General features: G+C 43.1%; 1 protein-coding gene across 1 annotated transcript; it reads left to right on the top strand.

Annotated features, from left to right (window-relative positions):
• Positions 1 to 26,640: 26,640 nt before the first annotated feature.
• LOC121280323 (protein shisa-5-like) lies at positions 26,641 to 61,743 on the top strand. Its single transcript, XM_041192199.1, has 5 exons — positions 26,641 to 26,882; positions 37,639 to 37,705; positions 48,008 to 48,123; positions 57,025 to 57,210; positions 58,271 to 61,743. Exons 1-5 carry the CDS (start codon positions 26,825 to 26,827, stop codon positions 58,363 to 58,365), a joined length of 522 nt encoding a protein of 173 aa, XP_041048133.1. The 5' UTR covers positions 26,641 to 26,824; the 3' UTR covers positions 58,366 to 61,743.
• The last annotated feature ends 10,346 nt before the right edge of the window (positions 61,744 to 72,089 follow it).

Genomic DNA, 72,089 nt, shown 5'->3' with positions numbered 1-72,089 from the left:
CGGAAGAGTTGCAGATGTCAGTGGATAGACTGGACAGTAGGTTCATTGGGGCAGGAACAGATGGAAATGATGGGTCAACTAGAGCAGTCCTGGTTTGTGGATCTTGGGAGGTGGTAGAAATGGACGGTTCAGAGTTGGCAGGCAGCAGTCTATGAGATTAGAGGCTATGGGTGGAACATTTCCAGAGGAGATGAGGTCAGTGACCGTCTGGGAAATGATAGCTTGATGTCTGGTGATGAGGTCATGGTCCCTGGGGGAAGATCAAATGTATAATCTGAACAGGAGTTACAGCTAAAATTATTAGTTTAATCAGAGTGAATATAATGATTGTGGGAGGAAACAGCTTTGTGCTTTCAATCTCCACTCATTATGAACAGGGATATGTTGACATTAGTCTATTATATCATTGCAGTGGCACTTAGACTAGTGCACGTATGACACAATATGGAGACAGCAGGATCCAGCTATGCTATTTGCTACTATCTGAATGAAGCTTCAGCAACAAAGCAAAACGTGTGCTCAAGCACATGCAGATAATGCATATATCTAACGTTAGAATAGTGCATGCAGTAGCGTTACTATCCTCACAACATTAAAAGCATTCTGCCACCACTGCAAAAGGGGTCAAGAAGGTTTAGTGGTCTATAGGTTGCAAGTATTACAGCCAGGCTGTTCCAAGACGATGAATAGTGAAAATCTCAAACTAGGTCAATTGGAAATTTCAAAACTGAGATTGATTTGTATAAACGTCATCCACAGGCGGGAGAAGAGGGCTCAGTGAGGTCGCAAGTGTGGTCCCTCAAGTATTGATTTTTCAAAGTTTTTGAAACTTGCCTGTGTAATCTGCAATACTCTCCACTGGAGGCACATCCTCTGAGGGGGAAGGGAGGGCTAGAAGGGGGAGAAGGCAAGGAATGCACATTCAGCCTCCAGGGGAGCCACCTTTGGGAGGACACGCGCAGGCACAGGGGGGCGCAGGGCCAAGAGGAAGTCCAAAGTGGAAGGGGCCGCAGAAGACGCCACTTTCCTGCTGCCAGGGATTACAGGCGGTGAAGCAGCTACCTCAATATGTCTGAGGTACAGTACCAAAGGAGGCTCCATCTCTCAAGGGAGACAGTCAACTATATCTGTCAGATGATTGGGCCTGAGATCTCCGCAAACTGTGTGGGTGGACACCCCATGCCAGTGGCTCTAAAGGTCACAGCTGTCCTCAACTTCTATGCCTCCGGCTCCTTCCAGGGGCCGGTGGGTGATCTTTGTGGTGTCTCCCAATCAGCTGTCCACATTCATGTCAGGCAGGTTACAGACGCTCTGTTCAGATGTGCATTGACCTTCATCCACTGCCGCTGGGACCAGGCAAGTCAGACACAGCGAGCCAGAGGATTCGCGGCCAATGCTGGCTTCCCCTGCAATCAGGGTGCAATAGACTGCACACGTGGCCATCAAGGAGCCAGGAGGTGAGCCCGGTGCCTTCGTCAACAGGAAGGGCTTCCACTCCATGAACGTGCAGATAGTGTGTGATCACAGGATGCTGATTCTACAAGTCTGTGCAAAGTACCCAGGCAGCTCCCACGATGCTTACATCCTCAGACACTCCCAGGTGTCGGGGCTCTTCAGTGCTCCAGCTCGGCTGGATGGATGGCTGCTGGGTGACAAGGGCTATCCCCTCAGAAGGTGGCTTATGACGCCTCTCCGCCATCCAAGAACAGAAGCTGAGCAGCGGTACAATAGGAGCCACGCCTCCACAAGGGCTGTGGTGGAGAGAGCCATCGGTCTTCTCAAGACACGCTTCTGATGCCTGGACCGTTCAGGGGCACACTCCAGTACCCCCGAGATCGTGTGTTGCTGATAGTGGTTGCATGCTGCGCTCTCCACAATCTTGTGCTGGAAAGTGGGGACACAGTGGATGATGAAGACGCAGATGCAGTGGCTGCGGCTGCACACAATAATCCAGCAGTGAGCCCGAGTATAAGCACACACAGGGAAATGCTGAGGGGGTAGATGCTGACCCAGTCATACTCCAGGGAGGCAGGGACACCTAGGATGCTTTAATCCAATGAATCTTCAGCTAGCACACCACATATGGACTTCCAGGACAAGCCTGGGCTGCAGGCTCCAAACTCAATCCCTGAGTGCAAAACCTGCCTGGCTAGGAACATTAACTAAGGTCCTTGTTAATAAGGCTGAATGACCCACAAATCACTCATTACATTATTGGAAACCATCCACCTGCAGAACAAAAGAGGCACCCTCAACCACGGTGACATGTCTGAATTTGATATTACAACCAAAGGAACTTAAGAAAACAAAATGACAAAGGTGTTCAAAATCACACCAACTCATAAAGACCTCATTGTGGTCCAACACAAAAGCACCAGTGATAAGCCTGTGGTGTGCCTAAGGTGCCTTATGTTTACATTTTCTGGTGCTACGTCTTGGTGCTGACCCCTTGCTGGGAGTGGCATCTGAGACAGCCTGTTGACTCTGCTGTCCTCGATGACCTTGGCGATTGTCCTCTGGCCCATGGAGCCTGCGCTGGCCCTGCCTGGGGGGGAGCTGCCAGTTCCATGGCTGGCATCTCCCAGTCGTCGAAGCCTCACTGGATGCAACGTTCACTGGCAGAGGGGCGGAGGAGCTGCCGCACCCATCTGGACCGCCCTGAGTGGAGCCCGCAGAGATGACAGGTAGCTGCTGTGTCGATGTGAGGTCGCTTTGGACCTCCCTACTCACTATGGATGGATGGGCACCGAGCTGGGAACCTTGGTGCTCAGACCACCTCCCACACTGGCACTGACCAGCTGAGGTCAATGCCGATGTGAGGGCTTGCTGGTCTGTGCATCTCCAGGAAGCCCTGATTGGACTTTCCACGAGAGTCGCCACTCTCTCCATGGAGGACGCATGTGCTTGGACACGAGGCTCATTGCTTCGGCGATAGTCCGCGTGGACTCCTCCACCAGGGCACCAAGCCAAGCATCGCCTCATGTATCTCCAACAGCTGCTCCTGCGCATCTAGCTGCATTTGCTGTGTTTGCTGCATCACAGATGACTCCAGAAGCACATCATCAGGCACCGACTGAGCATGTGGCTGGTCCCCTGCAGTCCACCGACTGCTGGCGCCATGGGCACTCTCTGTCTCTGCCAGCTCCTCCAGCGACTGTAAAGTGCCCTCTCTGCTGTGCCACAGGACACTAGCCGATGTTCTAATTCCCACCGAGGTGCTAGTATCTGTGCTGGTGCCTGCCTGGCAGAGATGGTGTGATGCTAGTGAGACTTCAGGGCCCTCAGGTGTCAGAAGGGGCATCTGCTGCTCCTCCTGCCAGCCCTGCTCTGCTGATGCTGAAGGGAAGAACAAGGACATTGGATCAGTTAACGTGGAGACAATGTCCATGGCGCCTCTCCAAATCTGGGGCCTCCTGCTCGAAGCGGCTGAGAATCGCCAACTGTGCCGGCCCTCCGCCAGTCCTCACCCGCTCGGCGGCATTATGTGCATTCTTCTCTTGAAAAGAAGGAAGAGCATTGATTAGAGCTACTTGTACCTGGACTCTCTTCGTTGACGGCCCATCCCAACCAGAGTGGGACATGCAGGGCTCCAGTGCCTCCTCACCCCACTGCTGCTCAACACTCACACAAAGATGCTAGGCCTGTCCCACACCCCCCACCACCCCCCCCACAAACCCCTTTGGCCAAATGCTGCCTACATCACATTAGGCACCACATGGTCTAACCTTCCATAGCAAGGAGGTGCAAGCAGGTGGAGCGCAGAGGACAGCAGATCGATCGGTGCCACGCCACCTTGAAACTCCCCTCCCAGCATGTCATCACCCTGCTTTTGACATGTCCTGGAGTTCCAGCACTGTGCCTAGGTGCAGCTCCTCCAGGTTGCCCCCAAAACAGTAATGTGGGTCTCAGTGTACCACTTGCTACAGGGGCAGAACCCATCTCTTCACCACCCTCTCAGGGTAATCTCAGCATGGGCAATACCTGCTGGCCCACCCAGCGAAGGACACATGTTGTCAATGATTCAATGCAGTCGCTACACTCAGACTTGGGAGGGAGGGGAGTGGTGCCGGGGGGAAAGCCTACCTGACCAATGCCAACCTGGTACTCACCCTTCCTGAGCGCAACAGGTAGTAAATATGTCGTTGAAACGCTTGCGGTACTGGATCCAGGTGCGCTGCACCACGCCGCGGGAACTCACCACCTCCTCCCAGGCACGTTTGGTCATGTGGGGGCATCTCCTCCTCCCATCCCTGGGAACGAGGGCCTCCTGCCATGCTGCTACCTCCTCAAGGAGGGCAGCAAGGCAATCATCGGAGAAACAAGGGGCACAGTGCCCCCCTGCCCTACCCTCCTGCCTGGCCTGCTCACCAGCAGTTCTCTGGGGAGCCCTTCCACTAGCCATGATTCGCCAGCCTTTGAAAGGCTGCAGCAACGTTTTAAAACAGGCCGCCGTGCCGCCATTGGACCCGGCAGTCATTGCAGTCCCGCTGCCGCCCGCCCACTCTCGCTGTCATCGGGAGCCGCGATTCACACTGGGCAGGCCATGTGTAAAATGGCCCGCTCCCGCTACCACTCTCACTCCGCCCGCCCGACAGGCAGAAAATTCTGCCCAAGGTACAGATCAGCTATGATCTAATGAAATGGTGGAAGAATCTTAAGGGTCTGAATGCCTGACTTCTGCTTCCAGTGTTCTTCAAGTACAAGCTGATACCTGATATTTGTGGCTGACGTCCAAAACCTCAGTGAAATGTTCAACTCCAGCGGAAGCAGCTCTCAGGCAGAGAAGACAGAGAGAAGATAGAGGGCACACTCTGACCCCTCTAGCTTTTCTCCCACTAATGCACCGCCACCCCCTGCCTATGCACACACACACACCCACATACACGCGCACACGACCAGAGACCCAGACTAATGCTCTGGGAACATGGGTTCAAATCCCACCATGGCAGCTGGGGCCCTTAACTGCCCTCTGAAACCGCATGGCAAGCCATTCAGTTCAATGGCAATTCGGGATGGGGAACAAATGCTGGCCTTGCCAGCGATGCCCACATCCCCTGAAAGAATAAATAAAAAAACAAACTTCCATGTAACAAAAAGCTGGGTAGATGTCAAAGCCAACCCCATTGTTGCCATGGTGAGCTTACAATAAAGTCTGTCAAATAGTGACAGTGAAATTGCCAACAGTATCTGCTGGCAATGAACCAGCAATAGCTGCATGAGGCCTTCAGTGTAATGTAGGTATCTGCAACAGCCAGGCATTGTTACTCTGCATTGAACCATAATCTTGAAAAGACAATTTAAAGATAATAAAACAATTTGAAATAAAAAGCAATGGAACAATTTCTTGACATAGCTTCACCAATGAAATGATGCATAAAATAGCAAATATAAATGAGGCATAAAGTAGCAGATAGAGTCAACAATAAAATACACTTCAGTCACACATTTAAGTCTTTCTAAACTTCAGGAAACTAAGCTGTTAAACCTGTTGATGCTGTCTATTTTCTGGGTTGCAGATTGTGTTTAAGTTAAAGCATTGTTAACCACTGGAGGGCTCCCTCATCACCCTTGTTATAAATTCCTTGGGCTTTCACTGTTGTTGCCAGCAGCTAAATTTCCTGTCAGGTCATGAATAGGATTCTAATATTTAGACACCTGTGATGATAAGTTTGGTTATTGTTAGAATCGTATCTCTCAAGACTGAAGTTTTCTTTTACAAAATGGAAGGGCATGGCATGATCTGGACATGTGGATGAAAAGAAGGCCATAAGTTCACCTTGGAACTGTGAACAAGCAGGCCGCTTCCAAGAAAACACCTGACCTATATGGTACTTGAGAAGGAGTTGCTCGTTTGTTTTGAACTGCAAAGAACTTTAATTAATGAAAAGTTGGAAGACAAGAAGGTAATCACATGGCAGAGACAAACCTTAAGTTTGAACCTGTGGTGTTGTTTTCAGTTTTGTTGGGGAACAAGCTGAGGAAAGAAGGCTGCCCTAGCTGGCTCTCTCTCTCTACCTTGCCTAAAATTGTGTGTGGCTTTCAATCTGTAGCCAGATAACCCTCATCCGAGTGTAACTAGTTTGCATTTGGTGAGAACTTCTAGACATCCCCCAGGACCATCTTCACATGAGGGAACTCCAGGTCGACAGCGTCAAGACCCTGCTAACTTTATCCTTCAATTTGTAACACCCATCCTCCAAAGCCCAGAGAGACTCTACCCATTTGTCCTTTGTTTGTCTGTATGTGTGTCTGTATGCGCTGAGGGGGTTCTTTAGGAAGAGATGGATAGTTATACTTCCCGATTACAATTGCATGTTAACCAGTGCTTTCAACTTGTTAAAAGAAATTTTGTTTAAAATAAATTAATCATTCTGAGTTTTTTGAAAGAAGCATGGTCAGAATCTCTTTTCTTCTGAGCACTATAAGAATAGATACACAGTTGGCCATTTCAGTGAGAAAGTTAAACATTTAAATTAATGGTACAGCCTGTGGAGTAATGGTGCTTGATACTTTGAGGGTAATTCTAAATCCCCCACAATGATTGGGTGAAGGTTGTGTCAGAGACGGCAGTTGCTTTTGATAAAATGGAAAACCTGACTCCAGCCTTCCTTGAATGTGTCTAACTCCAATTTAACCATTGCGGGTTTAGAGGTCATCCGAGTAACCCACACTGCAGAAATGGCGTTTAATGAGACTGCGTGTTTCAGATTTTTGTCTGCAAATTGGATTTAATAGTTGTGATTTGACTTTCCCAGCACCCAAGAAACCCAGCAGCTGAAGGGAGCCGGGATTCAGTAGGTTAGTGCTTTTCCAGCACTGCTTGGGGGCCAGGAGGACCAGGAGTGCTTCTCCCTGCTCCTCAAACAAACTGACAGCGAACTCTCATCCCTGTGATCGCTTGCCCCTTCCGTGGTCCAAGTCCCATGACAATCGCTTCTGGCCCTGAGATCAGAGCCTACCCTGTGTTTCCAGTCCCTGCAATAATAACTCCCCACGTACCGCACCCCCCCCCCCACCCCCCAAACCTTGCTCTGAGCCCATCCCACACTCCAAGCCCATCCTGCGATCTGACCACCTCTGATCTTTTTGATTGATGGGGACCAGCCCAGGATCCTTAGTGGCTGCCTTCCTCCTTAGGCTTTTTAATCTGGCAGCTGGCCACCGTCTCAATCTAACCAGCTGCTGGGCTGGAAATGCAGTAGAAATCTTATAGCGAGGTCCTGCCAAATTTAACATTCCTTACATTCCTGGGTTTCCTGGCCACTGTCAGCCATTCCACCTTCTAGTAAGTACTGGGGCTTTTGTATCTGTGGTGTTCCAGAAATAAGTAAAGTTCCTCCAATGCTGGGAATTGGGAGATTTAGAATCATAGAAACACACAGTAAAAAAGGAGGCCATTCGACATGCAGTGACTGTGCCAGTTCTTTGAAAGACCTGTTGAATTTGTCCCATCCCCCATTCTCTCCCCAGAACCCTGCAAAATTGCTCTTTTCAACTATGTCATAGAAACACAGAAATCCAGGGCACAGAAGGAGACCATTTTTCCCATCATGTCAGTGCTAGCTGGATAAGAAACTCTCAGGCTAATCCCACTTTCTGGTTCTTGGTCCATAGCCCTGTAGGTTACAGCACTTCAAGGGCACATCCAAGATTTCTTTAAATGCAATGAGGGTTTTTGCCTCCACCACCCTTTCAGGCAGTGAGTTCTGGATCCCCACCACCCTCTGGGTGAAAACTGGGTCAACTCCCTTCAAATCCTTCTCCCAATTATTTTAAATTTATGTTCCCTGGTTATTGACCTCCCTGTTCAGGGAAGTAAGACCCCCTAAGCACTCTATCTAGGCCATTCATAATTTTGTACACCTCAATTAAATCTCCCTTCAGTCTTCTCTGTTCCAAAGGAAATAACCCCAGCCTATCCAGTTTTTCATCACAGCTAAAATTCTCCAGGTCTGGCAACATCCTGCAAAATCTCTTCTATGCAAACATACAAACATACAAAATAGGAGCAGAAGTAGACCATTCGGCCTATCAAGCCTGGTCCGTCATTCAATCAGATCATGGCTGATCTGTTTGCATTACATAAGAACATAAGAAATAGGAGCAGGAGTAGGCCATTTGGCCCCTCAAGCCTGCTCTGCCATTCAATAAGATTTTGGCTGATCAGCCCCAGGCCTCAACCCCTCTTTCGTGCCAGCTCATAATAACACCCCGATATTTCAAGACTCTATCTACCTCCTCTTTAAATACTTTCAGTGATCTAACCTCCACATTCCAGACAATCACTACCCTCTGAGAGAAGAAATTCCTTCGCATCTCAGTTTTAAATGAGTGTCCCCTTATTCTGTAACTGTGTCCTCTAGTTCGAGATTCCCCAACTAGTGGAAACATCTTAGCAACATCTACCCTGTCGAGCCCCCTCAGAATCTTGTATATTTCAATAAGATCACCCCTCATTCTTCTAAATTCTAATGAAGAAAGGCATAACCTGTTTTGCCGTTCGTGATAAGTCAACCCCTTCATCCCAGGAATCAGCCTAGTGAATCTCTTTTGAACTGCCTCCAACGCCAGTATACCCTTTCTTAAATATGGGGACCAAAACTGTACACAGTGCTCCAGGTACAGTTGTAACAAGACTTCCCTGTTTTTAAACTCCAATTCCCTAGCAACACAGGCCAAAATTCCATTTGCCTCCTTAATTACTGGCTGCACCTGCATGCTAACTTATTGTGTTTCATGCAGAAAAACACCGAGTCCCCTCTGTGCTGCACTTTTTTGGAGTCTCTCTCCATTTAAATAATAGCCTGCCTTTTGATTCTTCCTACAAAAGTGCACAATCTCACACTTTCCTACATTAAACTCCACCTGCCAAGTTTTGGCCCATTCACTCAACCTATCTATATCCCCCTTGCAGATTCCTTATGTCCTCATCACAACATGCCCTCCCACCTATTTTTGTATCATCAGCAAATTTGGATACATAACACTCTGCCCCCTCCTCCAAGTTATTAATATAGATAGTAAATAATTGAGGCCCTAGGACTGATCCTTGTGGCACTCCACTAGTTATGTCTTTCCAACCTGAAAAATACCCATTAATCCCAATTCTCTGTCTTGTGTGTGTTAACCGATCCTCAACCATGCTAATACATTACCCCCAATACTGTGAGCTCCTATCTTGTGCAATAACCTTTAATGTGGTACCTTACCGAGTGCCTTCTGGAAATCTAAATACATTACATCTACACCTTTATCAACCTTGCTTCTTATATCCTCAAAGAGCTCTAGCAAATTTGTCAAACATGATTTTCCTTTCATAAAACCATGTTGACTCTGTTTGATTGCGTTAAACTTCTCTAAATGTCCTGCTATTTCTTACTTAACAATGGACTCTTACATTTTCCCAACGATAGATGTTAGGCTGACTGGCCTATAGTTTCCTGCTTTGTGTCTCCCTTCCTTTTTGAACAGGGGCATCACATTAGCGGTTTTCCAATCCACTGGGACCATCCTGGAATCCAATAAGTTCTGGAATATTTTGACTAATGCCTCCACTATCTCTGCAGTCACTTCCTTTAAAACCCTTAGATGCAGGCCATCAATTCTTGAAGATTTGTCTGCCTTTAGTCCCATTAGTTTGTCAAATACTTTGCCCCTTGTGATAGAGACTGTCACAAGATCTTTCCTCCCATTAGCTCCTTGCTTATCTGATATCTTTGGGATGTTTATAGACACTATAAACGTGAAGACCGATACAAAATTGTGGTTTAATTTGTCTGCCATTTCCCTGTTCCCCGTTATCAATTCTCCAGTTGCATCTTGCAAGGGTTCCATGCTCACTTTAGCTACTCACCTTTTATATACCCATAGAAGCTCTTGCTTTTTGTTTTTATATTTCTTGTCAATTTAATTTCATAATCAATTTTCTCCCTCTTTAGTAGCTTTTTAGTCATCCGCTGCTGGTCCCTAAAAAAATCACAAAGTTTTCGCCACTTTGTATGCCTTAGTTTTTGATTGGATACTCTCCTTGACCACCTTTGTTAACCATGGGTGGTTCATCCTTCTCACTGAATCCTTCTTTTTGACTGGGATAAATTTTTGCTGAGCTTTATGAAATATCTGCTTAAATGTCTGCCACTGCTCATCCACTGACCTTCCCCTTAGTCTATTTTCCCAGACTGCTTTAGACTACTCTTTCTTCATACCTCTGTAATTGCCCTTATTTAAGTTGAGACCTGAGTTGCTCACCCTCAAGCTGAATTTAAAATTCTACCATGTTGTGATTGCTATCCCCTAAAGAATCCTTAACTACGAGATATCTTATTGATCCTACCTCATTACACATAACTATATCTAAAATAGCCCTGTTCTCAGGTAGGTTCTACAATGTATTGCTCTAAGAAACAATTCCTGATGTACTCTACAAATTTGTCTTCCATGTTACCCCTGCCAATCTGATTTGTCCAGCCAATATGCAGATTAAAATACCCAGGACAATTGTAGCACCCTTCTTACATGCTTCCATTATTTCCCAGTTTATACCTTGTCCTACAGTGAGGCAGCACTTTGGGGGCCTAGAGACAACTTCTACCATGACTCCTTTCCCTTGCTTTACTTTATTTCCACCCAAACTGATTCCACATCACTATCTATTGTACCTATATCAATACTCACAACCACACTGATATCTTCCTTTATTAACAAAACTCCCTCACCTCCTTTTCCTTCTTGCCTATTTTTCCAGAATTTTGAATACACTTGAATATTGAGTTCTCAGTCTTGGTCACCCTGCAACAACATCTCTGTAATAGCAATCAAGTCATATTCATTTATTTCTATTTGTGCTGATGACTCATCTATCTTGTTACAAATGCTACAAGCTTTCAAATAAAGAGCCTTAAGCTTTGACTTTTACCATTATTGCTTATTCTGCTTCTGATTTCTACTGAACTCTTCTGCTTATATTTACTGCCCCTTCCGGTCATGCTTTGATAATTGTTTGCCTCTTCGCTACCCTGCGCATCTGCTGTCTCGTTTTTGTTTTGATTCTTTAAACTTCTCTTCAATTGAACCCATCCCCCGACTATCCATGCTAATATGTTATCCCCTACACCATTACTAATTTCACATTCCCATCTACCCCCGATAACCTTTGATTCCCTTGCTTAACAAGAATCTATCTACCTCCGTCTTAAAAATATTCAATGACCCCCACCTCCACTGTCTTCGGAGGCAGAGTTCCAAAGTCGCACAACCCTCTGAGAGAAATAAATTCTCCTCATTTCTGTCCTAAAAGGGCACACCCTAATTTTAAAACAGTGCCCATTAGTTCGGGACACCCCCACAAGAGGAAACATCATTTCCACGTCCATCTTGTTAATACCATTCAGGATCGTATGTACCTCAATCAAGTCGCCCCCTCGCTCTTCTAAACTCCAGTGGAAACAAGCCCGCCTGTCCAACCTATCCTCATAAGACAACCTGCTCATTCCAGGTATCAATCTAGCAAACCACCTCCGAACCTCCTCCAATGCAGTTACATCCTTCCTTAAATAAGGAGACCAAACACAGTATTCGAGATGTGGTCTCATCAATGTTCTCTATAACTGTAGCATAACATCCTTACTTATATGTTCAATTCTTCTCATAATAAAGGATAGCATTCCATTAGCCTTCTTAATTACTTGTTATACCTGCATATTAACTTTTTGTGACTCATGCACAAGAACACCTAGATCCCTCTGTACCTTGAAATTCTGAAGTCGTTCTCCATTTAAGTAATACTCTGCATTTTTATTCTTCCTGCCAAAATGAACAACTTCACATTTTCCCACGTTATACTCCATATGCCAGATTTTTGCCCACTCATTCAACCTATCTATATCTGTCTGCAACTTCCTTATGTCCTCTTCACAACATACTTTCCTACCTATCTTTGTGTCATCTGCAAATTTAACTACCATGTCTTCACTCCCTTCATCTAAGTCATTGATATAAATTGTAAAAAGTTGAGCGCCCCAGTACAGACCCCTGTGGGACTCCACTCATTACATCCTGCCAATCAGAAAATAACCCATTTTCTGTTTTCTCCCAGCCAGCCAATCTTTTATCCGTTTAAATATGTTACCTCCTACACCATGAGCTTTTATTTTCCGCAATAACCTTTGATGTGGCACCTTATCGAATGCCGTCTGGATATCCAAGTACAGACCATAAGACTGTAAGATGTAGGAGCAGAAAGAGGCCATTCAGCCCATCAACTCTGCCCCACCATTCAATGAGATCAAGGTTGATCTGATAATCCTCAACTTCACTTTCCTGCCTTTTCCCATAACCCTTCATTCCCTCACTGATTAAATGTCTGTCCATTTCAGCCTTGAATATACTTAACAACCCAGTTTCTATTGCGATAAATAATTCCACAGATTCACCACCTCTGAGAGAAGAAATTCTTCCTCATCTCTGTCTTAATTGGGCAACCCCTTACTCTGAGATTATGCCCTCTGGTCCTAGACTCTCCTACAAGGGGAAACCACCTCTCAGCATCTACCCTGTCAAGCCCCCTAAGATTCTTATATGTTCCAATAAGGTCGTCTCTCATTCTACTAAATTCCAATGAGTACAGGCCCAACCTACTCAACCTCTCCTCATAAGAAAACCCCTCCATACCCAGAGTCAACCTAGTGAACCTTCTCTGGACTGCCTCCAATGCCAGTATATCTTTCAAAAATAAAAATAGCTGGAAAAACTCAGCAGGTCTGACAGCATCTGCGGAGAGGAAGACAGTTAACGTTTCAGGTCCATATGACTCTTCATCAGAACCAAGGAAAAATAGAAATGAGGTGAAATATAATATAAGTTGGTCTAATCATTTATATTTTTAAAATGTATTTTTCTTTGCCCACCTATTTCCATTATTTTTAAATGTATTCCCATCCATTGTTTCATCTCCACCTTTTAGCCTATTTTGATCCCTTCCCCCCACCCCATCCTCTCTAGGGCTATCTGTCACTTGCTCATCCTGCTTTCTACCCTTAATGTCACCATTAGAACATTTCTTAGCTAATATCACCACCATCAACACCCTTTTGTCCTTTTGTCTATGACATCTTTGGCAATCTCTTCTTTGCCTCCACCTATCACTGGCCCTCTATTCAGCTCCAACTTTCCCACCCTCCTCAAGCAGCTTATATTTCACTTCATTTCTAATTTTCCTCAGTCCTGATGAAGAGTCATACGGACTCGAAACATCAACTGTATTCCTCTCCGCAGATGCTGTTAGACCTGCTGAGTTTTTCCAGCTATTTTTTATTTTTGTTTCAGATTTCCAGCATCCGCAGTATTTTGCTTTTATCCCAGTATATCTTTCCTTAGATAAGGGGACCAAAATTGTTCACAGTAGTCTAGGTGTGATCTAACTCATGCCTTGTATAGTTTTAGCAAGACTTCCCTATCTTTATACTCCATTCCCTTTGAAATAAAGGCCAACATTCCATTTGCCTTCCCTGTTACCTGCTGAAATACAGGCTCTCCTTTATCCATGGTGCAAGTTACTCCTTCAAAGAGCTCCATTAAACTGTTTAAAGATAATTTCCCTTTCACAAAACCATGCTGATTCTTCCCGATTCACTTGAGTTTTTCTAAGTGCTCAGCTATATCCTCCTTAATGATCAATTCTAGCACCTTCCCCATGACAGACGTCAAGTTAACTGGCCTATAGTTTCTTGTTTTCTGACTCCCTTCCATCTTGAGTAGAGGGGTTATATTTGCTACTTTCCAGTCTGATGGAACCTTTCCGGAACCTAGCGATTTTTGGAAAATTAATTAACATCAATGCGCCTATGAACTAATTAGCCACCTTTTTAAAGACCCAAGGATGAAGTCCATCAGGACCCGGAGACTTGTCAGCCTGCAGCTCCAAATCTTTGGTCAGTAAGGCTTCGCTAGTAATTGTTATTTCATCAAGTTCCACTCTCCCTTCTACCTCTTAATTTATGGCTATGTTTTTTGTATCCTCTGACATAAAGACAGAAGCAAAATATTTGTTCATTTCATCTGCCATTTCCTTAGTATCTACTATTAACTCCCCACTCTCACTCTCTAGAGGACAGACACTCACTTTACTCTTTTCCTTTTTAAATACCCAAAAAAGATATTGCTATCCATTTTTACATTTCTAATTAGCTTCCTCTCACACTCTAATTTCTTTCTCCTAATTAACATTTTAATCATGCTCTGCTGTTCTTTATATTCTGACCAATCATCTGACCTGCCACTCATCCTTAAGTTTTCTTTGACTTTTTTATTTAACTAGGGATGGTGACTCCTCCCCTTAGAATATTTCTTTATAGAAGAAATATTCTTATTCTGAATATTCTGAAATGTCTTCTTAAACGTCTCCCACTGCTCCTCTATTGATCTATCCTCTAGCCTAGTATTTCAGTTCACTTCAGCTCGCTCAGCTCTCTAGCCCACAGAGTTGCCCTCATTTAAGTTTAAAATACTAGTCTTAGACCCACACTTTTCTCTTTCAAACTGGATGTAAAATTCAATCATACTGTGGTTGTTGCACCTGGATGTACCTTCACTCTGAGGTCATTAAATGATCCTGTCACATTACACAATACCAAGTCTAATATCACCTGCTCTCTCATTGGTTCCAGAACGTGCTGCTCTAAGAAACTGTCTCGAAAACTTCTATGAACTCTTCATCCAGGCTACTACTGCCAATTTGGTTTTTCCAGTTTATATGTAGATTAAAGTCACCCATTATTGCTGTCCCTTTATCACAAGAACTCAATATTTCTTCTTGTATACTTTGTCCTACATTGTAGTTACTGTTAGGAGGCCTGTAGACCACTCCCACTAGTGACTTCTTTCCCTAATATTCCTCATCTCCAACCAAACCAACTCTACATCCTGATCTCCTGAACCAAGGTCAAATCTAATTATTGCACAAATGCCATCTTTGATTAACAGTGCTACCCCTCCACCTTTACGCAGCTTCCTTCGTTTTGAATGTCATATACCCCTCAATATCCAAGACCCAATCTTTCTCATTCTGCAAGCATGTCTCTGTAATGACTATTATATCATACATATTCACTTCATTGTGCGCTATAATTCATTTACTTTATTATGAATGCTACACGCAATTAGATACAGAGCCTTTAGTTTTGCCTTTTTGTTATCTTTGTAGCATGTAGTCTTGACAGTTGATGTATTCTTAGGTTTCTGTCTTTTCCTTCCTGTTATTCTCTGACCCTTATTTCCTATATTACTATTTTTCTCTCTTGCTTTGACTTTACCCCATGATTTGCAACATCTGCCCAAGCTTGATTCCCCACCCTGTCCCCGCCCTTGTTTAGTTTAAAGCCCTCTTTAGCTACCTAATAAAGTGTCTCACAAGAACACTGGTCCCCGCAAGGTTCAGGTTTCTGCTGTCCTAACAGTACAGCCTTTCCCTTTCCCCAGTAATGATACCAGTGCCCCATGAACCGAAACCCACTTCTCCCACTCCAGTCTTTGAGCCTTGCATTCGTCTCTCAAATCTTATTTACCATATGCCAATTTGCATGTCGCTCAGGAAATAATCCAGAGATTATTATCTTTGAGGTCCTGCTTCTTAGTTTGATGCCTAACTCCTCATACTGGCTATGCAGGACCTCTTTCGTCATTCTACCTATGTCATTGATACCTTCATGGGCCACAATAACTGGATCATCCCCCTCCTACTCCAAGTTCCTCTCCAGCCCTGAGCAGATGTCCTGAACCCTGGTACCAGGCAGGCAACATGGCTGCCTGGATGTTCAATCTCTGCTTCAGAGGACAGTGTTAATCTCCCTCACTCCACTGTCCCCTACTATCACTACATTCCTATGTGCTCCCTCCACTTGAATAGCTTCCTGTACCATGGTGCCATGGCCAAACTGCTCATCCACATTGCAGACATCACTTTTGTCCACACAAGTTTTGAGCACCTCAAACTTGATTGACAATTGGAACATCTGAAGCTCTTCCACTCCTAGTCCCTTTACCTGCTTCAGTCATGGTCATATCCTCCTGTCGCTCACTGCTGATCAAAACAGACGACCCTATTCTAAGAGGTACGACCAACTTCCAGAACAAAGTATCCAGGTATTCCTCCTCCTCCCTTATGTTGTGCAGTATCTGCTGTTCGTCTTCCAGATCAATAATCCTGACCCAAAATTCCTCTAGCATATGTGCTTGTCCTGGTTCACCTTGGCATCTAAGAGCTCCCACATCCCACAGCTGCAACATAACACCTGTCCTGCCATAATTGTGTATGTTATTTAGTTGCTTTCTTAATTAATTTAGAATAATTCCTATGTATGCTGTAAGTTACTGTCCTTACTAATTGCTAGTAACACCCACAAATAAAACTTAAGGTTTTATGATTCTTCATTGCACTGGTATGTGTTTTGGTATTTGTCTTAATTATTTTATTTAACAATTAATTTAACTATCTTATCTTATATTTATTTTAATTTTATTTTAGCTTTAGTTCTTTTTATTTATAGAACTACCTTAACCCTCGTGTCCTAAGCTGGCGATTAACACCTTTACACCAAGCACTTATGGGCCAATTAACTTACTAGCTTCCAGTGCTGTCACAGTTGGCTTTTTAAACTCAGTTTCTTCAGCAACTGAGATGCCGCTCCCAACACCTGACTGCCCCTGCTCAGCTTCCAGGTATGAAAGGCCACGTTCAAATACCCGGGCTCTATCTATGCCGTTCCTGACTCCCGACTGCCTCTGCTCAGCTCCCAGGAAGGAAAAGCTGTACTCCAATGCCTGGGCTCTATTTATGCCGCTCCAAGCTCCTGACTACCTCTGTTCAGCTCCCAGGTAGGAAAGCAGTGATGGACTAGATGTGATTCTACAATTGGACAACATTTGCTGAATAATCCTCAGTGTGCGAAGAATTATGTTGATAACCAATTTAAGATTGTTAGTCGGGCTCGAAGTGTGGTGCAGTTGTGTGTACTGGAAGCTACATAGAATAATGCACAGGACTATGTTCTTTGCAGACAGAAAGAACATGTACATACATTGTGCCTGTTTCAGCTAAACAAAATAGGTGACATTCATTCGCTGTCTCATTCCTCAGGGTGGCGCATTGACCAGTCAGGGTCAATCTGCCTGGTTTAAATTTCAAACAATGCTTGGCAGTTAACTGTCAGCCACCATTAGTGGTGCATTCTCCATGGCAATGCCACTTGCCAACCAATCAACACTCTCTTCACATACAGTATAAATTGTTGTCTTCCCCTCATATTGTTATTCTTGCAAGTGTCCTGATGAGTGCAAGATGAAAAGCTTAGACATGTCTCTTTTTCCAGCAACATTCAAGTTCTGTACAACCAAAGGATCAACTATTCTTTTCAAGGTTATAACGTTCTTTTGCATTCATTAGATTGGATGTGCCTATTAATGCAGGAAATCTTGTTACTGTCAAACAGGAAGAATTTGGTTAAAATGTGGAAACTGCCATCATTTGCATGCAACCACAATAGACCATTAGTATAATTTTGCAGTGTCATTCCATCAGAGGAAGCAAGAACAATTTGCAAAGTTTCAGGATAGCAGTTGAGAAAAACTTACTGGGAAAGAAAGTTAGTTACTGGGAAAGGTCAGAAGGGCGATATGGTTACAAAAAGGGCTAAAAGATCTGGAGGAAAATCAGTCATTCAACAGTCAGGTAAACTAACATGCCAGTTTATCAGCATTTCACAAGAGGAATTAATATTTTTTTAACCGAGATTAAGGATTATCAGCCAAGACAATCATTTGGGGGGAAAAGCTTAAAAGGCATTCGTTTGAAAAAGGTTAATAGCTCACTTCAAATAACCATTAATGTAATATGTTACTGGTAAAGTGCTTGAAGATTTTGAAATTACAAGTGAATCAACATCTAACAGAGGAAAGGAACAAGTTAATTCTTGTGTGTGACTCAGCTCCAAGGTAACAAAAGCAGAAAATGCTGGGAATACTTAGTAGCAGGCAGCATCTGTGGAGAGAGAGGGAGAAACAGTTAACATTTCAGACTGATGACATCATCAGATCAGCTCTAAGATTTTGGGTTGAGAACATTGAGTGAAGGGGGAGGGAGTGGGGGCCGGTTCCAGATAAGGGTAGCTGCACTAATCAATCATTATGTGAATGCATGTGCACTGGGATTGTACTTGGTGGGTGATATAAATGGTTTCAGTTCACAAATTGCTGTTCTGTGCCTGGTATCCCAGTAACTACTTTTAGTTTTAAAATCGATCACATTGTAGATTATCTTAAAAGGTAAAATTACAGCAAGTTCCAATATTTGAAAATGTGCCAGTTGGAATGTAAAAAATCAGGGGAGATGATGTGTCTCCCCGACTCCTCTCCAGAAATTAATTCTTGTACCTTCATTAATCATATTCCCTGTTCTAAATAAGAAGCTCTCAATCCATCAATGTTTTAAACTGTGTTTTAAGCATTTTTGGTTTTTCCCTCTGCAAAAACCTGACAGGATTTTGTGGGGAATCCCATCAACTTACGCCTTGACAATCTTGCATCCCATTTTATTTTTCCAGACCACATCTTAGCTCAGAAATAGTACCTGTGCCACTAGACATGATGTTTAACAGCTCAGGTTGTTCCAGTAAAGATAACCTGCAGCAAATTGTACAGTCCGAGGAAGTTCATTAAAAGGGGTAGGTAGCCACACCTTTTACAGCACTGCTGGGCACCTATGAACCAGAAACAATGGGGTATTCATCTGGGGTGAGAGAATGGCATGTCAGTCTGGTCGTGGTGTTCCACGTGATCCCATTTGCCTTCTATCTGCTCTACCATTATTGTGATGCTTCTCCTAATGGCAGTCAAACTTTCTGAGACCAGTTGCCATTGGGAAATGGCATTGTAGTTTCTACTTCTAGCCCTATGAACCGCAAGTATTCCTGCAACAATTCATGATGGAGGGAGAGCAGGTGGATAAAGTGCCAGTTCACCCCCATTGGAATTTCGCAAGATAGCAAGTAGCAAAGAAGAGGAATCAGATTCCTTCCCAAATTCCTCCTGTCATCCCTTGCCCACACTGAATGTCCAAAATTGTCCAGAAATTCAAGGCTCAGGTCTTCATGCATCATAAGCATTAAAACCAGGGCTTTTTGCCACCTTTGATTTGGGGCTTGAATCACCTTCTTTGAAGCTGTTGTTAGTTTTGCATGCATGAAACAGGAAAGGCAGGAGAGGAGGGATTTTACAGTCAGCATTATGCACCACAGTGCACATTTATATATGCTGAATAATTATTACTCTAAAGGTTGTACCACAATATAAATTATTACATAAAAAGTGGAAGAGGCATCATAGGATTGCTCGTGAAGAAGAGGGACAACTGTAGGGTGAGTTTCTACTTGATCTGAAAATAGGCGAGATTGAAGAGTAAAGTGAACACCCGTGAATCTTAAAGTCTGTACCATTTATCATTGATTCAGAATCCAGAGAAAAAATGCATCATTGATGTCCATTGCTTCCATCATACTCCATGGCTGAAAAAGGAAAGTACAAAGCACTGCATCCAATAGTTATCATAATGTTAGGATGTCTGCTATAATTTCAGACAACATGATGCACATTGCCTTCCTCACACATCTGTAGCAATTCTGTGGCTGCTGGTGATGTCACCCTACTTCCCAGTGTTAATGCCCACACATAAAAATGTAAGATAGCGGAAGGCAGAAGAAAAATATGGCCCATCATAAAACAAAATCTCAGATTCTCTCTTTCAGTTTTTGAGAGTAATGCTGTGGAATTGCTATTGAAATCTTCAGGTGTTTGTGATCGGTCCCTCTCTTCATTGTTCATTCACTGAAGACCATTTTTAATCATAAACCCAAATAAAGGAAATCAGAAGATGGAGAAAGCGATTCAAATATGCCAAACATTGGATGATTCCCACCTTAATTTTATGGGCCATTTTAACCATAACCGCATTTACCTGTACTGACATCATACTGTGACTGTTGCAAAACCCCCCATATTTTTATATTGGCAAGTACCAAATTGTACAGAACAACATCTGCGAGCATGCAATTAGACCAGAAGCTGCTAAGAACACATGTTATTATAATTACAATTAACACCACATGCCGTTATTAAATACTCAGAAATACAGGAATTTGGGGAGTTATTGAGATATGTCATGAATTCCAATAACCTGCAAATTACTGGAGGATTTGTGCCACTCTGCCGTTAGTCTCACCAAATCATTGGGCCCAGTAACTCTTTGGTTTCAAAATGGAGCAAAAGCTGTTTACACAGTTTCCCCAATCCCAAATTCCCTCATACTTTTTAGCCCTTACCATATTTCCCCCATTGAGTCCTGAGTGACTCAATACACAATATTGTAATGGAGTGGGGTAGGGGTCAGTGACTGGATATGGTAACTATGGTTTTATGCAATGTGTAGCATATCTTTAAGAAGGATGTTATAAAGGAAGATCACATGATCTTGTGTAACCAACAGAGGAGTAGTGCAGGCACCCTCTGTAGTCAGTAGTATGTTGTTAGTAGTCAGAAGTATGGAGATAGGGTTTGATGTGAAAGCACACAAGTGTAGCTGCTGAGTACCTTTGTAAATAAACAGAATGTGTTCCACCTAAGAAGTGTCTGCTGATCTACTCTATCTATACTACCAACTCGGCCATCCCACAAAAAGTGCGCAATTGGGATTCACAAGTCCCAACAAACTGGCGACAAGGATCAAGCAAGGAAAAAAACAAGGACCAAGCAAGGAAAAAGCAAGGATAAAGGAAGAAAAAAGCCAGGATAAATCAAGGGTAAAGCAAAGTTACAGCAAACTGGCGTCAAGAGAAAAATCGGTTAAGGAAAGAAATCAAGGGAAACAAAATCAGACTGCACCCCTCACGACAGTTGTAGGTAGAATTACGTCCAAATCGTTGAAACAATCCCCTCACAGAATGCCACAATTCAGAAGAATTGATCTTTTCGACCCAGCCACAGATGATTGGTCTCATTATATTGAATCACTGTGTTCTATTTCCAAGTGAATGACATTATGGGGGAGGGAAGAGGCGGATGATCCCCTTACCTACATGCGGGAATAAAGCCTGCAGCTTGATTCGAAGTTTGATGGCACATGGTGCCCCAGATTCAAAAAATTTTGATGAATTGGTGCACCTCATGAAGGCTCATTACTGACCAAAGCACTTGGTAGTGAAGCAATGGTTCAAGTTCAATTCAAGAAATAGAGCTCCGGGGGAGACAGTTGCTTGTTATGTGGAAAGTTTGAAACTGTTAACAGAACATTACGAGTTTGGTACGTCTTTAAACAATATGCTCAAATATCATTTTGTGTGCGGTGTGAATAAGGACACAATTCAGAAAAGATTGCTGTCCAAAACAAATTTGGATTTTAAGAAGGCGCTAGAGATAGCACTGGCCATGGAAAGTGCCATAAGGGATTCAAAAGCGACAAAGGGAGCGAAAAATGGCACCATCCTCCATGTTGGGCGAGAAGCCCCAGCCAAAAAGGGTGCAAAAATGCATGATTCTGCGGAGAACTGGGAAACAGCCACCACTAGCAGAAAAATAAAAAGAAACGACATCTGCAAAAATAAGGAATAATTGCAGCAGAGGTGGAAACAAGCAACCTTATAACAATTGGCAGTTTAAAAAACAAATGTATTTATTGTCATCCAAATGGACACATAATGAGACAGTGCAGGGAAAGAATCAGGCAGACTTTCTAACAAAAGAGCAAAACCCATGAGAGCTAAAATGTAGAAGAACCTGAAGCAACAAATTCAGATACTTATTCATTATTTAATTTGAAGGTTGGAAAGACAGAACCAATATATGTAACAGTGAAGGTAAATGGCAGACCTGTTAGAATGGAAGTGGACACTGGAGCTTCCACTACAGTAATTGGTGAGCACACCTTCAAATATCTCAATTATGGTGAACATAAATTAAATTTAGAAGAAACTTGATGCCAAATTAAAAACATACACCTGGGGAAGATATCCAAGTCAAAAGCATAAGCAGGGTAACTGTCCATCACGGAAGCCAATCAGTTAGACTACAGTGTTGTTACTGAAAGGCAATGGACCAAGCCTCCTAGGACGAAATTGGCTAAGGGAAATCAAACTTGATTGGCCACTGAGATTCCAAAAGGAAGCTGGAAACATTACCGTTTTGGAAAAGGAGTGTGTAAGGACTCAACAACCTGAAGAGAAGCAGGATGTTTCAAGGCAAAACATGGTAGAACATCTAAAGGAACTCGAAAAGACCCTGCTCAATGACAGAGTTCGAGTCGAGGTGAGCAACCTTTGAAACGGAGAAAGAAAACTTGCTGAGAGACCTACACACATTACAAGATTCCCTCAGGTCTAAGTTTGTACCACTGGAAAAGTATGAAAAGAAACAGAAAGAATGCAACACTTCTCTGAGTAAACTGGAGGATGAGTTGTCTGGGAAGATACAATGATGTTCAATTTTCCAGGAGGCAGCAAACAAATACAAAAAAGAGTTGGAAGAGCTGAAGAATCAGCTAAATGAAACCAGAAAGGCTTTAGAGGCAAAAGTCGCTGAATTTTCTAAGAAGCAGACAGGTGATGAAATTCTGGGAGACTCAACCAGTGAGTTCACTCAAACCGAGCTTACGTCTGACAGTAGTCTAGACAATATTGAAGTCGTAAAGAAGGTTGAGATCGAAGTCAGTGCCAAGAAGAAGAAGGCAAGTTCCAAGCAAGGGAGGTAATCTAAATGGGTCACTGGGTAGATTCACAGGGCCTCCACCCTGTTGAGGAAAAAGTAAGAGCCATACCAGAGGTACCTGCACAAAAGAACACCTCTGAGCTCAAATCATTCTTAGGAATGATCAATTATTATGGGCAGTTCTTACCCAATTTGTCTACAGAACTGGCACCCCTGCATTATCTACTCAAGAAGAACCAACTTTGGTCTTGGGAGGCACCCCAGGAAGAAGCTTTCATTAAGGTGAAACAATTGTTTTCCTCATCCAATCTATTAGTAAATTATGACCAGAGGAAAGAATTGGTGTTGACATGTGATGCATCCCCCTACGTAGTGCGAGCAGTGTTCTCCCATCAGATGGATGATGGCACAGAATGACCTATAGGATATGTGTCAAGAACGCACACCACAGCAGAAAAAAGGATACTCACAACTAGAAAAAGAAGGCCTGTCAGTCATCTTTGGTGTCAAGAAATTTCACCAGCAAGTACACGGCCGCCATTTTACTATCGTTTCTGACCACAAGCCATTGCTAGGATTGATCAGTGAGGACAAGTCTATATCACTCAAAGCCTCAACAAGAATACAACAATGGGCCCTGATTCTGGCAGCATGAGAATACTTTTGTACTTAGGCCGGGAAGTCAAATTGCAAACGTTGATGCACTGAGTCGTTTGCTTTTACAAGAAAATGATTAGGATGTCCCAGTTCAACAAGAACTTGTGTTATTGTTAAACTTCTTAGATTAATTGCCAGTATGTGCTTGACAGATCAGAGACCAGGCAAGTGGGGACCCAGTCCTATCTCAAGTACGAGAGCAAGTGCTTCATGGTTGGTCAATAGAGCCTGTATCTGACAAAATGAAACCGTGCTTCAACAGAGGACATGAAATAACCAGCCAGGATGGTATCTTATGGTGGGGAGCATGACTGATAGTTCCTCAATGGAGAAGAAAGCTATTGTTAACTGAATTACATAGTGCACATCCAGGAATATCACGAATGAAGACCATTGCACGCAGCCATCTTTGGTGACCTGGGATGGATGGAGAAATAGACAGCTTAGTGAAGAATTGTGTGCAGTGTGAGTAATTGCAAAAGTTACCTTAAACAGCTTTGTTACACCTATGGGAATGGCCTGGTAGACCCGGGATGCAGTTACACATTGACAACATTGGATCTTTCCTGGGAACAATGTTTCTGCTCATTGTCAATGCCCATTCAAAAAGGTTATATGTATATGAGGTGAAGTCACCAAAATTAGCTGCTACAATTGAGAAACTACATCAGAGTTTTGCCATTCAAGGACTGCCAGGAGTAGTCGTTTCCGAAAATGGCATGGCCTTTACGAGTGCTGAGATTCAATGGTTTATCAGCCTCAATGGTATCACTCATGTGAAAACTGTGCTGTACCACCCTTCCTCAAATGGACTGGATGAAAGGGCGGTTCAAACGTTCAAGACAGGCATGAAAAAGCTAACTGGTGATTCCTTGGCAACCAAGCTAGCACGCTTTCTTTTTCATTACAGGACTATCCCCCACACAATAACAGATGTCACACCTGCAGTATTATTGATGAAACTCAGGATGCGATTGAGCTTAATAATGCCAAAGTTAGAGGGGAAAGGAGTCAGGGAAGCCAGAAAACTAGACACAACTGGCATAGTCGTGAGAGGAAATTTATTATGGGAGAGCCAGTATTCGTAAAGAACTTTGGGGAAGGATCAAAGTGGTTACTGGGTGAAATAAATGAAGTGACTGGACCTCTATCTTACCATGTGAAGGTGGAAGGCCAAGTCATATGGAGAGACGTGGATCATCTAAGGAAGAGAGAAACAAATCACCAAGAAATGATTCCATTAGTATTCACGACTGGGTCAACGTTTCCTGTCAAGAGAACTCAACCTAGTGCAAATGTGCCTGATGTGTCTGTTGTACCTGCAAGAGTTGAGGAAACAGATTTGCAGGTGCCTGGCGAAGAACTTGATGCTCATACAGCTCCAGAAAAGGAAGTTCCTGACAAAGTATCTGAAGTTGTAGAGCTGAGATGTTCTACACGCATTAAGGAAACCCCAGAATGACAAAATTTGTAAATTATTTACGTGTAAATAATTTGCTGATTTGAGAAAATTGTACTTGCAAATGTAAAATGTGTTTCTGGTAACGGGAAAAGGATATGGTAATTATGTTTTATGTAATGTGTGGTATACCTTTAAGAACGATGTTATAAAAGAAGATTACACAATCTTGTGTAATCAATAGAGGAGTAGCGCGGGCTACTTCTGTAGTCAGTAGTCTGTAGTTAGTAGTCAGAAACATGGAGATAAGGTTTGATGTGAATGGACATAAGTGTAGCTGCTGAGTACCTTTATAAATAAACAGAATGTGTTCCACCTAAGAAGTGTCTGCTGATCTACTCTATCTATACTACCAATTTGGCCATCCCACAACAAGCGTACAATTGGGATTCACAAGTCCCAACACTGGAGTTCCCAGTTTCTTACTTATATACTTGCAAAACACTTGGAGTAAGTTAAAATTAAATGGCACAGCTGCTGTACAGATTAAGAAAATAAGAATTATAAGAATGTAGGAACATAAGAAATTGGAGCAAGTGTAGACCATATGGCCCCTTGAGCCTGCTCTGCCATTCAATATGATCATGGCTGATCTTGGCTTCAACGCCACTTTCCTGCCCACTCCCCATAGCCCTTGATTCCCTGAGAAACTAAAAATCTGTCTATTTCAGCCTTAAATATATTCAATGATGGAGCATTCACATCCTTCCTGGCTAGAGAATTCCAAAGATTCACAACCCTTATGAGTGAAGAAATGTCTCCTTATTTTAGTCCTAAATTATCGGCCCTGTATCCTGAAACTGTGTGCCCTTGTTCTGGACTCCTCACCCAGGGGAAACAACCTTTCAGTATCTACTCCTGTCAAGCCCTTAATAATATTGAATAATTCAACGGGATCACCAATACAGCATAACACTTTTGGCTTCAAAAGTGCTCAACAATAGCAATGTTCATTTGGTAATACAAAATTTGAGTATTGCTGAAAAAAGACACGTTGTCAAAGCTTTTCATCTTGCATTCATCAGGACAATTTGCAAGTATACCAAATTACAAAGGGAACAACAATTTACACTGCATGAGAAGAGAGTGCTGATTGGTTGGCAAGTGGACTCTGACTGGTAGAGGCATTGCCATGGAGAATGCACCAGTTAACTGATAACTGACAGTTACCTGCAAGCTTTGTTTAAATTCAAACCAAGAAGGTTGGTTCTGATTGATCAGTTATCAGTTGGAGTGAAAGGGATAACTCACTGCCCAAGCCATGAGGGACCCTTCTGTATGCTGTAGATTGTATGTTGAATGTAATGATAATCGCTCTGCACTGCTGATCCAATAGCTCTAGCTTTGAACAATGCAGGTAAGGTGACCCTAGCAACTTCAGAAAAAAATAACAAGTGCACGATGACACTTGACACTCAGAGGACTCCCTGGGACTCTTGTAAGGGGCCTAAGAGTACAATTCATCACTAGGTTCTGGTTTTGAGCCCTGCTACTTGCTTTGATAATGACTTGGTAAACTGCTGTTATCACAATCACAAATTTTGTAAGAGTTCCCCAGAATTATCCATTTAATAGTGCTTCAGTTAAAGCTTAACCAATTATTCCCGCTCTAGTCCTAATGCCAGTTCAGACCCTGGGGCAAAAGAATCTCTACTCCCATTCCAGCAGAGGGAACAAAAGCTGTTTTATGATTGCTATTATCATCATTAAACATTGGAGGGCACTGCACTGGGTTTTCAACATAATTTTGTAGTAAGACTTCAAATTGTAACACTGCCAAGCTACTCAGAGCAGTGCACACTGCTCACAGTTACTTCCTCTTTCTGCTCTTTTGTATAGAGTGCAGAGACACAAATAATTTGTGATCTGAAGCACATGTTTTACACAGAAAAAGGAGAGTGATTTGATCGGTCCTTTAGGAATTAGATACAATAAATCTTGGAAGAGAAAACACCTGGAATCGTGATGGAGAAGTTTGGCATTGCATGTTTGCTGGTAGTTTGCACAACAATTCTGCCCGCTGGTAAGTTTGGAAATAAGTTTGATATATTTTTACATGTTAACCCTTAAGGGATTAGTTGGAGCATTTATGGATAGGAAAATGAATACAAATGGTGGAATCTTAAATAAAACCAGAAAGTAAACAGCAAACTGATCAGCATATGTGATGAGAAAAAATGTGTTAATATTTTTGGGGTAAATCTGTTGTAAAAGTCATAGCATTTCTTGTGCAAAGCGTACTGGATCTATGTTAAAAGTTCATACAAACCAGTCAGCAATTGCTCTGGAACGAGTTCAATAAAGTTTACAAGAAAATAAAACCAATTTTACTGTAATTTTCTAAATAAATGTTGCAACTGAGAATCAAATTGGATGGTACCAGGTCATAACTTGACACTACTTCAGTTACTGAATTCATCTGTAAATTCTGCATTGGTTTGTTGTCAAGAAGGTATAAATATTTTGCAAATAATGTTGCTTTTCATTTTCTGGAGTATTAGATTCCAAATATTGTGCAAGGTAGTTGGCTTTATTGGTTCACTGCTGGTCAAAATCTCTTCTGCTTTGCAAATGCCTGCTCTTTTGATATGCTTGCAGTTTGTACAGAAATCATTTAGCTTTGACCACATAAATTCCACATTAAAGGGGAAGGGTTGAAAGCTTTAGCCTCATCACACTCAAACACAAAACGACCTTTTCAAGGACCAGTCTGCATATGTTACATCAAACTGATTTGCATTATCCACAGTTGGTTAGAAGTAAAGCTACAGGAATGTTCCCACTTTTCTTGGACAGCCCAGAATATGGATAGAATTGGCCATTTTACTTGCTCTTACTTCAGTTAAGTGTTAGTTATATAAATTAGAATATGTCTTAATTTTTTTTATTTGTTCATGGAATGTCAGTGTCATTGGCCATCATTTATTGCCTATCCCTAACTGCCTTTGTTCAGAGTGCACTTAAGAATCAACCACATCGCTCTGGGTCTGCTGTCACATGTAGGCCAAAACAGGTAAGGACAGCAGATTTCCTTCCCTAAAGAACATTAGTGAACCAGATGGGTTTTTCATCTTTTAATTCCAGATTTTTATTGAATTCAAATTTCACCATCTGACATGGCAGGATTCAAACCCCAATCCCCAGAGCATTACCTTGAGGTCTCTGGATTACTAGTCCAGCAACAATACCACTACGCTATTGCCCCAATCAGATCAAGCATTCAGTAATGTTCCATTCTCTTTAAACTCAAATTTCAATTTGGTAGCCTGACACTTTTAAACATTAGTAAATTTAGTAAAATTTATATATTGCATCAATCTACACTCCTGGGGTTAGAAATTTGGCTATGTAGCCCCCATTTCTCAAGCACTATATAGCCTGCTCAGTCCCCAGAGCGGCAAGCATTAAGCACACCAGCCCATCTGACTGGAAGTGCGCCATATTGCATAAAAACTGGTTTTCCAAACCAGTGTGAGTCCCCTTGTATATGCAAACAAGGGCACCTCCTGAGGTCCCTAGCTGCTGAAAGATTGGTTTTGCAGAAGGGAATCAGTACCATATTACGCTCACGGAATGTCACACTATAGTATTCCTGCAATGAAAAAAAAGGTGGAGCTGGAAGGAACATGAGTAGTACTTCTCCTGGTCCAACTTAAACCACCATATTTTTCACTGCTTCCAGCCTTCTCTGGTCCCAGGATTCTCTACCCCTTGGCCCTCTGGCTGTGATCCCAGATCTCCTTCACCGTCCTGTCCTAAGATCCCTTGATCCTCCATTCCTAAGATCACTGACCCAGACTCTCAATCTCTGTTAGCCATGAGATGCACTCACCCTCTACCTCCAAGCTCCCAGATCCTGACACCCAATTTCCCTCCCTCCCAAGACGGTGATATAACATCCAAAAGGAAAATTGAGGCCCAAACTCCTTTTGTTTTTCTCTACTGGCTAAAAAGAACTGCTTATCATACAGCCACAGACTTTGTAAATGCCAATAAAGACTTTGTTTCCTTTGTAATATGCCCAAATAAAAGCTTGCACTTCAACTTTCCTGATGTTATCAGAAGCAATTTGTATTCTAATGCTGGTTACTTCTATGCAGAGTCACATGCACACATACTCTTCGTTTCAAAAATGATAGTAAAAACCGTGTAAGTACTTTCCACAAGTTGCCTTTGGTATTTGAATCAGCTTTGTGGCTGGTAAACATTTCCAAAATGAATGACTAGCAAATTCACTGGGGAAATCATGAAATCTCAAAACTAAACTTATATTCAAAAGAGCTTCAGAATTTAACATCTGATTGCTGACTTATTTAATCCAATACCCTGAACTTGTAATTGTGTGAAACTCAGTGGGATTTTCAATGGTAACCTTTAGAGCAAAAGAGTGGGCTACCTACGGGCAAGGTAGAAGTGACCCAACAATGTGTCTTAATTCAGCATCTTATGCCAATAATGCATCTTTCACATCAGTTTTTTATTTCCTCTTTTCATGGAATGTGGACATCACTGGCATTTATTCCTAATCACCCTTGAACTGTGTGGTTTTGCTAGGCCTCATTTCAAATGGCAGTTAAGAGTCAATCATATTACTGTGGGTCTGGAGTCACATGCAGGCCAGACAAGGATTGCAGCCATTAGTTTTTACCACTATCAATGAGAGTTCCATAGTCACCATTACTGAGACTAGCTTTCAACCTCAGATTTATTCATTGAATTTAAATTCCACCAGCTGCTATGGTGGGATTTGAACCCACCATTAATCTAGGCCTCTAGGATTGCTAATCTAGTGATATTACCCCTACACCAGCATCTCCGCCAATACATCAGTTATACTCATGACTCCTGCATCAATTTTAAATGGCACCTTGGCCAACCCTGTGCTGTTCGGAATCGGGATCACAGCTGGTCAGGTGGCCTACGAACATCTTTTGCAATCCGGTACATTCTTATGTTCCTACAGCCAACAGGAAGAGAAAGGTTTGTCATGTCTTGGGCTCATTTCAAATCCAATTCGCAGAAGTGAAAGAAGAATATGTTCAAACCTGCCCACCAAAATCCCCATAACTATTTATTCCAAAAAGAACCATTGAATCACAATGCAGAGTATTGTGTTTCCAATCCCCCTGGAAAGTAATACAGGTTGTAGGTGCTGTGTGATTAATGAATCAAATATTCTGCTATATATAAAAAGAGAAGGCTCAAGAGACACCTGGCAGTGTCATGAGCAGAATCACTTGTTACATTTTTTTTTGTTTTGTTAATGTTATTTCATTCTCCCCTCTCCTTTCATGCAAATCTTCCCCATAACATGACAGCATTGCCCACCCAGGCAACCCACAAGCTCCCTAGCTCCACCAATGCAGTTCATGAGCTGCTCAGGTGACTGCTACAATGGCGTATTTTTCACCTCTGTGCTGGGAAACATCTCCATTTGGCAAATCCTGTTGAAAGGAAACTTATGCAGAGAGTCAGATCCTTTCCCTCCATTGCACAGACCATCGGAGCATGTAAACAGTGTGTTTCCCAACTTAACCTCTCAAAGATTATTCATTTTTTTCAAATAATGCTTCACAGATGGGCTGAAGGATTCAGACCATAAGAATGACATCTGTGAAATCTGGTACTCCCTATGTTCACTATTTACAGTAATATCATAAAATGTTTCTAAAAGTTTCCATTGACTTCAGCCTCCATATATGCTCCGAACTTACTGCATCTCTCTCGCCACCACTGTCTGGTGCTAAATCAGGTTAACCACAGTTTATGCACCTGTTTCCTATCTTTATTGCAACATTTGTTTACTTTCATTTCTCATAAATTGCCTTTCTGCAATTCTATCCCAGTCGATCCAACACTGAAACCCTCATGAAGGGCCACCTCCAAACTCTGTTACTCCAGTGTCCTCCTTGCTTTCTTCCCAATCTATGCCCTTTGTGGCCTAGAAATTACACTGGTCTAATTGTATTCAGGAAAACCATGTTGACTTGCAGTCTTGAAAGGACCATTACAGGCTGCAGCCAGCAAGTTACATGTTTACTATATGCTTACCTGAACTTGGAGTCAGGAGGACAAGAATGCTCCATGTAACCCCACAATTGAACCACATGGGCTGCTGTTGCCCATTGCAGCCCCTACCCTTGATCATGACCTTGATACCCCCAGATCTCCAAAACAACCCCTGATCTCAACCATCAGCCTCTCTGATCACCACCATGTCCAGTCTCCCTGATAATTTTGACCCGTCAAGCCCAATTTCCTGATCTCCCTCTTTTCTGGCCCCCACTTAAGAATGTACCTGAGGGCCGTCTCTGGAATTGCAGTAGCCTGATCTTTAAGTCCTCTTCTCAAGCGAGCTGCCAGGAGTTGCTGATTGGGTGTCCTCAGCTCACCAGCTTGATGATAATGAGGCCCATGGTCCAACATTACATGTGCCTTGGACCTATTCATTCAGGCACAGGGATGAGTTCCTGTGCTTCCTACCAGTCCGTATTGGGCACGCTTAATCTCAAATTTCCAGACCTATATGTTTTTATTCAGCTGAAACCCTGCTACCTATATGTTATCCCAATCCAAGTATAACTCATCCAGCTCCGCTGTCCTCACTTGAGATATATTGGCTCCAGATCCTCCAATGCTTCAAATTTAAAATTCTCATCCTTGTGTTTAATTGTATTCATGCTTTGGTCCTTACTATCTGTTAGGAACGTATGAAATAGGAGCAGAAGTAAGCTATTCGCTCCCTCCACCATTCAATAAGACCATGGCTGGAATTTTCTGTTCCCCCCCCCCCCATTGGCATCGGACAGCATGGCAGGCGTGAGCGGACGATATGGCAGAAAGGCCAAAAATCGGTTTCGCGATGTCGTGAAACCAGTTTGTGATCATCCACTCCACCCATCGATAGCGGGCCGTGTTTCTTGCCACCGGACGTCAGGAACATCATTTTAATACATCTACATATATTTATAATACCTGCCCGCCAGAATCATCCCCCCATGCTGGATCATCTGGGGTTACGCCGATGTGTTTCACAACTGTACATAAGTGACGTGCACCTGGCAAACTGTACTTTGCTCGGGCCTTTGAGGATTGTTTTCCTACCTTGCTTCAGGCGGCACTCACAGTCATCAGTGCCAGGATTCGCAGGCAGCTCCACATCACTTTTACGGGGGCTCATGGGCAAATCTCTACCTACCAGACCAGCTATAAGGCGGGGGTGGCTTTTCAACAGCTACACTGCTAGGGCTTGCTTGGGGAAGGGGGAGAAGTGGCCTCAGACAAGGGAAAAGGCTGCAGGGTGAGTGTTGTACTGGGAAAGGAGGGTATCCCAGGGTGTGTATGGGTGCAAGTGGCCTCAAGATGGTGCTGGCTGAGGAAGCAGTCTCCAGGGGAGATGGAGGCCAGATGGAGAAGTGAATGAGATGCCAATGAATGTGTGATCGCCTTGTGAATGTATGAGTTTAGAGTGATGAGATGACTGCCTTACCTTGGCAGCATAGATGAGATCGTTCATCCTCTTTATGCACTAGATGGCCAACCTCTTCTCTGCAGCATTGGCACTGATCACCACTGCTACCACCCCCTAGGCCGAAGTGATGAGATGGCTGGACCTCCTGCGGCCAGAGCAGGAGCGGAGGACATCATGGCAGGCTTCCAAAGAACACTTCAGTGAAGGGTCACTAATCTTTTCTTGGCTTTCAGGGCCATGTCTTCACTGGGGCAGTCCTGGGCTGCAAGCATTGAGAACTGTGTGTGTGGCTGCAGTTTAGATATGGCACCCGGAGTGAGGAAACGGTGTAGTAATGGAGTGGTGGGCGATTCAGAGGCCACCCACCAGCAATGCAGCATGTCTCTTGTGGCTGCATAATTAATGAGGTGGGAAGCGAATGATACGACGTGAAAAGCCACCATTGTGGCCGACAGGTAAAATGTCCTTTTTCCCGTCCACTACCTCATTAATCGCAAATCTGGGACAAATCTGCCCCGTGGCTGCTCTACTTGTGTTTCAAATTTCACATTCCCATCTACCCACGATAACCTTTGATTCCCTTGCCTAACAAGAATCTGTCTACAACAAAAACAGAATTACCTGGAAAAACTCAGCAGGTCTGGCAGCATCGGCGGAGAAGAAAAGAGTTGACGTTTCGAGTCCTCATGACCCTTCCACAGAACTTGAGTTCGAGTCCAAGAAAGAGTTGAAATATAAGCTGGTTTAAGGTGTGTGTGTGTGGGGGGCGGAGACTTAGAGAGAGAGAGAGAGGTGGGGTGGGGGGGGAGGGGGGGTGTGGTTGTAGGGACAAACAAGCAGTGATAGAAGCAGATCATCAAAAGATGTCAACGACAATAGTACAATAGAACACGTAGGTGTTAAAGTTTAAGTTGGTGATATTATCTAAACAAATGTGCTAATTAAGAATGGATGGTAGGGCACTCAAGGTATAGCTCTAGTGGGGTTTTTTTATATAATGGAAATAGGTGGGAAAAGGAAAATCTTTATAATTTATTTAAAGGATTTCCTATTTCCATTATATAAAAAAAAACCCCACTAGAGCTATACCTTGAGTGCCCTACCATCCATTCTTAATTAGCACATTCGTTTAGATAATATCACCAACTTTAACTTTAACACCTATGTGTTCTATTGTACTATTGTCGTTGACATCTTTTGATGATCTGCTTCTATCACTGCTTGTTTGTCCCTACAACCACACCCCACCCCCCACCTCTCTCTCTCTCTAAGTCTCCGCCCCCCACACACACACCTTAAACCAGCTTATATTTCAACTCTTTCTTGGACTCGAACTCAAGTTCTGTCGAAGGGTCATGAGGACTCAAAACGTCAACTCTTTTCTTCTCCACCGATGCTGCCAGACCTGCAGAGTTTTTCCAGGTAATTCTGTTTTTGTTTTGGATTTCCAGCATCCGCAGTTTTTTTGTTTTTATAAGAATCTGTCTACCTTTGCCTTAAAAATATTCAATGACCCCCAACTCTGCTGCCTCCTGAGGCAGAGTTCCAAAGTCTCACAACCCTCTAAGAGAAAACATTTCTCCTTACCTCTGTCCTAAAAGGGCACCTCTTAATTTTAAAACAGTGCCCCCAAGTTCTGGATTCACCCACAACAGGGAACATCCTTTCCACGCCCACCTTATCAAGGCCGTTCAGGATCTTATACACATCGATCAAGTCACCCTTCACTCTTCTAAACTCCAGTGGAAACAAGCCCAGCCTGTCGTCATGAGACAACCTGCTCATCCCTGATATGAATCTAGTAAACCTCCTCTGAACCGCCTCCAACACATTTACATCCTTCCTTAAATAAGGAGACCAAAACTGCACACAGTATTCGAGATGTGGTCTTAACAATGCTCTGTATAACTGTAGCATAACATCCTTACTTTTATGTTCAATTCCTCTGTCGTAAATGATAGTATTCCATTAGCCTTCTTGATTGTGTGCTCTACCTGCATACTAACCTTTTGTGACTCATGCACCAGAACATCTAGATCCCCCTGCACCTTGTTTAAGTCATTCTCGTTTAAGTAATACTCTGCTTTTTTATTCTTCCTACCAAATTGAACAACTTCAAATTTTTCCATTTCTTACTCCATCTGCCAGGTTTTTGCCCACTCACTTAACCTATCTATATCCATCTGCACTCCGTATGTCTTCTTCCCAATGTACTTTCCTACCTATCTTTGTGCCATCTGCAAATTTAGCTACTATGCCTTCGCTCCCCCCATCTAAGTCTTTGATGTAAATTGTAGAAAGTTGAGGCCCCAGCACAGACACTTGCAGGACTCCACTTGTCACATCCTGCCAATCAGACAAAGACCCATTTATGCATACTCTCTATTTTCTGCCAGGCAGCCAATCTTCTGTCCAAGCTAATATGTTATTTCCTACACCATGAGCTTTTACTTTCTGCAATAACCTTTGATGTGGCACCTTATCAAATGTCGTCTGGAAATCCAAGTACAGCACATCTACAGACTTCCCTTTATTCACAGCACATGATACTCCTTCAAAGAACTCTGATAAATTGGTTAAACATGATTTCCCTTTCACAGAACCATGCTGACTCTTCCTGATTACCTTGACCAGAATTTTATGTTCCATGGGCAGACGTGCACCCGACCCGAGCGGGCGTGAAATCACGTGTGTTGATGTTGAGCGAGTGTCCCAACGTCACCGCACACTCGCGCAATATTTCGCTTGGCGGAAGCGCACAAAAGTTGGAAGTGCGCCCACCAACAATTAAGCGGGCAATTAAGCTCATTTACGGCCCAATTTAAAGCGATTTTTCGTGGCCTGTCCAACCTTATGGTTGGCAGACAATCGGCCAAGCGGAGTTTACATTCTTGGTGAAACCTCATCCACGGGCAGGATGAAATCTCCGTTAAGATTTTTAATAAAAAGAAACATCTGGGGACTGATTTTTTTATGAGTTATGCTTTCACATTCTTGATTGTGCTCCATGGACATTTTTTGCAGCGTTTTTGTGCTTCCTTTTATTATTTGGAATTCTGCAGCTCCCTGAGGCAGCTGTCTGCCTTCAGGGAGCTCAGTGGAAGTGCTCACCAGCACCTGCGGTGACGTCAGTGCCTGCCCTCTTCTCGCCCCCACCCACAGTGCTGAGCCTTTCTCAGGGCACGTTTCATGCTGGCTGGCTGTTAATTGGCCAGCCAGCGTGAAATTGTGGCCGGAGAGCTGTTTCCAGTCTGCTCCTAGCTGCCAATCGTGCATGTCCGACGAGAGCAAAATTCAGGTCCTTGAGTTTTTCTAAGTGTCCAGATATAACCTCTCTATTACCTCCTGCAATGCTATAACCAATCCCCTGAATTGACCATTATTCTTCCTCTGGCCTCTTTTGTAGTCACCTCACTTTGGCCCATCATTGGCAGATATCTCTTTAATCAAGATTTTGGTCACCACTCCTCTATATATTTTCCTTTGGTTCAACATCCCTTTATCTTCTCACTCACCTATAAAGGACCTCGGGCATATTTCTTACGTCAACAGTGTTCTCTACATGTGTGTTTTTGTTGCCAGCGTCCTAACTTACAATGTCCAGTTCACCCATCTGTGCTTGCTGGCCTATGTTAGCTCTCGGTCCCTCAAATTTAAAATTCTGACTCTCATGTTCAAGCACCCCCCTCCGTTGCCTTGCTCCACCCAAACTCCTCCCTTCTACAGCCCTCCTAGATATCTGCACTTCTCCATTTCTGGCCTTTTGTACCTCACTGACTTCCTTCAGCTGCCTAGTCCCTAAGCCCCGGAATTACCTCCCTAATCCTCTCTACCTCTCCACCTCTTATTCCTCATTTAAAAACTCTTTTCATAGAACGATAGAATAGTACAGAATGAGGCCTTTCAGCCCATCTAGCCTGTGCCTTTAAACCAAGTTTTTGCTCAGGTCATGTCTCCTTCTATGGCTTGGAATCATTTTTTGATTATACTCCAATGAAGTGCTTTGGGACATTTTACTACATTCAAGGTGTATAAAAATGTAAGTTGTTGGTTTCGTTGCTGTTGTAGTTGTTGCTGTTGTGTTTACATAACACCTTATCCTGTTTGCCAGGACTTCCTGAAGCAATTAACAACCAGTGCATTAGTGTTTTTTAAATACTGCCACTATTTTTTTTACGGGTATTACAGTAAGAGCCAAGAAACAACATTAAGATGAATGACTGGTAAATCTGACTTTTAGTGTTTGATGAAATGTAAATGTTGACCAGGAGAAGTAGGAATAGTAATATCGGCAACGTGCAGCCAACTTGCACACAGCAGGGGCAGCACCTCCAATCATTCAGCATTCCCTCACTGCAGCATCAACGTATCTGCTGAAATTATGTGTTCATTCTAGAAGATGTTCTAAAAATGAGGCCCAGGATATATTAACTCTGGAGCCTTAATTAAGTTCCCCCAGCCGACTTCTCACCCACTCCAGACAGGAAGTGGTGGAAAATCGCGCGCCTGGAAGCTACACGCTGACAGGAAGTTTTAAGTGCCAGAATCGGCTGCTGGATGTGTCCCCGGCCCACACGATTGGTGGAAGGCGATTGTGGCAGGGGAGGTGTAAACTTTCAAGGGGCAACCAGGAGGGACAGAAATGCTTTTCCCAGCCCACAAGGAAATAGAAAGAAAAATGCAAAAAATATTTTTGGGGGGCCTTTTCTGACCCTGAGCCACTTTCTTGTTGGATTGGCCTGATGAGAAATCATTTCTGCTTTCCACTTAGACCTCTAAGTAAAAATTTTCTGTCGGATCCCACTGAGGCCATTGGAGCCTGACATGGAAATGATAAAAAGGGGAGCCCGCTGGCTTAGGACAGGTATCCTCCCAGCCGGCTGAGTTGAGTAGGTGAAAGGACGGAAGGGCAGATCCTGGCAGCTCAAGGCAGTTAGGTGACCTGGGCAATTCAATTGCTAAGTTCCACTGGAAGCATAAGATTAAAATCACCCCCATAAACCAATGACAAAAAGAGACTTGAGGGTTCAAGTTTATCATTAGCTTCAGCCATTCAGCAAATGGGCTATAACTTGGCATTTTCTTGTGGTGATAAAAACCTACCTTCCTGTGCATCATTGCCCTATAATTACACCTACATGACAGATTTCCTCTATGAAATTTTGCTTGAAGTATCTTTAATGAGTAAGTTGCAGCTTGTATTCATTATATTGTACCACTAATAGGTGTTTGCATTATACTTGTGGCTGTCATTTGAGCACATTTGTTTATAATAAGATCTTTATTCAACATCATTTTTCTTTGTTAGTTGCAGCTTTAAACATAGAATGCGATTTTGGTCTAAGTGGAGTGTCCTGCAGAGAGAACAACACCACGTAAGTAATTAATAACAATTGCTTGTCAGGAAAGATTTAAAGCATCTTTTGGCTGTTTGAATATTCCTCATGTTATTATGCCAGAGAATTGGATAAAATCTAAAAAAAAACTGAGGTAAGGAAATAGGTAATTAAATTAATGAGATAAAATTATTAACAAAAAATGGGTTTATCAGCAAATCATATTAAATGAAGTTAATAAATTATGACATGAAACTCATCGATTAATAAATAGTAATAATTAATAGACATGCAGACTTCAGGAATGAAGAGTAACTTTGGAGAGATTGGAGCCTAACACCCATGTACACACAGGGCTGGATTTTACATCAGCCCCCAGCTTCGCCAGGTGCGTTATTGGCAGGGGGTTGGGAGTTATTTTTAAAAACGGCCTTCTGAATCTCACCTGCCTGCCCACATCAACCACTTATGATGTTGGCAACATATTATTTGGGTCAATGTGGCTGTTAACAAGCTCAATTGCCCGTTAATTATTGTTTTAATAATGGTGGTTATTCAGAAACATACAGGGTAAGGTAAAGCAGAAAAAGAAAGCTTACGACAGTCACAAAAAGTTTAACACTGTAGAAAGCCTAGAGGAGTATAGTAAATACAACGGTGAAATAGAAATGGGAATTAGGAAAGTAAAGAGAGGATACGAAAAAATATTGGCAGGTAAAATCAAAGAAAACTCAAAGATGAATGGCCTCTTTCTGTGCTGTATCTTTTCTAGGGTTCTATGGTTGTTTATTTCAAAGTCAAGATGGTGAGTGGTTTAGAGGGGCACTTCCAGATGTTCCCATGCATCTGCTGTCCTTGACATTCCAGATCAGGGGTGGGGAACTTTATTCTTATCGTGGGTCATGCACATGTAGACACATCAGTCACAGACGACACACCCATAAAAATCAACTTTATGTATTTTTTCAGAGAGAATACAGAAACGTTCAATTCACCCACCGTTTTAATGCGATGGCTGCATTTGAACATTAAATTGTTAAATATTATTATAGTAATTTAGCTGACACTTTTATCCAAAGCAAATTCACAACAATGATGATAAATGCTATTTTGAAGGCGCTACATTCTTGGATTGTTTCCAAGGCTGCTGAAGGAATTCAGGGAGGAGATAGCAGATGCTCTGAGGATGATTATCCAATCTTCACTAGATACAGGGGAGGTACCGGAGGACTGGAGAAATGCAAACATAGTTCCATTGTTTAAAAAGGGATCAAAGGAAATGCCAAACAATTATGGGCCAGTTAGTCTTACATCGGTGGTGAGCAAATTAGTAGAATCAATCCTGAGAGATAAGATTAACTGTCATGTGGAAAGGCGTGGACTTTGAAAGGCATGAAAGGATGGTCAGCATGGATTTGTTAAAGGAAGGTCTTGCCTCACAAATTTGATTGAATTCTTTGAGGAAATGACAAAAAGAGTTGATGAAGGTAGTGCAGTGGATGTTGTGTACATGGATTTTAGCAAGGCATTTGACAAGGTCCCACATGGCAGATTGGTCAGGAAAGTAAAAGCCCATGGGATTCAGGGTAATGTGGCAAACTGGATAAAAGGTTGGCTTTGTAACAGGAAACAAAGAGTAATGGGCGATGGATGCCCTTGCGAATGGAAAGTTGTCTCAAATGGTGTCCCACAGGGCTCGGTGTTGGGACCCTTGCTGTTTGTGTTATATATTAACGATTTGGACGTGAATGTGGGGGCACGATTGGGAAATGTGCAGGTGACACAAAGATTGGTCGAGTAGTGAATAGTATAGAGGATAGCCATAATCTCCAAAACGATATAGATGGGTTGGTGGAGTGGGCGGTAAAGTGGCAGATGGATTTTAACATAGAGAAGTGTGAGGCCATACATTTAGGCAGGTCAAACAGTTACAGGGATTACAAAATAAATGGGGATATACTAAGAGGGGTAGATGAAGTGAGAGATCTTGGCGTACAAGTACACAGGTCCCTGAAGGCAGCAGTTCAAGTAGACAAGGTTGTATGGAAGGCATATGGAATGCACTCCTTCACTGGCAGAGGTATAGAATATAAAAGTAAGGCTTTAATGTTGGAATTGTATAAAACACTGGTGAGCCCACAACTGGAGTACTGTGTGCAGTTCTGGTCACCACATCACAGGAAGGACATAATAGCTCCGGAGAGAGTGCAAAGGAGGTTTACAAGAATGTTGCCAGAGTTAGAAAAGTGTAGCTGTAAGGAGAGATTGGATAGGTTGGGGTTATTCTCCTTAGAACAAAGAAGTCTGAGAGGTGACTTGATTGAGGTGTGCAAAATTATGAGGGGAATAGATAGAGTGGGCAGGATAAAATTGCTTCCCTTGGTGGAGAATTCTAGAACCAGGGGACATAGATTCAAGATAAGTGGCAGAAAGTGTAGGGGGGGAACATGAGGAAGAACTTTTTTACGCAGAGGGTAGTGGGGTCTGGAATTCACTGCCGAAGCTGTGGTAGAGGTAGAAACTCTAAACTCTTTTAAAAAGTACCTGGATCTGCACCTAAAGTGCTGTAAGCTGCAGGGCTATGGGCCAGGTGCAGGAAGGTGGGATTAGAAAGGGCACCTGGGTGTCTTGGGGCTGGCATGGACAAGATGGGCCGAATGGCCTCCTTCTGTGCTGTAACTGTTCTATGATTCTACAGTCATAGATCTATATTTTTAGAATCCTTGCTGCAGGCCGGATGAAATTGAGCAATGGACTGGATCCGGCCCACGGGCCGTGAGTTCCCCATTCCTGTTCCAGATGGTAGTGGTCGTGGGTTTGAAAGGTGCTGCCTAAGGAGCTTTGGTGAATTCCTGCTATGCATCTTGTAGATGGTATACACTACTGTCACTGTGCGTCGGTGGTGAAGGGAGTAAACAAGTGAGCTGCTTTGTCCTGGACAGTGTCTAGCTTCTTGAGTGTTGATGGAGCTGCACTCATCCAGGCAAATGGAGAGTATTCCATCACATTTGTGCCTTGTAGATGGTGAACAGGCTTTGGGGAGTCTGGAGGTGAGTTAGTCAATGCAGAATTCATCGAACCGTAGAACTATAGAAAAGTTATAACACAGAAAGCAGCCATCCAGCCCATCATATCTGTGCCAGCCGAGAAAGAAAAAATAAAAAAAACAGTTGTCCATTTTAATCCCACCTTCCAGCACCCAGTCCATAGCCTTGCAGGTTACACTGCTTTAGGTGCAGATCCAAGTACCTTTTAAATGAGTTCAGGGTTTCTGCCTCTACCACCAAACAAGGCAATGAAGTCCAAACATCCACCACCCTCTGGGTGAAGAAGTTTTTCCTCATGTCACCTTTAATCCTTCTACCAATTACCTTAAATCTGTGCCCCCTGGTAATTGACTTCTCTGCTAGGGGAAACAGGGCATCCCTGTCAACTGTATCGATGCCCCTCATAATTTTGTACACCTCAATCAGATCACCCCTTAGCCTCCTCTGTTCTGAGGAAAGCAACTCCAGCCTATCCAATCTTTCCTCATAGCTGCAATTTCAAGCCCTGGAAACATTCTTGTAAATCTCCTCTGTACTGTCACTAGAGCAATTATGTCCTTCCTGTAATGTAGTAACCAGAACTGCACACAACATTCCAGCTGTGGCCTAACCAGTATTTTGTACAGTTCCATCATTATGTCTCTGCTTTTGTATTCTAGCCTCTGACCTGCTCTTGTAGCCACAGTATTATACAGCTAGTTCAGTTCAGTTTCTGGGCAATGGTAACCCCCCATGATAGTGGGGGATTCAGCAATGGTAATGCCATTGAATGCCAAGAGGTGATAGTTTGATTCTCTCTTGTTGGAGATGGTCATTGCCTGGTAATTGTGTGGCATGCATGTTACTTACCACTTGTCAGCCCAATCTTGGATATTGTCCAGGTTGTACTGCATTTGGAAATGGACTTCTTCAGTATCTGAGGAGTCACAAATGGTGCTGAACATTGTGCAATCATCAGCGAACATCCCCACTTCTGATCTTATGATGGAAGGAAGGACATTTATGAAGCAGCTGAAGATGGTTGGGTCTAGGACTTTACCCTGAGGAACTCCTGCAGTGATGTCCTGGAGCTGGGATGATTTGCCTCCAACAGCCACAACTGTTTTCCTTTGTGCTGGATATGACTCCAATCAGTGGAGAGTTTTCCCCCGATTCACATTGACTCCAGTTTTGCCAGGGCTCCTTGATGCCACACTCGGTCAAATGTTGCCTTGATGTCAATGTCGGTCACTCTCACCTCACCTCTGCGGGGGTGCGGTACGTTGTAATCCGCAGGAGGTTTCCTTACCCATATTTAACCTAATGCATGAGACATTATGGAGTCCAGAGCTGATATTGAGAACTCGCAGGGCAACTCCATCCTGGCTGTATACCACTATCTCTGCTGGGTCTGTCCTGTTGGTGGGACAGGTCATACACAGGGATGGTGATGGTGGTATCTGGAAGATATGATTCCGTGCAGATGACTATGTCAGCCTATGGCTTGACTAGTCTGTGAGACAGCTGTCCCAATTTTGGCACAAGCCCCCAGATGTTAGTAAGGAGGACTTTGCAGGTTTGACAGGGCTGTGTGTGCCGTTGTTGTTTCCGAGTGATCCATCCGGTTTCATTCCTTATAGACTTTGTAGGGCTTTGATAGGCCATTTCAGAGGGCAGTTATGAGTTGTTGGTCTGGATTGACTCACGTGTAGACCAGACCAGGTAAGGACAGCTCCCCTAAAGGACATTAGTGATCCAGATGGGTCTTTCTGACAATCAACATTGTTTTCATGGTCATCATCAGACTTTTAATTCCACGTTTTTTCCTATCGAGTTCAAATGCCACCTGTTGTGGTGGGATTCGAACTTTGGACCCCAGAACATTACCCTTGGTTATTAGTCCAGTGACAATACCACCACACCACTACCTTATATTTGTCTGCCCATTTTTGATGACTATTCACAACTAAATTTCCTGCCAATCGTATTATCATGTGGTGGGATGTAAAATTGGGCATAAATAAATGTAAATCATAACAAAACAATCAGGATATGAGGAAAGTGCCAAATGCGCATCATAGATTTGTTCTTTAACTATAAAAATTAAAGTTTCAGCATTCATGCACATTAGGCACAAAATTAAGAACATGCAATCTAGCTTTCAATTTTTACTGTGACTTATAATGATGTTTACAAATACATTCAAAAAAACAGAAAATGCAAAGCAGGTTTCAATCAAGATAAATGTTAAAAATGGATCAGAATAACAATAAAACCTGAGAAAAATAACTTTGAATATCAACCATACCAAATTGTCTTTAATTTTACACCTGTTTGGAACCAGTATACTTGCAGGAAAATTGAGTGTAGTGCTTTCTAATGATGAGTAGTTTATGTGTTTCTGTGTGTGCATATGTGTCTATCTGGCATTGACTCACCCATAACATCCAGAAGTGGGCTGACAAGTGGCAAGTGACATTCACACTGTGCAGACCATGAGCATTATCAACAAGAGAGAATCTAACCATCTTCCCTTGATATTCAATGGCTTTGCCATCACTAAATCCCTCACTGTCTATGCCCTGGGGGTTACCATTGGCCAGAAACTTAACTGGAGCAGCCGTAGGAAAATATGTTGTGAAAAGGACATAAGGGGGTTGCACACAGATATAGGGGAGACGATGGCGTAGTGGCACCCTTGCTGAACGAGTAATCTAGGGACAGGTAATACTCTGGGCCCGGCTTTGAATCCCACCATGGCAGATGGTGGAATTTCAATTCAATAAAAAAAAATCTGGAATTTTAAGTCCAGTAATGACTATGAAACCATTGTCGATTGTTGTAAAAACCCATCTGGTTCTCAAATGCCCTTTAGAGAAGGAAATCTGTCCTCCTTACCTGGTCTGGCCTACATGTGACTCCAGACCCACAGCAATGTGGTTGACTATGAAATTGCCTAGCAAACCACTCAGTTGTAACAAGCCGCTACAAAGACTTAAAAAAAGGAATGAAACTGGATGTACGGACCACTTAGCATCGACCTAGGCACTGGAAGTGACAACAGCAATCGCAGCCCTGTTGACCCTGCAAAGTCCTCCTTACTAACTTCTGGGGGCTAGTGCCAAAATTGGGAGAGCTGTATCACAGACTACTCAAGCAACAGCCTGACATAGTCATCCTCACAGAATCATACCTTACAGATAATGTCCCAGACACCACCATCACAATCCCTGGGTATGTCCTGTCCCACTGGCAGGACAGACCCAGCAGAGGTGGTGGCACAGTGGTATACAGTCGGGAGGGAGTCACTCTGGGAGTCCTCAACATTGACTCTGGACTCCATGAAATCTCATGGCATCAGGTCAAAAATAGGCAAGGAAACCTCCTGCTGATTACCACCTACTACCCTCCCTCAGCTGATGAATCAGTGCTCCTCCATGCTGAACATCACTTGGAGGAAGCACTGAGGGTGACAATGGCACAGAATGTATGAATGTATTCTGGGTGGGGGACTTCAATGTCCATCACCAAGAGTGGCTCGATAGCACCACTACTGACTGAGCTGGCTGAGTCCCAAATAACATAGCTGCTAGACTGGCTCTGCTGCAGGTGGTGAGGGAACCAACAAGAGGGAAAAACATACTTGACCTCATCTTCACCAACCTGCCTGTCACAGATGCATCTTTCCATGACAGTATAAGTAGGAGTGACCACTGCACAGCCCTTGTGGAGATGAAGTCCCCCCTTCACATTGAGGATACCCTCCATCATGTTGTGTGGCACTATCACCGTGCTAAATGGGATAGATGTCGAACAGATCTAGCAACTCAAGACTGGGCATCCATGAGGCGCTGTAGGCCATCAGCAGCAGCAGAATTTTACTTGAACACAATCTGTAACCTCATGCCTGGTATATCCCTCACTCTACCATTACCACCAAGCCAGGGGATCAACCTTGGTTCAATGAAGAGTGCAGGAGGGCATGCCAGGAGCAGCATCAGGCATACCTAAAAATGAGGTATCAACCTGGTGACGCTATAACACAGGACTACTTGCATGCCAAACAGCATAAGCAGCAAGTGATAGACAGAGCTAAGCGATCCCACAATCAGTGGATCAAATCTAATCTCTGTAGTCCCGCCGCATCCAGCTGTGAATGGTGGTGGACAATTAAACAACTCACTGGAGGACGAGGCTCCACAAATATCTTCTTTCATAGTATGTGAGTGTTGGTGGAAAGGCCAACATTTGTTGCCCATCCCTAATTGCCTGTGAGAAGGTGATGATGAGCCACCTTCTTGAATTGTTGCAGTCCATGTGGTGTAAATACACCCACAATGCTGTTAGTAAGGGAATTCCAGGATTTTGACCCAGCGACAGTGAAGGAATGGTGTTATAATTCCAAGTCAGGGTAGTGTATGGCTTGGAGGGAACTTGCAGGTGGCGATGTTCCAATGCATCTGCTGCCATTGTCCTTCTAGGAGACGGGTCACGGGTACGGAATATGCAATTGAGGAAGACATGCAAACTTGCTGCAGTGTATCTTGTATATGGTACACATTGCTGCAACTGTGTGTCGGTGGTAGAGGAAGTGAATATTTAAAGTGGTGGATGGGGTGTCAATCTATTGGGCTAGATGGTGTCAAGTTTCTTGAGTGTTGTTGGGGTGTATTGGGACATTACAAATTCTTGTAGAATGACACGTTGTCTGGAGGGAGGAATAATACTAACTACATAAACAAAATATAGACTGGAATTTTCCCTGAATTGCACCAAGTGCATTTGGTGGGGGTGGAAAAACCTTTTTCCCCGCCAGGGTGGGTTTTTGCACCTTATTGTCCGCTTCCCACCTCATTAATTATGTAGCCACAGGAAACATGCCACATCGCTGGCGGGCAGCCTTGGAATTGCCCACCATGCCGTTTTCCTCACTCTGAGTACCATATCTAAACTGCAGCCACACACAGTTCTCAATGCTTGCAGCCGAGGACTGCTCCCAGTGAAAGCCAAGAAGAGTCCAGTGACCCATCACTGGAATGCTTTTTGGAGGCCCACTATGATGTCTTCCACTCCCGTTCTGGCTGCAGGAGGTCCAGTAACCACACCACTCTGGCTTGGTGGACGATGGCAGTGGTGAACAGTGCAAATGCTGCACAGAAGAGGTTAGCCATCCAGTGCAGAAAGAGGATGAACGATCTCATCCGTGCTGCCAGGGTAATTCAACCATCTCAGCGCTAAACTCACACGCTCACAAAGCCATCCCACATCCACTGGTATCTCACTCACTGCCAGCTCAAGGGACATCACCACTCACTCTCTCACACACATACCCTCACATCTCCATCTGACCTCATCTCCTCCGGAGACTGCCTCCTCAGCCCTCACCCTCTTGAGGCCAGATCAACATGTGCCCCCACACACACCCTGGGATACCCTCCTTTCCCAGCACAGCCCTCACCCTACAGCCTCTTCCCTTGCCTGTAGTCACTTCTCCCACTTCCCCAAGCAAGCCCTTGCCCTGCAGCCATTCAAAAGCCACTCCCGCCTTATAGCTGGTCTGGTAGGTAGAGATTTGCCTGTGAGCCCCTCTAAAAATGATGTGGTGCTGCCTGTGAAGCCTGGCGCTGATGACCGTGAGCGCTGCCCAAAGCAAGGTAGGGAAACAAACCTTGAAGTCCCGAGTGAAGTGCAATTCACCAGGTGCACGTCACTTTTGTCGCTTATGCACTATTGTGTGCAATCATGCCAATGTGAGCTCGTGATCCAGCTTGGGGGGGGGATGATTTTTTAAATGATTCTTTCATGGGATGTGAGCATCGCTGCAAAGGCCTGCATTTGTTACCTATCCCTAAATGCCCTTGAAATTAGGGCAGTTAAGAGTCAGCCACATTGCTGTGGGCCTGGAGACACGTATAGGCCAAACCAGGTGAGGACAGCAGATTTCCTTCCCTAAAAGGCATTAGTGAACCCGAAGGGTTTTTTTTTAACAACAATTGATGACCGTTTCATGGTCACCATTCCCGAGACTAACTTTCAATTCATTAATTGAATTTAAATTCCACCAGCAGCTGTGTTGGAATTTGAGCCCATGTTCCCACAGCATTAACCTGGGCCTCTGGATTACTAGTCCAGTAACATTACTGCGACAGTACGATCTCCCCCAGGGCTTACAATGAGATTCTAATGTATTGAAATTAGCTTCCTGATGCCTAGCAGCAGGAAACACAACCAACCATTGATGGGTGGAGCGGAGAACCGCAAACTGGTTTCACGACAACTTGAAACCAATTTTTGTGATCTCCTGATATTTTCCGATCTCGTCTGCTATGACGCCTGCCACAAACGGGAGGGGAAAATCCCAGCTATGGTCTTACAACCTGGATTCTGAGAGGGTAAAATTTTGAAGGGACTCTTTGAAATGGTTCCAAAACTGCCACAAAACCATGTTTCACAATGGATTACACTCTTGGCTCAGAACCATTTTTAATGATCATTTAGGTCATTCACTGAATTATTTACGAAGCCAAAAGCTGTTCCGAATAGACTAAAGAGAAACACTAGTTTTTTTTTCATCAACTCCCAGTGAAACCTTTCTACTGCTGGAAAGGGTACTTTTTATAGTGAAGGTATATCTACCCATTGTCATCAGACTGAAATTATATGGTTCAGGTGGAGTCACAGAGGAACTGGGCTCCACCCCATATTTCAGTCTTCCTTGGTGTAAATCAGATCTGTACCCTCTCCAAAACACACTTACAGGGGTGGGAATTTGTTCTGACCCATCTTCAGGCCTGTAATGAGTAGGTTACTGCAAAACAGTCCCGGCTAATGACACCTTTCAGGAACCCTAGCACAGATGGGAAGATGAAGTACAATACCATATCTCCAGTCAAGTCTGGATGCAATGGACCATAGACCATCTGAAGCAATATTTCCACCACCAAAATACATCTGGAGTTTATATTGCTGTATAACATGAAAGGGTCTTGCCGATTGTTGATATCTACTATATGATGCACAATTCAGTCCCAGGTTCACGAGCCCTTCAACAGCAGTTCGTTCAACAAAGCTTTGATTGAAAATTTAGTGTTTCTTTGCACCAAAAGTCCCTCCCAACATCAGTCCCAAACCTCCCTTAGGTCTGCACTCAACCCAAAAACAAGAATAGAACTTTCTGTAACAAATATCTTCCTGATCCATAGATAGCTTATGAAAGTCTATCGAATGTGCAATATATTTTAGCCCCACTGTCTCCATGTGTTTCCATCAGTGTTAATTCACTTTTTAATACTTTTCTTGTCTTCTTTTTCATCAGTCAAAAGATATTAATTGGAGTTGGAGTGGTCCTTTTAGCCATTGCGGTTGTTGGGATCCTGTCGTGCTGCTGCTGTGGTTGCGGCGCCTGTTGCAGATCAGAACCACGTAATCCAGGTAAGTAACTGTTGGATTTCAAGAAGTATTTCTGTGAACAAGTCACACAAAATGCAATGAGAGCTGTTTTCATCTTCCCACCACCCCACTGATGCAGTCAGTAGACAAGAATTTAGGTTCAATGCTCAAATAGATGGTGACTTATTTCAATATTTAAGTCCAGGTCTTGAGCCCGTTGTAGGACCTGCAATTTTCTCCATATACCAATGGGCAGAGTGTGTGCTCTTCCCAATGTTACTAGACACTGAGTGGCCTAATCTTAAATAGACTAATGCACACTTCTCAGAAAACATATGAATGCTCCTCCTGTTCCCATAAGAATCTGCGGGTTTTCACACCCTTTCCTTCATAATTTCCTCCCTCTTTAGCTCATCACTTCTGACTCAACTCCTTGCTCCCCCAGCTGGAGAGCTGCTTTTGACTTCTCTGTTTCACTGCTCAAGATTATGAAAATTGGTTGCACCTTGGACCTATTTCATTGTCCAAGCAATGGGCAGACACTGTTGGTACCACAATGGAATTGGTCACCTGAAACTTCCCCCCAATGCCTTAGTTCTATTGCTCTACTCCAGAAAGTCAGGCAGTGGGTTGAACTGCAATAAGCCAGTTAGAATCACTGTGAGCACTGGGCCACCATCAAGTTTGAATAGGCTAAACCCATGTAAGACAATAAAAGGACTGATACACAGTAGAGACATCAAGACAAACTGCTCAGTTAAAAGCCATGCATCTTCTACTCAAGGACTAGTAAAAGTTCAATTCTTCTTTCAATATGCAGTGTTTCCTGCATAATTGCAAATACTACACTTCAAAATAATTCATATAAAATGCCAATGGACAGTTTTTAGAATAGCATCCAGCTGGGAAGTCCTGGTGTTCCAGTTAGACTAATTCTCAACCTTTTGTTGAATCTCAGTCATTTTCACAATTTACAGAGGTGTCAACTCTGAATTCTTGTTCCCAGCACCATCCAAAAGTTTCAACTGTTGCCCATGACCTTGGAGCAAATAGCAAAGTTATTCACCCTGTCAGTCCCTGACTTCACAGTCACCACCTGATATGACACGAATTAGAACATTATACTATTGGAACAGGCTTGCATGCAAGCATAGATTATTTCCAGCTGCTCCTGAAAATAAGTCATGTAGAATTTAAAGTGCAGGAGGTAATGACCCAACAGGAAAGCAAGCAGAGCACTTGGATCAGTGGCACCATGGCTGATTGCTGAAATATAACAGAAAGGAACAATTTAAACAGCACATCAGTTTATTGTCTCTAAGCTGCAACCTGATTAATTCATGTTGTTGTAACATCCTTCATGCATAAAAATGGAGATTTGATAAATATTAGAGAAAAGTTCCTGTTATTTTATGCTTGAATGTCATATCTTAAATTTCTTCATCCAACATCAGATGACTACGTGGTTACCCCCACTACACATCAGATACATAAATACTGAATGGACGTAGGAAATGTCACTTGCTGTTTCTTTGATCTCATTAAGCTTACAACAATATGGACAGAAACAAGATGGAGAGTTCTGTTAGCAACCAAGAGCAATAACAAGTCTGAGTCATATACAAATTTCACACTGTTAGAAAAACTGTCACTGGAATAGATTACATTATGAGTTTAATCTTAACACAAAGCACCTTGTGCTCTTCATTATTTGCTTCAACTATTGTATATTATATTCATACCCATGGATAGTGTCAATGATGGCACCCAGTTCAATCATCAAATTAAAATATTTGAGATGTACAGATAACACAGAAAAAAAAGGATTTGCGCTTATACGGTGCCAAATAACATTTCTTAGAAATGTTGAAGAGCTTCACATTAATTACTTTGAAGTGCAGTCATTGCTGCAACATTGGTAAACTGTTCTATTTGGAAGCTCTGTTGAGTTATATAGCTGATTGATTGATTCAACAAAACTACAACATATATATGGATGACAATGTGATCAACTAAAGTTGATTTTCTGACAGTGATAGGTTCAGCGTTGACACATTTAATGTTCATCATGGTACAGTAATAATTTTTAAATCAACCACAATTCAAAGGAATGTATCAGTGAATTTTTTGTCTTGCTGCATACAATGGTTCAGCCATTGATATATTTGACTATTTAGACAAAAGTGCCCGTGCTCTGTGTGCTTAGCACTTATCTTACTAGAGTCAACCGAGTGACAGAAGAGCTTTCTACACACCAAAACTTTGAGAGGCCCAGTGTGCAGTGCATATTGAAAGTGCAACAAGTGATTGCATAACAATGAAGACCTAGTGATCAAAATCCTGTTGGTTGTGCAAGTGTAAAAAGAGTGTTGGAAAACAGGATGAGCAGGCTTTAAACATGCCATCTTGCCTATTATTCTGTGGTTAGCTGCATTTTGAGGGCACAGTTGTTGACATTGCTTTATTTAAAGCCTCAGAATTGAAGCAAAAATATATATTCATGAATATTTGATGCAATTTGCCAATTTATGCACTAGGGTTATATTTTTGCTTTTAAACCCCATTTATAGGGAAGCTATATGTGTGTTATAATGTGGCAGATGATGTGTGCCAGGCCGGTCAAAATCCACGAGGGAAAGTTGATCAGTGTGTCACAACTGTTTTGCGATTTGTATTTTATTTCGAGATGCGTGCCTGGAATTCAGAAGTAATAAGACTACCATGACTTCAGAGGTTTTTTAGAAAATTAAATTAAACATTTATTAACTAAAGAAAAGATTCCACGTACATACATAAGTCTACAAATTACTATTATAATAACTCATAAAACCCCGAATTACTTTGACTCCCAGTTACACCTCAGTTAAGGCAATAGTAAAAAAAGCAAATAGATTTAAACCAACCCAGGCAAAGCAACATGAAACCTTGGACACTGATATTCTAAGTGAGTTTTCTTAGCTTCAGTTCCTGTGGACAGCAACTTGAACCACAAAAGCTGAAGACTTTTCACACTTCTATTAGACCTTAGGATATCTTCTCCTCTTACACATAGCCCCATCTCCTTTATACATGTTTCGCCCTTTTTAATGCAAATTCCATTGTTCCAATAAGTCTTTGGAACTTTACCTTTCTCATAATATAAATCTTTTCATAGTGCTAATTTTATCAGTAACCTTTGGGAAAAATAAACACACTGTTTGGCTTCACTTCTTGTGGCTAAGTGTAACATCTTACAATTTCTTTGAAATTCAAACTAACCTAATTTATCTACAAATGAAAATGTTCCTACACCTTACATTCTAAAATTTCAGTCATGTTTATGTATTTAGCATTTCAAACCTAGCTTCTTGTTGATAACTCAAAGCCTCCAGACCAGCTGTCTCCAATTTAATTAAATCCCACCCCCCCCCCACACACACACACACACATATATACACATATAGAGAAACTAATCCAAACCCCAGTATTAATCCACTTTTACAATAATTCACAATAATATCATGAAAATTATTATATTTTCATGTCACCCCCTCCTCACAGGAAAATGAACCATCATAATTTAATAAGATGGCTTAATTTTCTTAACCTATCTTACATTACCTCCTATACATATCTACATACTCACACTGTTATATTACCAGATGCATGCATTAACAGAACAATATATAAACAAATCGTTGGTATCAACAGAAATCATTCCAGTCCAGTGTCCAGGTTTTTAAATGTCCAATTTTCCCTTTGAGCTACAAACTCTTGACAATGCATCTGCAATCAGATTCTCTCATTCAGCAACATGTATAATCTGTAGATTAAATGGTGGCAGTAATAAACTCCATCTGAATAGCCTTGGACTTCTGTCTCAAACTTTGTCCAGAAACTTTGAAGGGTTGTGGTCTGTATAAACAGTTGTTTCTGACCAATTGTTTGCAACATAAACCTCAAAATGCTGCAATGCTAACACCAGACACAGAGTCTCCTTTTCGATCATTGAATATCTTCTCTGTTGCACATTCAACTTCTGTGAAAAATATCCCGTAAGTTTCTCAATTCTAGTTTCATCTTCTTGTAACAGGAAGGCCCCAATGCCTATATCACTTGTGTCAATGGCCAACTTAAATTGCTTGGCATAATTGGGTACTACCAAAACGGGTGTTGGAGTCAATACAGTTTTCAAACTGTCAAATGCCTTTTGACGCTCCTGTGTCCATTGAAACTTCTTGTTCATTTTTAATAGTTCAGTCAATGGAACGACCACACTGATAAAATTTGACACCAATTTCCAGGAAAAACCCACTCATACTTAGAAATCTCAAAACTTCTCATTTTGTAGTAGGCTCGGGGAAATCTACGATAACATTGACATTCACATCTCTCAGAGCCACCTTACCATGTCCAATGGTATGGTCTAGATATGTAATTTGCAGTTTTGCAAATGCACTTTTAACCAAGTTCAACACAAAATTAGCTCCTTGTAATTGACAAAACAATTATTCCAGATGTTGGAAACGCTCCTCCCACATTTGACTGAACACTATCAAGTTGTCAATATAAACAGCATAATTTTACAATAAATCACAATATTATGAAAATTATTATATCTTCATGACAATGTGTAATTGCTTTCTTAAAGGAAAGAAGGTTTTGTGTGTTATGCCTTGCAATGTTTTCAGTGCATTTTCATACTGGGAAGAACCTTCAGGTCGGTGAGTGGGGGCAGGCCCCGCTCGCCTATGCGTAAAATGAAGCATGGTGACGTCAGAGGGGGTGCAGAGGAGATTCACCAGGATGTTGCCTGGAATGAAACATTTAAGTTATGAAGAGAGGTTGGATAAACTTGGGTTGTTTTCATTAGAGCAGAGAAGACTGAGGGGCAACCTGATCGAGGTGTACAAGATTATGGACAGGGTGGATAGGGAGCAGCTGTTCCCCTTAGTTGAAGGGTCAGTCACAAGGTGAGGGGCAGGAGGTTTAGGGGGGATGTGAGGAAAAACTTTTTTACCCAGAGGGTAGTGACGGTCTGGAATGCGCTGCCTGGGAGGGTGGTGGAGGTGGATTGCCTCACATCCTTTAAAAAGTACCTTGGCACATCATAACATTCAAGGCTATGGGCCAAGTGCTGGTAAATGGGATTAGGTAGATAGGACAGGTGTTTCTCACGTGTTGGCGCAGACTCGATGGGTCAAAGAGCCTCTTCTGTACTCTGTGATTCTGGGTGTATGTCCCGACATCACCTCAAGTCATTCTTATCCTCAGTTCGGCAGGCACGCAGTGGAGCCGGCTGCGCGCTCGCTGAACTGTCAAAGGCCTAATAAGGCCATTTAAACAGCAATTGAAGTAATTAACAGGGCTGTCCGTCCAACCTTAAGGTTGTCGGGCAGGCGAAGAGCCCAGGCGGCCTTCGCATTTGTCATGAAACCTTATCCACAGGCGGAATGAAGTTTCATGAAGGGTTTATAAATTAGATAGATTTTTTAATTAAAGTTCATTGACATGTCCCAGCTCATGTGACACTGGGCAATCAGCTGTCTGCTCGCCGACCTGTCAATGGCCAACTGAGGCCATTGACGGGCTCATTAAGATAATTAAAGACCTGCCTGTCCAAGCTTAAGGCTGGCGGGAAGGCCAGGAGCTCCAGCCGGCTCCAAATTATTCATGAAATTTCATCCACTGGCGGGATGAAGTTTCATGTCCGTTTTTTAAACATTTAATGCATTGTATGTGTTTATTATTAACACGCCCCATCTTGTGTGACATTGTCACATGAGGGGGACATGTTAATAATTTCAATATTTATCTATTTTTTTAGACTTTACTTTCCTGTCACAAATCTCCCTGAGACAGGACTTTGCCTCAGGGAGCAGTGCGCTCGTTCGCACTCATGCGGGAAAGAGCGCACTTTGACAGCTGGGGATTCCCTCTCCCCTCCCGCACAGGAAATGCATAGCGCTTCCTGTCGGGCAGGCCGCTGGGCGGGTCTTAATTGGCCCGCCCACTCAAAATGGTTGGCGGGCCACGTTTCGGTGGTGGGGGTTGGCTGTCCGCCCGCCGCTGAGCCGGTGGGACCCGCAGGCCATCCGAGGGCAAAATTCTGCCCACCGTCACATGAGGGGACATGTCTTAAAATTTTTTCTTTTCTTTATTAAAATTTTTAAATATCAAACTAATCTGTGCCCCGACTCTCCCTCCTCCCCCACCACCCCCATACTTCCGGGTGCGCTTCACGCTGGGCCGGCCTTAATTGGCACCCGCTCACACAAAATGGCTGCACACTCGCCCGCTCCCGCCCAACCCCACCCCCCCCCCCCCCCCCCCACCGCCGACGGGGAGAAAATTCTCCCACCGTGTACCATTTAATTAGATTTTATTAAATATTTTTATTCCTGTGAATGTTTTTATTAAGGTGAAAATTTGAAATAATTTGGGGGACTTTTCATTTCTAATTACAGTAATCTTGTTTTTAAAAAATGGCTGTCAATGCTTAATAACTCATTGAAAAGTAGGTGGTAGGGGAAGCATTTTCAGGGCTTCAGCAGAGCAGGAATAGGTTAAAAAAGAGGGGGCAGGTGAAAAGGAATTCTTCCAATATCAGCATGCACTAAGCTGTCAAGATGTAAATTGCAGATTATCTTGACAGGTGGCAAATGAAAAAATAAGAAATGATGAGAGTTTTTTTTTGATGCATTGCAGTACAGTATTTTGTATTTAAGTGGCAAAGATGATAGAAGGCATGCGAGCAAGATTTGAAGGTACCTGAGCTAAAATGATGTGTCATTATGCCACCAATCATCTCTCGCAGCCTTGCTGCATCCGTCTACCGGCAACCGAAGACAGTCACCTCCTCACGCAGAGAATCAGTTGCTGCCACCAAATTTCAACACAGGAATGCATTCATGGTGGCAAACAAAGTCTTAATTGTTCTGCCTTATACTGATTCCAACCTAGTGAGTTGATTTGTTGGCCAAATGCCCGTCAAACGGATGTCTGAATCATCAGTCAACATGGCCAGCACTCTTATCTTTTATTTTGCTGAAGAGAAGCAGGATTCTGATATCTAAATGCCCAGTTTTAGTTGAGAAATTACAGGGGATCATTCATGACAGTAATGTGGCCATTGTCCATCAGCTTTTTCCTCCTCCTCCTCCTCTGTAAACTGTAGTTACTAAGGAGTAACCTAATACATATGTACATGTTGGTCTGGAGAAATATTTGGAAAATTAAATGATCCCATGACAGTGGGAAAAAAGGAACAAAGGCTCAATGATTAAAGACACAACAACAACTTGCATTTATATAGCACATATAGTACTGTACCATAGTAAAACCTCCAAGACAAATGAGTCACTGATTTTTAGATTCTTCTACACAGCACCCTATTCTAAAGATCCAGGGATGGGCAATAACTGACAGCCTTGCCAGTGATGCTTACATCATAAATACAAAATGATCAATATATGTGATAGACTTCTGGGTGGAGTGGTGAAGGTGAAGATCCTCGAATCATTTAAGAAACAATTGGATGCAGTGATCAGGTTCTGTAGGAACCTTGTGAATGGATGGGCTACTCCGGCTGACTGGATTTTCTCATCTGTATTAATTTGGTTATCAATATATCTTGCTGTGGGCCATTGGCATAACTTCTGTGGTGGGCATTGAGACCCCAGCATCAGGAATAACTAGTGTAACCTTCCAGGAGGTGGCTGCCTAATTGTCTGTGTCCGTGTCCCCCATCCCATTCGAATGGTGGGAAATTACTATTGGTTTCAAAAGATGATTCCTGAGTAGGGCCTTAATTATCTCTGTGGAATGGGCTGCCAGCTTTGTTCCCAGCTGACCCCTGGGAAAGTCTCCTGGAGGTGGCTAGGCGTTCCGATGAAATTTCCCCCTATTTTCCTGGCCCGTCCCTACCTCCAAGCCTGGTTCCAGGGGACTAGAAAAACTCATCCCATTTCCTCTTATTATGAGTGAAGGAATTTAACTTGTATTCCTGTACAGAATGTTTTAATTTTATGCTTCGCAATTTATGTCATACATGAGCCATTTGAGCTGGTGACAGCTGCTTTTAGCCTAGGTTTAGCAAAGATTGGATAAAGATTACTTCTATTGGTGATTAACACGCTTTTTCTTGGAGCAGTTTTATGTTATCTGGACTCATACTGCAATCATTTTGACTTGGAAATATTTCTTTATTGGGGGAATGGTTTTCCAAATGGACTGACTTCCATTGTAGTGAGCTGAGTCAATGGGAACTTGCTCTGTTAGAAAAGATCAATACAAACTAAGAGGGGAAAATTAATATGCTCCAAAAGACTGACGTGCAAGGTTGCAAGGGATAAGAGCGGGAAACACCTGCAAAGGGTAGTGGAAATCTCAAACTCTCTTTCCCTGAAAAGGCTGGGGATGCTCATGGGCTGAATGGCTGACTTCAGTTTCCATGTACCATAAAATGTTTGTTATCCGGCAAGCTCCAGGAATGGATGGTCCCGGGCAATCTAAAGGTCAAGTGCCAGATGGCACAAAGCTTTGTGTAGAATCTGCATTCTTGAGAGAAAAGTAATGATGGTAGAGCAGGACTGCTCCATCAGCAACCACAGACATTTTTTGAGAGGCAGACAGCCTGTTCAAATCTTGTATTTATTCATGCTAACTAACATTAAGGAAAGGCACCTTCCTTTTGAAGGTAACAGTTGTAGGCTGTGAAAAAAGATAGGGAATTCTGTCGTAACTTGTCCATTTCAGATGTGTTGAGAAACCAGTCAGTCAGCACCTTCAAGTTATTTTGCATACTGGGAGTGTTTGGGAAAAAATAAATTGCACTTCATCTCTTCCAGGATTTGGAGAGAAATCAAAATTACTCTGGTGTATTTTAAACAAAAGGATTTATATTAAAAATATTTGCATTTTATTTAATCCACGAGTTTTCTCTCCCCTTGTTTTTTTTTCCAGCTGTTGTAACCGCGGTAACCTGTTCTCAACAAGTGCCAGCTTATCTACCAGGCCAAGGGTACCAACCTGTGCCTCTTCAATTATCTCCTGCACAGCTAGTGATGCCCACAGCTCCATATCCTAAACAGCATCCAGTGGCATACCCAAATTATTGCCCACCACCCACCTACCAAGAAGCTGCCTCCAGTAAGTAAACTGAATGTTGCAGAATGCATTTTATATTGGTGATTTAAACCTTCCCTGTAAAGCAGTGCATTTACTGATAAAAGGTTGTGTTTTCACTGTGGGAATATCTTGGCCATCCTAACTGTTAGTTTATAGATTTTTTTGCTACAAATGAAGAGCTGTGTTTCTTCCAAGCAACATTTTACGATGGCCTGTATCTAATATGAAATAACTGCTTTTCCTTGGATTGAGGTTTGTAGGGACTGTTGGGTAGGAAGTTATTTTCGACTTAGCAGGCCTCACTACGTTGATTAAAAGAAAACTGCAGTGAGGCAGTATAATCTATTCTTCACTCATTTCCAATTTGAAATATAGATTTACACAGTAAAATGCAAAAGTTAATTCAATCCCTGAGAACAATTCTGGTGGATAGCTGGCAGCATGAGGTTGACCAGTAATTGTGGCTGGGGGCCTGGATCATTTTGGGGGTCGTGCCTCATCTGCTTTGGAACAGTGCAGGCTGTGGATGTGGGTTACTGCAGTATTTGGCAGCCTTGCCAGCTGTCTTACCGAAGAGGGTAGTTAACTTCAGGTGGGAGGAGACAGGCCCAAAGACAGAAGGAGCTAAAGCAGCAATGGATTTGTGGAGCTTAGAGGAACACTAGCTCCACCCAGGCCCAGTAAAAGGAGGAACTTGGCTGCAGGATCCTCACTGTGTAATGCAGGCTGTGAATGTGGTATTTCTCGACCCATTTACTCAGCGAATAGCTATAACTATATTTTTCCAATTAAGAAAACTAAGCACAGAATGTGTAGATGATAGTTTTGTGTCTTCGTTAGTTATTTTCCAAGTATTTCTTTAAGTGTCACGTAGTAACTTTGAAAACATGATTTAAAAATCAGGATCTGATTTGTGCAGATTCCAAGAATTTCATCTCAGCTTACAACAGACAAATAGAGGAAATTAAAATGTGTTCATTTTCCTTTACTTGCAAAGTTCAGGCCTATAACGGCAATGCTGCGACTTTAAAGCCTATTTGCCCAATGCTAACCATCAAGTATTTTTCTTCTGTTGTTATAGTGGGACAACCTCAACGCTATCCTGCAACACAGCCTTTTTGCACTCCTGTTGCCAACACTGGAGATAATCCAGCCTTTGTGGATGCACATATTTGAACACATGACCAGCTCTGTCCTCAAATGCTTACACCTGCTTTCACCATCCTCTCACCATCCTTCAATCCTTAACACAAAATTGCTTCAGTATTTAGAACAAGCAACTGCCCTTCTGAACCTTGGCCTTTAAAGCTACACAACAAGGAGAAATCTACTCTGGAGCGCTTTTCAGAACAAATTTTCAATGTGGGCTTGTATCTATCTGGCAATTGCAAATGGATGCTCGGTTATTTGAGTGCCAGCACAGGCTTGATGGGCCAAATTATCTCCTTCTGCACGGTATCATTGTGGGATTCTAATTCAGTCACATGACAGGGAGACCTGCTAATTTGCGTAGAGGTCAGGTCCGAACTGAATCCCATCCAGTTTGTGTTCATTCACAAATGATCCAAGTTGATCTCTTCCCACAACAAATCAGAGACTCTACGTTGCCTCTTTGCTGAAGTGAGCTCTTCTAATGCACAATTCCTCAGAAAGGTCCTCATAACATCTATGTTTCCTGATGCACTTCCTTAGAGGGTACCTGATACTACTTAGCTTCACTCTGTGCTGTTCCTCTTTCTCCTCCTCGATGAATTGGTAGGCCCACTGAGAATGTCATACCAGCTCCAGAAAAGCCTTTGGGTCTGGGGAGGGGTAAAAATCCAAACATATGCCCGTATGCTCATCCTGCTAGAAATTAGTCTAAGAAAAGTAAAACATTTTGTAGTCAGAAATAAAAAAACTTTATAAATATATTTCCCAGTTGTACAAACCAATGGGTGGAATTTTCCGGCCCTGTGGTGGCGGGGGTTGGGCTGTAAAATGTGGCAAGCCGTTGAAAATTCCATTGACTTCGGCCAGGCCGTAAAATCCCGCTGGCATAAAATTCCACCCCACGTGTTCCTGATTTGTCACACTGCTTGTCCAGCATCCAGTACTGGATGAGTAGAAATCTCCTCCAATTAAATATTGGAAAGACCTTTCACTCCCTGCCACTAATTCTGTTGCCTAACCACGGACACTATCCCTCTCCCTGGCAGCTGCCTGAAGCTGAATCAGACTGTTTTCAACCTTGGTTTTGACTTTGACCTTTCTGACCATATAACCATTACATCACTAAGGCCACCTAATTCTACCTCTGTAATGCTATCCACCTTTGCCCCTGCCTCAACTCACCTTCTATTGAAACCCTCATCCATGATTTTGTTACTTCTAGACTTGACTATCCCAATGCATACCTGGCTAGTGTCCATCTTTCATCCTTCAGAAACTTGATCTCATTCAATACTCTGCGCCTCACATGTCAACTCACACCATGTCCCATTCACACATTACCCCTATGCTTGCTGATCTATACTGGCCTTTAGTCCAGCAATACCTGAATATTAACATTCTCATTCTTGTTTTCAACACTTATCTCACCACATCATATCTCTGTAGTGCTTCCTCCAGCACTACAATCCTCTTGGATCTCTGCACTCCTCCAATTTTAGCTTCTTACAATTCCCACATTCTAATCGCTTCACCAGCAGCAGACATGTCTTCAGCTGCCTAGGCCCTAAATTCTGCAAGCCCTTCCCTAAACCTTCTTTTTAATTCATTTTCAGGAAGTGAGTATCACTGACTAGGCCAGCAATAATGGCCCATCCCTAATTGCCATCTCCACCTTCCTTCCTCCTTTAAATCTATCTCATTAACCAATCTATCCTAATATCTTCTTGTGTGGCTCAGTGTCAAGTTTTGTTTGCCAACACTTCTGTGAAGTGCATTGGGGCATTTTACTACATAAAAGGTGTTATGTAAACACAAGATATTATTTTTGTCTAACTCTTCAAACACATCATGCTCAAAATCATGCCTTGATCAGGTGAACTTGGTAGCTGCCATGATGCCAGTATCTTGGTCTAATGCATCCAGACTGCATTAGTAGGGCTAACCCAGGAAACTTGCTGATGCAAGCCCAGGAAACTTGCAGTTATTACATCATTAGCCCTTCCTCTGACAAGTACAAATCTAGCCAATAGGACTTGACAGCTAATCATGGGAAGACTTGAAAAGCACAAGGAAACTCGGGACAGAGGAGTGTTTTAATGGTTCAAAATTGATGAAAATAATTTCCTGCTGATATTCCTACCATCACTCTTAAAAAAAGTTAGGAAATTTCCCCTCCCAAAATATCTAATATTGGGCATTCATTTCCTATGAGCTTACTATTTCTGAAGGTTTTCATTTCAGTTTGAATCTTATTGTAATAACTCCCTAGCTTGATAACTTGATATCTAGAAAAATGTAGGGAATTCAGGTGTATTATGGCACAGCAGTTGTTAAAAGCTGAGTTATTTAGAACTTTAAACAACTGCCATAATCTATATTTTCAAGTGGTATGTTTTGAGTTGCCGCTCTAAATTCAGAAATAAGACCACTAGTTCTCGAGAGCTTTTATATCAAACTACATGAGACATTTATTAATTTACACAAGTTAAGCATGTACACATGGCTACAAATTACTACTATCATAACTTTTAACAAATTCCCAAACTAATCTCCACCAGTGCAAAACAATCCAGACTTTAAGCAGAAACCAGGCAAACCATTTTCACCTTACAAATTCAAAATGAGGTTCCTTTCACTTTGGTTCCTTTGCAGACACAGTTATAAGTTTACAAGCTTTGATCTTACATTATCTCTGCTCTGCATGCACAAAACTGCCCTGTTATACCCAGCACTTCTCTTTGAATGTAAATTCTCATTGTATCACCAGCTCCTTTGAACTCCACCACTTCAAACAATAACCCCTTTTCATAGTACCAATTTTATTAGTAATATGAACATTGCTTGGTCTCTGCTAGCTAGGTGCCAGATTTCACCCCCTTCTTGAATGCTCTATTCAACAAAATAAAAATGTACTCTACCTCTCTTACATCTCAAAACTAGTACACGTCAAAGCACCCAGACTAGCTGGCTTTAATCTAATTAAGACATATACACACAATAAACCTCTATTTAAAAAAATAATAATTTCCAATAACATTGTATGCATTAATAGCTTCAGGATAAGGTGCAGCAAACAAAGTATGCTGGAATTAATCATGATGCTGCAGTGATTCCATGTGCATTTTGTTTTAGACTGTGTGATTATAAAAATGTTCAGTAGTTAAAATTTAAAGAGTGTTTTGGAAACAACGTGCAAAGTGCATTTAAGATCTTTTCTTTTAGCAATTTGGTCATGCTATCTTTCTTTGGATTTTACATACTTCAGATTTTATGATGTTTTAGGAGATCCTTTGTTTGTGAATGAAGATAAAATAAATTACCAGTGCCTTTCGGAGTTCCAATTCATGATCTTAAGAGCTGTTCAAAATTTTGCAAACATAATAAACACATTTTATTTCTCAACATTTCTGTGTAATGTGTAGAGTTTGTTGACAGTAAGGTTACATAATATAACTGTTGTCTAAATAGGAAACAAAGAAAGACTTGCATTTATATATTGGCTTCAGTATGTTCCAATGAATTTCACAGCCAGCAAAGTACTTTGTGCATGTTGTAATGTAGGGAACATAGCAACCAATGTGCACACGGCAAGGCACCACAAACAACAATGAGATAAATAACCATATAACCTGTTTTAGTGATGTTGGTTGCAGGATAAATATTGGTCAGGACAGCAGAGAGAACTCCCCTCCACTTCTTCAAAATAGTGTCATGAGACGTCGTGGGGCTTTGGTTTAACCTCTCATCCTAAAGACAGCACTTCTGACAGTGCAGGGCTCCCATGGTACTGCACAGGAGTGTTGGTCTGGATCTTGTGCAGATCTCTCTAGAGTTGGCCTTGAACCCATGATTTACAGAATGAGAGGTGAAAGTGCTAGCAATGAGCCATGGCAAACACTTAAGAACACATTGGAGACAGTGACAGCCTGGAAGATAGTGGTGACAGATGCCAGAGAACTTCTAAGAACATTAGTGGCTTCTGGGGTGATAGAATCACTAATCCTACAGAGGTTTACAGCAGAACACTGCCACAGGACTCGCAAGAGACTGGGACTATTCAGCTGTAATAATCAGTAGCACCTCTAAACCTGTATCCTGCACCACTGAATTGCATTGTCTAAGTGCAGAAATCACTGGCTCTCCAGAATTAAAATGAGTTTCTTTAAGTTAATGGCTTCACGAAAGAATTTTAGTCATGTGCCTAGCACTCTTTCCACTGAAAAATGGAGGATGTTCAGTAGTTTATTCATAATTACTATTCTGAGACAAGAGTCATTTCTGGTCTCTAAGGCTCCAAAGGATATCACAGTCATGCTGCGCTCAATCACAGTTCACTCAGCCAGCATCACATAGGGGTGATGGATTAGGAATTAGAACAACAAGTCAGCTGCCATAAAGAGTGTTAAGGAGTAGATTGGAAGATTTTTTTTTAAATAAATGCACTTCCTAGTGAAGACTGTTATTTGAGGTAAATACCTCGCATGGAATTTTGTATTAATTTCTATGTAAGCTCTCAAATGAAAATATCTGTCTTAGGAAGTCTTGGACAGTGAAGAATTTTGTGAGTGTTTTGTGTTGGTGGAGGGGGGCAGAGGTTGGTTGAAAATGACTTTTCCTTTGCAAGTCAATTTTTATTTATTAAAACCACTATCAGTTGTACTATCTTTACCCTGTCACTTTCTATTGCATTTCCTTTCCTTCCTGTGCACACTTCTCATTCTGTGGAGCTTCCTCCCCCATACCATCATCACCTTTAGATCCCAGAAACAGCAATTCTTTCCTCAAAGCAATGTCTCTTCATATCAAGGTGTAAGTGCCTTTAAGGTATGAATCAGCCATGCTCTAATTAAATGATGGATTAAGGTCTAGGGCTGAATGACTTACTCCTGTTCCTTGTTCCTATTTTATGAAACACTCAACATGCTAAGATGATACTGGAAACTATGGCTGGGCTCTACCAGATATATTCTGGGTTCTCAGAAAGTTGATGATACATACTATGCTTACGTGGGCCTCATTATAATTGTTCTTCCCACGTGTCTGTGGAAGCCTTACATTAGCCATCAGCCATGTCTGGAAGAAATAGCCCTAGTCACCAATTAACCATCCTAATGATAGCTTTGAGTCATAAGCTCTGGAATGGTGGATTGTTGCAAAATGAAAGGTTCATGGCGGATTCCCTGGTAAATTGGGATTGGCATGTAAAATCACGTGATTAGCACAGAACACTTTTTATTCAGCAAATGCTGGGTGGGAGTTTGTCGGGGTCTTTGAATCACACATGAGTGTTAAGGACAAACTGTTTGTCAGCCTCCTGCTTTCTCGGTTTCCCAAGAACACTCTAAGTAATCACAAGACTTGATAATCTTTTAAATGAAAACCAAATCAACAAAATTGGGATAAATCAGGCACAGCCCCTAATTCAGGTCAGCTGTAAAACCAAGAACAAAGTTTAAAGGAAACTTACAAACTTTAAATCAAAATGTGATTAAAGGGGTCAACAAAACACCCCAGTCCCCGTGGTGCCCACCGAGCACGGAAGGCCTCGAGAGTGCCAGCAGACACCACGTGCTCCTTCTCCAGGGACATCCAGCAGCGAACGTAGCCGCGGAAGAGGGACTCCCCCGTCGATCGCCCGCTGCCTGGACCTGTTAATGGCCAACTTGGCCAGGCCCAGGAGCAGGTTCACGAGGAGGTCCTCCTCCTTCCCGACCCCCTTCCACACCGGGTGCCCATAGATCAGGAGCGTGGGGCTGAAGTGCAAACAAAACATCAATAAAAGATTTTTCAAATAACTAAAAAGGGAGTGCAGTCTACAACACCCTACGTACACATGGTCCATGGACTCCACAACACCGCAAAAAGGGCACATGTCCTGAGAGTCCGTGAACCTATGCATCCTCTTATTATAAGGGACTGCTGCATGCAACACCCTCCAACCCAGGTCCCCGATAGAAAGGGGGAGGACACCTCCGTAGAGGGCCTCCCATCGGGGGCCTCCGCCGCCGGACGGCAACAAGGCACACCAGGGCGTGTCCGGTCGACGGACAAGGGCGAGAAAATGGAAGGTGTGCAGCAGCAGTCCGTACAAAAAGCCCCTCTTTGCCGTGCCAAAAGGCACAGAGGGCATGTCCCCGAGGCGGCTCATATTGCGGGGCACCAGCACCCGAGGGAGGGTTCGGGGCTTGGGGCCAATGTGGAATTCTGTCCGAACAGGGAAACGCTCAGACGGAAGACCACCGCGCACCTGGGCCACCTCAAGACCCAAAATAACGTCAGGTCCGAGCACAACCTCAGGTCTTGGATGGCATCGGCTGCGACCTGGACACTCACAGACGCGCGTCGCGCCAACTCCTGCGGGAGCATCCAGCCCAGTCCTCCGCCACCCAGCACGTCCCCGATCCTGGTCACCCCTGCGGCCACAGCCCTCCTCTCCGCCAACCACTGAAAAGGACGGAGGGGCAGATTCCTGAGCAGCGGCTCTCTGACGATAGCCGCGGAGTAGAGGGAACAGACTTTATTGTTATCCACTATGGGTGATTGGCCTAACTGTACACAGAGAGTAGCTAGCTATTGGCTTCACATTCAATTGATCAAGTCCTCTGTAAAACTGTTGAAAACCATGTTCCTTTATACACCATATTTTGCTATTCAAAAGTACATGCCACAGAAAAGACCTCTGATTACCTGTTGCTGAACCATCTGGAAACAGTCTTCTCACATAAACAGTTGTAGTTATTTACTTCAAAAATACTTTTCTCAAACAAGTCTTCCTGACTTAACTGTTCCTGAATCCTTTAAAGAGCAGGCTTTGATGGAGATAACTGAAACATTAACTGTATTTCTCTCTCCTGCTGCCTGACCTACTGCGTATTTCCAGCATTTTCTGTTTTTATTTCAGATTTTATTCATCGTTGTCTTTCCATGCTATGGTTAATAGATCTCTCTGCCTACGTTTATTACCCTAGCCAATGTTGTGTTTTTCTTCGCCTTGTGCTTCCTCAAGCCATGCATAAGGGATTGGTTAACACAAAAATACATAGGATCATTTATTAAGGATCTGAGAAGTTGGTAGCAGTATCACACAGTTGGAGAACTTGCACACATTTCTGAGTTGGTACTTCCTCAGAACAAATGGGCAGAATTTTTACTCCCAAGTCGGGAATGCAGAGTCAGGAAAATTCCCAACTCTGCAAACCTGACTCTGGAGGAAGTGACCCGGATCTTTGGATCCTTGTTCTCGGGGATGTTAATGAGATGTTATGCCAGATGAGATGCCAGATGTTAATGAGAGTCGGGCCCGCCGCCCCAGAAACATCGTGCAGGCAAGCCACAGGTTCTGCCAGACGCTGAGGCAGGCTATATGAAATGCATGCCTTGGTGCTTTGACACTTCATCCCAGCTGTAAACAAAATGAAAGCATAAATAGCCCTCTAGCCCTCACCGTTCATATTCCCACACTCCTCATGCCCCAGCCATGCCAACTCCTGCCACCTCATGCCCCTCCACCTACCTATATGGCCCCTCATACCCTTCATGACAACCTATGCCCCTCTACCCACCCCCATGGTCCTTTATAGCCCTAATGCCAACTTAGTGCCAATTCATGCCAACCCATGACACCCTCACCCACAAATCTTTACCCTTACACTCTAGAATCTCAGTACCCACCATGGGCAGACCTCAGGAGTCATGGTGAGATGAAATAAAATAAAGCTCTAACTGTCTATTGCTAACTTCACTATTTAAGAAAAACTCTCATTCATAAAAACCCATTCAATAGAATTAAATTTCTCGTAGTACTTAATCCCTTATTAAAAAGCATTTCCTTCAAATACTTAATCTGTTATGAAAGCAAAAAATTTAACAGAGTACTTAACCCCTTTTGAAAGCAAACATTTGTATTCATAGCCCTGCATCAAGGACTGTTTACCCACTTAGGGCTGCCAATCAAACTGTGAACTCACAGCCACTGCCCCCACCCCCCTCCACTATGATAACATTAGGTTGTGGAATCTGTCATGTGGCACCAGTCATATAATGATAGACCTCAGGAATATGTCAACAGACGGCTAGTGAAACTGCAAGCATTTTTTTTCAAAATTTAAAGAGCTTGGGGATTTACTTGACAGCTTCACTGAGTTTATTCACTTTTCACACACAGTCTTGTCTTCTTTTAACAAATCTAAAGGGTACCTGACCTCTTCCAAAGGGGTACCTGGACCTCTCCAAGAAAGTACCTGGACCTCTCCAAGAGGGTACCCTACATCTCCAGGGAACTTTGGCAGCTTTAGACCTTTTGCTCAAATGCCTAAACTGCACCAGCCGTATTTTGGACATCCTCCTAACCAATATACCATCAGTTTGACAGCTAGTCAAGCATTTTTATATTCACAGCTGCTTCAATGAACCATAAATGTGCAAACTACAACCTACCCCTGTACCCCATCCTTGGCAAAAATGGGAGGTGCCGGGTTTGGGGGCTGGACTTCTGGGCTCCAGCACCATTTTGGCTAAGGCGCAAAGCCCTTCCATTGTTGTGAAAATTCGGGCCTTGAACCACATGTCATGTTGCATTATTTCCCCTCATTTTAACACTCGTGCCATTACTGTCCTTTATGTCTTTGCATAAGTGCTTTTCCTATATAAGACTCAAAGACAAAAAGCAGAAGACAATCCAGGTTTGCTTCTCATGACAGTTTAGAGACATCCTATATATATTATAATGCCTGTTGGTCCAAAATACAAGGAAGTTTGAAAATAAATCCTTAACTCTCTCAGACGTTTGACATACGACCCTCCAGAATTTTCAACAATGAGTTCCATCAATGGTTTCCTGCAACTGCAGGAAGATCTCCAACTTATAGAATTGTTTGTTCGCGTTTTTGATTTCACTGGGAAGGAAATAAATTATGTGGACCTTGTGAAGCGCCTATTTGTGATCTTTTGTATGCAGCATTGAGCTGCAATGAGTTGCTGTCGGGCTAATGGCACAGCTTCCCTGATGTTGCCTGGAAAGTTACAGATGCAAAGAGGTAGGGGTAGGGATGGCCTGAGCTAATACTGCTCTTCTAGTGGAAACGAACTCCATGTTTTCGCCCACCAGTTAGCACGTTTCCCAGCATGTAAGTGCAGCACTGTGAATCACACTTTCAGAAAATAATCCTACCTAAGACATGCTTGGTCTGTAGACCTTAGTGAATAAGCATTTAATTATAGGGAAGAGATGCTTTTTATGCTGCCTGACTCTAAGAGCTTCTAACCTAAAGCCCAGATTTTCATCCCTGGGGCAGGTTCACTGTGTTGGGAGATTTCCTAGCTCAGTACACCCGACCTTTAAAAATGGCTGCCCGCAGGTGGGATTTTCAGTCGGGGGTGGGTGTGAGTTGAAAACCTAGTCAGTGAGGATGACCTTGGAATGAGTGCACAGGCTGCTGGGTGCAGAGATGGCTGGGCGCAAGGCCTGCCTCTGTGCTCTGGCACTATGTTTGAATAAATAAAAAATAATAATGAAACAAATTACATCCTTCCAGCCCTCGCGCCTCACGCCCCATTCATCCCCCACACTCCCTATAACCTATCCATGCCAACCTAAGTCAATCCATGTCCCCATCTACTCCTCATAGCCCTTCTTATCCCCATGCCTACTCATGCCACTCTATCCATCATTATTGCCCCATCCTCTATATCAACTTAGTGCCCCTTATCCATCCCCATTGCCCCCAGACCCCTATGCTAACTTAGCGCTAACATGCCAACCCACATCCCCCCACCCACCAGCCTTTGCCATTTTCCCCTCCATGCCAACTTATCTAATGTCCTTGGACAGTTCCTTGACAGGTTAGACACTTCCTCTACAGCTTTGACAGCTGCACTGCTCTTTTATAGTTCCTTGACAACATGACATTTCCTTGACAGTTGGACAGTTCCTTCTCAGCAGGACAGCTCTTTTACAGCTTGACAGTTCAATGAATTTGTGCCTAAAAAGAGCATAATAATGTTCAATCTTAGCAATCCAAAGGATGTCTTACCTCTCCCAAAGGTGTCCTGGGACCCTATCTGAAGGAGTACCTTATCTTTCCAAAGAGGTACCTTGGCTACCTAAAGAAATTCACCAAGTTCAGACCTTCTCCTACCTGTTCTAATCTGCAAACTCTGGATTCCACACTTCTGTGGAGGCAGCTGGTGATTTAAATGGCCAGTTGCCTCTGTGAATTGTGCAAGTGCAAATCCCGGCCCGACTCCAGTCCTGCCCTATGAAGATGGGAAATGCCAGTTTCAGGGGCCTGGCTTAGAAATTTTGGCTATTTCCAGAACTTTCACCATGATGGAGAGGCTCTCTGTTGTGGCGAAAATCCAGGCATAAGTTTCTTGAATGTCCTCTTCTTCTCCTTTACAACATCTCTAAATAAAAAATATAATAATGAATAATCAGCGTGGATTCCAAAAGGGAAAATCTTGCTTGACTAACCTTATTGAATTTTTTGAGAAGGTAGCAGAGAGAGTAGACAATTGTAAGGTAGTAGATGTAATTAACCTGGATTTTCAAAAAGACCTTAGATGAAGTACCCCATTATAGACTAATGAATAAGGTCAGAGAATGTGAAGTCAATGGACAAAAAGTGACAGAATGAATTGCTAGCTAGCCTCAAGACAGAAAGCAGAGAGTGGGAGTAATTTTTGGCTATTCAGATTGCCAAAAAGTGGGAAATAATGTTCCACAGGAATCAGGGCTGGCAGGGTATGGTGCTGCTGGAGCACACTGGAGCGCTGCTCCGGCTCTTCCAGCCAGGGCCCAGGAGAGAGGGGTGTACATAGTTCCAAACACTGAGGCCCAGGGGCTAGATGGGCTTGGGCACGGTGTTTTAAACTGAGTTCTCGTCATCCACGCTGAGCAGCCAGAGCTTAGGACCTGACAGACTGGCTTAAAAAAAAAATTGGAACTTTCAAGCTGAGATCCGTCTGTCCGGTAAATTTCACTTGTTGCTGGGCTGCTGGTGGGGAGGTTTTGGGGGTTGCAGAGTGGGGAGGAGTGTTGGGGGGGAAGGGGATGTTGGTGGAGGGGATTGGGGTGTTGGGGAGGTTGGGGGAAGGGTGGGGAGGAGGATGGAGGGGGAGCTTGGGGGAGAGGAAGGTGGATGGAGGGTGGGTGGGGGGTTTGGGAGGGTGAGGAGTTGGGGTGGGGCTGAGGAGGGTGGAGGGAGTAGGGTGGAAGGGGAGTTTGGGGGAAAGGGTGGGGGGTTTAGGAGGGTGAGGGGGCTGGGGGTGGGAGTGGGTGTTGGAGAGGGGGTGAGAAAGAGGTTGGTGGCAATGGGGACACTAGTATTTTTCACTTAAAAAGCAGAGTTCTAATGATGTATGGGGACTCAAAAGAAAACAACATAATAGATTTAGAAATGATATGGCCAACACATTTTCTTAGAGCTCCAGCACCTCAAAATTTGCCACTACACCCCTGAGTGTTAGGCCAACTGATTTTCAGTATTTGCATTAACAACTTAGACTTTGGAATCAAAAACATAATTTCTAAATTTGCGGAAGACACCAAAATGGCAGGTGGGTGGGTTGGGGGATAATCAGTGAGTGTTTGGAATTCGCTGCCAGAGGAGGTGGTGGAAGCAGGTACGATAGTGGTGTTTAAGAGGCAGCTTGACAAATACTTGAATAGGATGAGAATAGAGTGATACAGACCCAGGAAGTGCAAAATGTTTTAGTTGACAGGCCATATGATCGGTGCAGGCTTGGAGGGCCGAAGGGCCTGTTCCTCTGCTGTACTTTTCTTTGTTCTTTGTTCTTTGCTTAGATAAAAGCAAAAAACTGCAGATGCTGCCAATCCAAAACAAAAACAAAAATAAAAATACCTGGAAAAACTCAGCAGGTCTGACAGCATCTGCGGAGAGGAACACAGTTAACGTTTCGAGTCTGTACGTTTTGTCAATGAACCTTTGGCTGGTCTGTCAAATTTTCCACCCAGCCCGTGACAAATCCTGCTGCAAATGGGACTGGAAAATCCTGGCCAATAAGTCTGTGGAACCCCCAGACAGACAATAGAATTCCCCAAGGAAGTGTAAAGGTCCCCATCTACATTATCAAGGGGGAAATGGACCATTCAGGGAGTTAATAGCTGATCCATTAATAATTAATCACCTTTGGCTATTACAATGGCTCACAGGGTGCAAGAAATTAATCATCTGACCTGTTGGAGGTCACCACTGATCTATAGAACTTCTAACAACTGATGAGAGAGAGTCTCACTGCCAGAGGGGACAATGACTGTGCTCTGAAGGCCAATCACATGACACAGCAGCCATCTTGCCTGCTGCCAGAGAGATAGAAAAAGCAGAGAGTTTGCAAGGTAATCTGAAGAAGAAGTTTGAAAATGGACTAGTAACACCATCTCTCTACCTACTGTTCTCAAGTTCGAAGCCCTATCTCTTTTACAGTTTGGAATACATCACAGAGCTAAAGAATTTCAATCAAAAGGTAATCTGCCTGCTTATATCATACTGGGGTTAACAGATCAAGTAGTTTGAAGGACACTTCAAAATCCCAAAGCAACATTTCAGAGGCACCCTAGTGCCTCAGCCATGAACAACAACGAAGGAATCATAAACAGTGAACTCTATATTTTTATCATTGAATCTTCATTTGGCCAAAGTTAACCTCATTTACTGTATAAGTTGTAATTTTGCTTGCTTGTGTGCATGCATGTGTGCTTGTGTGAGCGTGCGTGCATGCATGTGTGCTTGTGTGAGTGTGCATGCATGTGTGCTTGTGTGCGTATGTGTGCTGAGAAGATTGGGACGTGTGTTTATCTTTTAAAATATCTATATTTAACTGGGTGGGTTTTTAGCACGATAAAAACTAACCCCTTTGTGGTTAAACTCAAGAAAACCTGCTGATTGAGTTCTTTGCAATTAGCCTATAAATGGATAAATACAGACACTGATTTAATAGCTTCATCCTTATAAATGACAAAAAAACCTGTTGCAATCAATCGAGGAGTGGGAAAGAAAGGGCCAGTCCTGACATCTGCCCTCACCCAGTTGCAACATAGTAGTAAATTTAGACCCATAGGCGAGTTGTTACATGCCAACATAGATAACAGTTTCAAAAATACAAGGTACACAGGAGGCAACAGCCTCCTGTGTACCTTGGATCCAAAGTGACAGACAATCTGATACATGTGTAGGGAAAGCAGCTCCCACCTATGGCTGGCTCACGAAACACACGTGGAATCACATCAGGCTGACCCTTAGGACCAATATTCTACTTTATGAGGCCTATGTTCTCAGCACCTTGTGGTATGGCTGTGAAACATGAGTAACCTTTAACGGCATATTCTGGGCAGTTCATGGAAAGACAAAATCACAAATGAGGCAGTCCTCTCAAAGGCAAAACTGCCAAGTATGATAGCACTCATCAAGCATAGGTGATTTTGTTGGCTTGAACACATTTGCAGGATGAAAAATGGATGCATACCCAAGAAATTTCTATATGGCAAGATAACCAGAGCCAGAAGACCAGTAGGACACCCATATCTCCACTTCAAGAGCACTTAAGAGTGTGACATAATGGCCCTAAACATCAACTTTCACATTCAGGAGACACTAGCCGACAACAGAAGGAAATAGCAACATCATTTATGGGCTGACTTGCGCAACCTTGACAATCAGTGGTTACAGCAGCTTGATAACAGGCGCCCACACCATAAACAACAATAACTGATAACACATATGAAGCACTTG

Source organism: Carcharodon carcharias, chromosome 7 (assembly GCF_017639515.1).
Source record: "Carcharodon carcharias isolate sCarCar2 chromosome 7, sCarCar2.pri, whole genome shotgun sequence".
NCBI lineage: Eukaryota > Metazoa > Chordata > Chondrichthyes > Lamniformes > Lamnidae > Carcharodon > Carcharodon carcharias.
Note: the sequence above shows the minus strand (reverse complement) of the source record. Positions and strands in the feature narration are given on the sequence as shown.

Bases quoted from the DNA above. Each gene is read 5' to 3' on its own strand.
- LOC121280323 (XM_041192199.1), top strand. From the start codon at position 26,825: ATGGAGAAGTTTGGCATTGCATGTTTGCTGGTAGTTTGCACAACAATT. The intron at 37,706-48,007 runs GTAAGTAATTAA...CTTTTTCATCAG, and splicing joins TGCAGAGAGAACAACACCAC to TCAAAAGATATTAATTGGAG. The intron at 57,211-58,270 runs GTAAGTAAACTG...CTGTTGTTATAG, and splicing joins CTACCAAGAAGCTGCCTCCA to TGGGACAACCTCAACGCTAT.